The 67,388-nt window shown below is 35.2% G+C and overlaps 1 protein-coding gene across 1 annotated transcript; it reads right to left on the bottom strand.

Moving 5' to 3' along the window:
• Positions 1-8,597: 8,597 nt before the first annotated feature.
• On the bottom strand, positions 8,598-46,770 carry LOC149798113 (uncharacterized). Its single transcript, XM_089960840.1, has 8 exons — positions 46,503-46,770; positions 39,926-40,097; positions 24,969-25,072; positions 23,158-23,289; positions 17,804-17,989; positions 14,292-14,413; positions 11,444-11,564; positions 8,598-9,043 (listed from the first exon to the last, which is right to left on the bottom strand). Exons 1-8 carry the CDS (start codon positions 46,570-46,572, stop codon positions 8,598-8,600), a joined length of 1,353 nt encoding a protein of 450 aa, XP_089816966.1. The 5' UTR covers positions 46,573-46,770.
• Between the last annotated feature and the right edge of the window lie 20,618 nt (positions 46,771-67,388).

The raw sequence follows: 67,388 nt of genomic DNA, 5'->3' as shown, positions 1-67,388 counted from the left end.
AGAGCAATAAATTCGAAGAAATTTATTGAACTAGGAAAAGCAATGAATTTGGAGGAAATTGTTGAACTAGGAACAGCAATGAACTGGAAGGATATTATGGAACTAGGAAGAGAGATGAATTCGAAGGAGATTATTGAACTAGTAAGAGCAATGAATTCGAAGAAAATTATTGAACTAGGTAGAACAATGAATTCGATGAAAATTATTGAGCTTGGAAGAGCAAAAAATTTGGAGGAAATTATTGATCTAGGAAGAGCAATGACTTCTAAGGAAATTATTGAACAAGGAACAGCAATGAATTCGAAGGAAATTATTGAACTGGGAAGAGTAATGTATTTGGAGGAAATTATTGAACTAAGAAGAGCAATGAATTCAAAGGAAATAATTAAACTCTAAGAGCAATGAATTCGAAGGAAATTTTTGGACTAGGAAGAGCAATGAATTTGGAGGAAGTTGTTGAACTAGTAGGAGCAATGAATTCGAACCAAATTTTATTGAACTAGGAAGAGCAATGAATTTGGAGGAAGTTGTTGAACTAGTAGGAGCAATGAATTCGAACCAAATTTTATTGAACTAGGAAGAGCAATGAAGTTGGAGGAAATTAAACTTTTAATGTGTGAAGATGCAATAAAAACTTATGTTTATGCGAAAATAACACAAGGCAAAATAATAAGTGAATTTTTTCAACCAAAGAAATACACAAACATTTGAGGCTCTATTATTCAAAACTCGACAAGAAGAGAAACACCTGATAAACATGCTGTTTATTCTTTAAATGTTTTCAAAGCTAAAGAATACATGCCATATATTGTAGTAGAGTCTGTATTAGAAACTTGTTTTCAATAACCGATCTCACAAAGGCAAAGTAGCCGTTTCAAAAAATATGTTTCTTGTTCTTTTCTGCTCCATTTTCAATTTTTTCGCTGTTCTGTGATGTACCTTTCATACCTTTCATTTTAAAAGTATTGTTATCATTTAATCCTAATAAATTCCAATTTCGTCCTTTCTTCGTCAAATCAACTTATTCCACCAACAATGCATTCCAGTTTAAGCAGCGCATACTTTCCTTTCATTCGCCGTTTCACATCGCCCTAAAATTCATAACCTTTACAGAATCACATGAACATATTCACTACTGTCACAATTACGTTTATTCAGAAACTTCATACTTTACATCTTAGCCAATGGCTACCGATGGTTTCAACGCATTTAGTTCAATTACAACATTCTTGTTCAATTTTAGTCAGTCCCATCTGCTACGTTAGATGACCATGACCTTACATAATAACAGCTGATACGGAATGAACTAGTGTGCTAGATTAAATTTCCAATCAACGAACAACATGGAAATATGAACAAGATGATGATATCCCTTACGAGCATACAGGTAATATCAAATAAGTTGTATACAGAAATAACATTTTATATCATTCTCAACAGCGTTAATACTTATGAAGACCCGTTCAGTGATCTTGTTGTTGTAGGGTTTAACGCCATTTTTCAGCACACGATAGGCCATACATGGCAGCCAGTATTAATGGTGAAGGAAAAACCCGGGAAACCCCAGAAAGAACCACCGACCCAAGAGAAGCTGCTGGCAAGCTTTCTCACATACCCACATTAGCCGAATCCGAGACTCGAACCCACGCAGACAAAGGTGAGATGGCAGTGATCCGTAACGGAAAGCGCTTTAGACCACTCGGCACCCCTTTAGTGACCTAATGTCAAATGAAATGTAACTACTGTCACAGTTACGTTTATTTGGCAATTTCATAATTTACATCTTAGGTAACGGCTACCCGTAGTGTCAGTACATTTCTTTTCATATAAAAAAAATATAATTCTTTTTTTAATTATAGTATGTCCTATACAGGAATAACATTTTATATCTTTTTCATCAGTGTTAATACTTAACAAGACCCTTTCAGTTATCTAATCTGAAATTAAATGTGCGGTTGTTAAATGTAGAGTTGCTCGCAAAACCAGCCATATATTTTGTTTGGTTGCATAGTTGAGTTCTGGAGTGCTGGAAGGAATTAATGACTACATCCAAAATAATTTAAATTAGTAAAACAATCACCTTTATGGATTATTATATACATTTTTCAATGGTGTTAAGTCACATTGGTGGAGATGGTAGTTTTACCTTTTAAAAACTTTATTCAGTCTTTGAATAATGGTCTCATAAATATTTGTTTTTATTTTGGAGTAAGTGGTCATATTCAGCAAGCCACCAACATCCGTACACGTTTCACGTTTTTTAAATAAGCAAACAAAATTAAAATTTAAAAATTTAAAAAATTACCACTGAAAAAACCAATACCCCGTTTTGTATTTCGTTTAGTAGCCTCTGAGCATTGGTTTATTTCAATAGCTTTCAAGTCCTCCTCGGATAATTTCTCGAATCTTGGTGTATATCCCTCAGAGGCCTCAAAATTGACTGGCCCTGTTCCCACGCTATTATTGTTGTTGTTGTGTATGTCTTGGGTGGCTGATGTCATGGGGTGCTGTGTGAGGGAAGTTATCAATCTCTGTTGTTCTGTTTCATTTTCAGTGTTTGTAACATTCGTCCTCATTATAGTAAAATCCATCTTCAACTGCTTCAATCGCAGCTGTTATTTCTTTTAACTCCATGTCATCTAATTTTTCAAAAACTCCGCAGAAAATTGCAGTGGAAAATCACCGTAATCGGCCATTTTGCGCGCCTATGTAGCAGACAAACGCCAAATTGTTAACTATGCATTACAATCAAAGAATATTTGAAAAAGTATAAAAAGGGTATAATTTATATTTATTTGCTGAACAAAAATTTAAAAGATGAAACAATCCTTTCACAATGACGTATCTGCAATGTTTATTTATATTGCAAACAGTACAAAAACCGAACGTAGTCCCAGAATTTATCGATGTGTAAAAAATTCCATATCAGTATCATGTGACCGTTTACAGCCACTCGTATTGCAGAAAATCCGTTTCATTTATGTGATTTTGTGATGTGATGTGATTTTGATTTTTAACGTAGCTTTAACAATTTTTCCGTCATATCGCTACGATGTCTGCAATGTGGCAGTTTATAGTGATGTCTAGCACTGGGGCATCATGCCGCAGACACGTAGCATGATGTCCCACCCAGTCACATTATTCTGACACCAGGTCGACCAGTCCTAACACTAACCTCTTAATGCTCAACGCCAAGCGAGGCAGCTGTTAGTACCATTTTTGTAAGTCTTTGGTATGACTCGGCCGGGAATCGAACCCACGACCTCCCGCATCCGGGGCGGACGCTCTAACCACTAGGCCACCGGAGCGGTTCCCGTTTCATTTATAAAATTTGGAATTATAACAAAATAATAATATAACAGAATAAACAGCTACATTCCTTGAAAAGGACCTATTATGTATGACTAATACGAATACACTGGACGCTGAAAGCAACACTTTAGCGGTATACTGTTTGGCGTCATCTACTTATCTACGTCATTGAGGATGTTGGGTTTCACAGGGTACCATCTATTTGTCACTTTAAACTTTACGTGATGGATACAATTTACATTACGAGAAACAAAGATATGAATGTAATTACATTACAAGAGGAGGTGGTGGAAAGGCGTAATAATAATAATAAGAAGAAGAAGAACAACAACAACAACATCTACAACCTGGTGTCACTAGATGAGTGTCAGACTGAACAAACTCTGTGTGTGTGTGTGATTTAGATTTTAAACGTAGCTTGAACAATTTTTAGTCATATCGCTACGATGTCTGCAGTGGACAGTTCATAGTGATGTCTAGCACTGGGGCATCATGTTGCAGACATGTAGCATGATGTCTCACCCAGTCACATTATCATGACACCTGGCCAACCAGTCCTAACACTAACCTCTTAATGCTGAACGCAAAGCGAGGCAACTGTAAGTACCATTTTCAGCAGTCTTTGGTTTGACTCGACCAGGGTTCGAACCCACGACCTCCCGCATCCGGGGCGGACACTCTAACGACTATGCCACCGGATTGGTCAAGAAATGATGTGTTATCCCAACCAAAGTCATGTCCGCACGGAGGCGACCTCACAACAGCCAAGAGGTTTGTAAGAGAAATAATGGAGCAGGAAGTTGCAAAGATTAAAGCAACCTGGAAGGAGGCGAGAAAAAAGAACAAGCACCAGGCGAGATAACCTGTACGTTCATTGCCTCAATGCCAGCAAGATGAAGGTCCAGGAAAAATTCCGAAAAATTTGGTCATTCAGATTGAACCCCAAATGAAGGGAAGGGGACCAAAGTGATTAAGTTGAATCTGGTAATCTCCACCTATACGTCAGGGATTTGGAATGTTGGAGTTTGAAGATTATTAATTCAAAGTTGCTATCAGTGCAAGTTGAACCTTTTATTTTCCCAACGTTTCAATGCAATTGTTCGTTTCGCATCTTTCTAACGTTATCTCTAGTTGGCACGGTATTGCGGATAATGTGCTGAGGTGCCGTAAAGCTCTCTCTCTCTCTCTCTCTCACACACACACATACACGCGCGCGCGCGCACACACACACATACATACATACATACATACATACATACATACATACATACCTTTAAGCGACGTTAGATACTTTGCACATTTCCTTTTATATGTATTTTGGTAAAGAATGATTGACACTAAAAGGTGATAATAATTTAGATATATTTGTATGTAATTTCCTGACCAGTAAGTGAATAGACATAAGAATTTAAAACCAGTCTAGTACATCATTAGATACCTATTATGGCCCCCTTAGTTTCACGTCACAATCAAACATACTATGGAATCCTCCTTTCAGATCCCAGGGTGCTTTCATATGCCTCTTTGTCAAAAAAGGTACCAGAAAATCCCCTTTCCCCCAGATGTCCCATAAGAAGAAATTATCATGTGGAGTACCCTTCTACCCTCCCCCTTTCTTTCCCCCAGATGCCCCATAAGAAGAGATTATCACGTGGAGTACCCCTCTACCCTCCCCCTTGGTGGCAGAAGCCCATTATCAGAAGAAATGGTATGGAATACACCCTTCCCAATACTCTGGTCGCATATTATTCCTGATGAAAAGGTCAAATCTAATGTCGTTTAATTATTTTTTTGAGGGGGTATCTTGTGGTACTATCTTAGTATGGCAATTTAATGGTATTTAATGTTATGTAATAATGAAAGTTACCAAATCCATCTACATGTACCTTCTTCTGCCAGTCTGGATAGGTTCAAAATGAGAAAGGCAGAATGAAGCGGAATCTTTACTAACATCATAAATAATTCATGGCTAGAAACGGAATGTACAGTGCCCATCGTCATGTAAGCAGTAAATATTAAGTATATGTTATAAATAAACATAAAATATCCACAACAACAAAATACTTTAATTAAAATTCTTATAAATGATGCAAGAGTAAAACGTTTGATAAAAATGATTTGATTGAAAACAAAATAACACTGGTTAGATTTATTTCAGAATATATAAAACAATGTTTTTATATATTTAACTTTGATATATAAAACAAAATCCGTATATATATATATATATATATATATATATATATATATATATATATATATATGCACTGCAAAAACAAATAAATTTAAAATGTACACCAGATCTGGTTACAATTATATTGAGATGGACAATATATATATATATATATATATATATATATATATATATATATATATATATATATATATATATATATATATATATATATATATATCCTTTGCATCACATCATTCATTTAAATCCGCACAACCCCTTCATCGTGTGATGTTTTAAAGTCCCTGACAAAGGTTATGAGCGAATGAGACTTTGATTTTAATTTATGTTCCTCCTTTTTTTACAGAATTTTTATATGCGTACTAACTATATAAAAAGTTTAATAATAATAATAATAATAATAACCATTTAGAAAGGTTGAAAATAATATTCATTTACAAGCATTTATTGTAGAGTGGTAATCATTTATATAATTCATTTCTGATGGAATCCTTGAACATCCACGCTATTGCGCTATTATATTGTCGATTTTTATATAAAAGTACAAACAAAATACCATGATGCCTCTTTTTTTCAGTTGTTGACTCTAAACATCCTGTTATTCATTTATCTATACTCCTTCCACGGGTGATAAAAAAAGGAATTTGGGGCTTTTTATATTAAAATTGTCGCAAATCACTCGACAAATAGCCCTAAAATTCCGACTAACAACCGGAGTTTCCTGAAAAAATATGCCAAGATACGTAACCTCAGCAACATACTTTTTATTTCCTTGATGTCAATCAATTAGCAATAACACCTGAGCATGGCTATAATTCAGATTCCTTGCTGACACTTTTAATTATCAGAAACATGTCTTACACATTGTCGGGGTCATTTAGTACTACAAAAGAAAGGCAAACTTTACAAATGCGTCTTGTTTCGGAAAAGAAGCCATTACCGTCGCGATCATATTTTTTTTTCTAGGAACAGTTTGTAGACCACCAGTTTGATATAGCAGAACAAAAATATGGATCATTTTATACCAATTAACGTTTGAATGAAGAGTTGATTGCATACCTTCCAAGTTACTGTTTCCATTAAGCGATAAAAGTACTTTCTTGCATAGCTCTCTCTCTCTCTCTCTCTCTCTATCTCTCTCTCTCTCCCCCACCCCAGTTTGAAATTGGGTATATTTTTTTCTGTCCAGTTCATTAAATATTTTGAAAGTATTACAGCTGGTTTTGAATGTAATTTTACCTCGATATTCTTCTTCAGTTAACTTTTTTTCTGAAGTAATATCCAGAAAAGCTTTATTGCACCCCGGATTCACGCAGATATAACATATATATCGCGACCCCGGATTTATGCAGATGTAGCATTGTTATGTACGCATTGTCTCGTAACACCTCTATTGCATCACCCGATTCACGTAGATGTAGCATTATTTTTTCAGCAGTATCCCGTAACACCTATATCCCACATCAGGATTCACGCACATGTAAAATCTTTTGGGTTTTTTTTTAAAGTAGTATCTCCGTAACATCTCTATTGCACATCTTGATTCTCGCAGAAGTAACATAGTTTTTAAGTAATATCTTGTAACATTTCTCTTCCATCCCTGTATTTCTGGTTATGTAGCGTTGCTTTAATACGATCTCAATTTTAGTTGAAATCAATATCTTATTTTCCTATCTGAATATTCGTTGAATGTATTAGAACAGATTCGAACATTCTTTGAATTTCATGAAGGTGTCAAATACCATCAGCTCTTTTTCTTTTTTATTCTGTCTATGATGGTATTCACACACACACACTAACAAGTAGCACTGAAAACAATGCGAACGCATTCATCTGCATCAAAATAAATTCCATTCTATGGATATGGAATTAGTATTTGAGGACTGGAACTAAAATTCAAATGAGTGTGAATGTTATTTTTTTTCTTCTGTTTATCTTCAAGATTAGCATGACCAAAAAGTTTCTCCAGTACTGAAGACCGATGGTACCGAACAGAAACCGATTGTACAGAACAGAAACCGATGGTACAGAACAGAAACTCAGATACATGTTCAATTAAATGCGTTGACAAATGTATTGGAAGTGATTTGTCCATAGACAAAATCACATGTTGCCATTGTAATTTAATTAAATAAGATACATTGATTACATGTCGCTACAATGTATATATCTGACGGAAATGATTTTTTGACCGAAAATAAAATGTCCGAAATCAACCATTGGAGTGTCTGCGAAGCCAGAGGCAACTCGTATTCAGCCTTGTATACAAATTGTTTCAACTGAACCATGCACGGGGATTTACATCATTTCATAACCAAGACGGGTATAATAATAAATGTGAAATGACCATGTGGCTTTAGTACAATCGAATCTATACCAGGGCCAGACAACTATTATCGTTATTCAGTGCTTCATTACTAATATTTATGTAAATAGCGAAAATGATATTGTCAGGTCTAAACATGATGGTAATTCCATAGCTGCGTAAAGACTTCAAACCTTGAATAAAATACCAAATCTGGAACTATGCTGGGGTTAATGTTCCGAAGTGAGATGACGGGGGTTTGGGGATATGACTGGTCATTTTGTGTGCAATGTGACGGTTCAGAATGTTGGCATTATGATTTTCTTTCGAGTCGAAGTTTCAGTTTCAGGTGATTTTAGCAGATTTAAAATTGTCCCTTTCAAACTAATTGAACATTGTATATTATAAATTTAGTCATGTATTTCTTTTAGAAACCTCTGACAAACTAGATAGCAAGCACGCGATTATTCATATACCAATCTTCAATTCGAATATTCGCAAGAATGTATTCTGATTCGATTTTTCGGTTATTTGTTTGAACTCAGGCCTCAGTGGCACGTTACAACCCATCGGAAATTCCATAAGAAATAAGAACACATTCACACCCTGGAACAAGAATACACACTCAAGCTGGGACAAGCACACTCTTTCACCTTGGAACAAGAACATACACCCAGGGACAAGAACACTCACACACCCCAGGACACAGCGCTGTTTCTTTATGCGATAAACACATTCCTACACGGGTCACATTGCTAACTTTTAACTCCTAATTCATAATCATCATCAAGATTTTTCCTTCTGATTTTGTGGTTCTAGTTCTATTTTCCCTAAACTCTTCTCACTCTTAAATGTGGGAGTTTGATAAAACATTTTCCTGGGACTAGTCAGTCTTTTTGGTTCGACTACATATAATAATTCCGGCATGAATGGAGCTTCCAGTATTTGCTTCGTAGCTTCAGCAATGAATACAACGTTTTTAATTTTTCTAGGTTTCTTGGCAACAAATTTTATAGGTACTTTTGCCTTTATCGGTTCTTCGATGTCTCCTTGTGACTGAGTCACTTTCCCTTCTTGATGACATTTTTGGCACATAAATGCACAGCATCGACACAAAAGTCTCTTCTTAATTACTACCACAAGGACAATTATGAGGACAACCAGGCCAGCTAATCCACCAAAAATTGCAGCAATATATTTCCAGTCCTGAATGTCACTTTTAACGACGATTACTGTAAAGGAAAAGGAAAATAAGTGTGATTCCAGATTCTGTTTTCAATATAGTCAATTTAATCACCATTTCCCATCCTTTCATTACCGCATGAAAAGCTGAGAGAAAATTGGAAAACAAGTTGTTTTAAAATATTATGTATTAAAATATTATGTATTTCCTCTGAATTATTTTACCAGGAAAAAATGTCTAAGCTTTTCTTGTCTTTAGTCAAGTTCATCGAGTTTGTCCTACCTTTCATCCCGCTTTCCTTCCTTCCGTATACTCTGCAGACCGGCCTTTAGAAATCAACGTAACTTGAGCTTTTAACTTGATATTAGCATAGTATTATCTGTTAGCGTAGTAATGTCTATATTAGGTTGAGTATTTCACTTGACATTAAGATAGTAATGTCTATATTAGATTGAGTATTTAACTTGACATTATCATAGTAATGTCTATAGTAGGTTGAGTATTTAACTTGACATTAACATAATAATGTATATATTAGGTTGATTATTTGACTTGACATTAACATAATAATGTCTATATTAGGTTGAGTATTTAACTTGACATTAAGATAGTAATGTCTATATTAGGTTGAGTATTTAACTTGACATTAGCATAGTAATGTCTATAGTAGGTTGAGCTTTTAACTTGACATTATCATAGTAATGTCTATATTAGGTTGAGTATTTAAGTTGACATTATCATAGTAATGTCTGTTAGCTTAGTAATGTCTATATTAGGTTGAGTATTTAAATTGACATTAGCGTAGTAATGTCTATAGTAGGCTGAGTAAAAAGTTCGCACATTCTTTAATGAACACAAATTATTTTTAAAAAATTCTTCAGAAATATATCACTCTGAGAACATTCATACAATTCAGTCGACGTTAAACAGTGATATAGCAACAATAGTTGGTAGTTAAAAGTGACTAAGCGTGTACTGATATAGGTCAAAGTGACTAAGTATGTACTGATATAGGTCGAAGTTACTAAGTATGTACTGATATAGGTAAAAGTGACTAAGCATGTACTGATATAGGTCAAAGAGACTAAGCATGTACTGATATAGGTCGAAGTGACTAAGTATGTACTGATATAGGTTGAAGTGACTAAGTATGTACTAATATAGGTCAAAGTGACTGAGCATGTACTGATATAGGTCAAAGTGACTAAGTATGTACTGATATAGGTCGAAGTGACTAAGTATATCCTACCATTGAAGTCTTACAGCTACAATATTTTCATAATGATTACTTTTTATCAGAGCGTGTACGGCTGACTTAAATCGGCACAACAGTCAAACCTGATTTCCATACCACTTGATATCGATGTTAAATACTTTTTTTGTGTGCTGCAAACAAGATTTAAGTCAAGGGAAAGGCTGGCTCTCATTTGTATTTAAAACTGGCGATCAAATTGCACAGGCACCTGGAGACACGAAACTGACTTGTAGGAGTTGTTTCCCTTTATTGTGCTTGGCACAATTAAAATAGAGAAAAAATTGTCTAAAAGCGAATTGAAATATTGCTGCTGAGGTGAAAATTTCTAAAGGCTTTTTTAAATGTCAATTTAGATGCAAACAGGGCAGGATTGGGGAGGGACTGATTGTGTGCATAGCTCATTACTGTTTCAGAAATAAGGCAGAAACAAGTTGGATAACACATTACAGATTGCTGTCTTAGCAATAGATTGAATCCAGTTGCTAGGTTACGTTTCTCTGTACAAACCTGTCCACTGAATTTAAAACTAATGATCATTTCAATGTGTATGACAATTATAAAAAATTAAAAAACATCCGGTCTAATTGCAAATAAGTATCAACATTTCATAAAAATTATATTTTAGATCAGAAAGAATACATGTAGATGAAGTGTCGGGTACTTACCGCAAGTTTCTGGAAAGAAATGGAAAAGAGAGTAGTAATTTTTGTTTCTTCAAATCATCTTCACGTGCTCTTCTTAACATTCATCTTAAAATGTGTACAAAGTAATTTAATTGCCCTTAAATTCGAATCTCATCCTTACATGAGACAACTTTTATATATTAATGATCATGGTTCTACTCAACAGAAGTTACAATAAAGTCAAATTAAAAGGTGACTAATTCAGAGATGAATTCTTTTTGTATGACGTAAATTCATTTGACGTATTGTTCTTAGAAAGGATTCATATTGATAACGAACAGGAAACAGCAAATATAAAAAAGAAAATAATTATTGTAACTGGGTTACAAGAAGATGGGGTTGCATAACGTGCTGTGTGCTTTTGTACAGTACGAGTATATAAGTCAACGAAAACTGGATTATAAGGATCATGAACTGAAATCTAAAGGAATAAAGTCCTAAATATAGCGAGCCTTTTAGAAATGTAAATTAATGTAAATTATTTTCATCTTTCGTGTATAAATTCTCTTACTTGTGGTACTGAAGTAATTAGAAATCAACCCTGGTGATTTCACGTAAGTGGCGTTTTGGTTGCTATGACAACTTCCCGGATACTCTGTTGTATATAAAATATTTCCTGACGTCTTGAATGCCTTTTAAAGAATATTTGAAAAAAACATATTAACAGCTTGATTCAGCTGAAACGAAAACCCAAAATAGGGTGATTGTGAAATCATGCAAAGGGAGAAAGTATTTATAGAAATAGGTCCGATCAATTAAAATATATTTAATCAGAATGCATGTATTGTCATCTAACGCAAAACGTGTCAGTACGACAGAAATACTAAATTTAAAAAATACCACGGCACTGAGAGTATGCGTATATTACATAGCTGATCATTATATGTTTGCCCACCCACCCACCCCCCAAAAAAAAAAATCACTGCGGTCGTCCATGGTTCCATATGAGTAAATGAAAGAATTAACTGACATTGGATTGATTCGTAAAACTTGTATGTAATTCAACACGACACACAAGTGGTATAGTACTAAGTATTAACGTTAGGCAAAGTGATCACAATTCTATACACTATGTATTCAATACGCACACAGTTCTAAGTGGTGTACCTCCATCATAACAAATCTCCATCAAAACCACCGGTCTCGATCTCGATCTCTCCCTCTCCCTCTTCTCCCTCTCCCTCTCCCTCTCGGCAAAACATAAAGCCGTGAGACTGACCTTTCAGATAATGCATATGATAAATCACGAATGCAGACAATACCGTCAATTATCCAATGAAAACGGACAGCTTTCATTTTACGTATTAAGTTTCCAAAAATTTAAGACTTCCATTCGACCCGTTGATCACCATTGTTTGGTTATATCTGAAAACATCAAAAATGTAACGATTTTGTACCTTACCTGTATTTTGTACCCCATCCCCTATTTTTGAGACGCAAAGACAGCTGATAGCTTAAATATATAATATGATGTTTCAAACAAGTGTATTATAGTAGCCCATTAGATTTAAAACAAGTGTATTATATTAGCCCATAGGTTTCATACGTGTATTATAGTAGCCCATAGGTTTTAAACATGTGTATTATAGTATCACAACTCTCATGCACATTCTATTACATGGGACCTATCTTCATGGCAAATAGCAGCACTAAATCTCTGCCTTTAAAGATTCTCAGAGATAAAAATAGAGAACCTATCAACGGGTTGATTTACAGCCTTGTAAAACGTTGATACGTTAGCATAAAGGTGTTCATTTAAACTAGACAATTCACTGTGTCGTCTTCATTACCAATACCTCTGGTACATAACCTGAATGGTAATTCACACAGCTTTATCGACATAACAACACACTAGGGAAAGATTGATAGTCGTTTCCATGAGAACTAAACTGTCCAGTCTAAGAGCTTTTCATAATAAAAATACATGGAATAGGTTACTGCATTTATATGGGAAAATATGAACGAAGTTTTAGGATGGAAATACTGCACGACGACCTTGGGAGTACAGTATATCCATCCGATAAAACGAGTTCATATTTTCCCATACAAATGCAGTATTCTTTTTATTATATACTCATTTTATTTTTCTACCTAAGGCTTAATGATATAAACAAAAATACATTTCAAGAAACAAAGTAACTGAATGTATGCCGTAGCCCAAACTAAATGCACAACCACAGATTCATCATTACACAACAACAACATTATTTTAAATTCTCACATAACTCCACCCAGATAAATTTGAACTTAGTCGCCCTGGACATAACTTTCAAAAGAAAATGGCGTTTTGGTCTACTTGAAATTGAAATTTGGAGTCATATTTTGAATGAATGCGCATCGCAACAACTTGTCCATTTGATCTGGAATGAATAGACTTCGGTATTTTTGTCGATTCTGCGACATTTCGTGATTATGGACTGGATTTATATGTGCCAATTCTACCTGAAATACATCGGATTGAAACAGCGAAGGAGAAGCGTGATGACGTCTGCAAGTGTGTTTCTGTTCTGTCATTGAATGTTTGAAATCATAATGTGGGAAAACTATGAAGTCTTTCAATTGCAATTATCAAAAAGACGCTGTGGAATTTAATGTTTATTGCATTTTGAGTACAGTAAGGATGATGTAATTGCACTTGGAATATATTCGAAATTACAGTACAATTTCGAAATGTGTAATCAAGCTTGAGAACCCATGACCTGGCTCATGTAATTCGGATTTGCAGAACTGAGAAAGTACATTTTGAGGAAATTCAGAATGTACAATTTTAAGTACATTTTTTTGCCATTCTTATTACCAGCTAAGGAAGACAGTTTATACCTTGTCACTTGCATGTTATTTGTAAGGACCTTATCTGGTATCTATAGCTAGGCTAAATCCGAAACATTGTATAAAGAAAGTTAACGCGGAAAGTGCCAAAGCGGCTGGTATGTGGCAGTCCACGAAACATCTCGTTTAGTTCATTCAGAACAAATTTAATCAACCAAAACGTAAAGCGTCTACAACGAGAGTGCACGTGATTTGTTTACAAAGTAGTTCTTAATACACTATTGGGCACACGTGAGTTCAATATCAAGCTGAGCGCGAGTACAATATCGTAAAGTACTGAACGATTCCGACAATGTAAATTTAACGGATAAAGAAAAAAAAAATGAACATATAATAAACCAATTGACCACACTAGTCTAACGTATCATATCACACCAGTCTAACATAACATATCACACGAGTCTAACATAACATAACACAAGGTCGAACGTAATTTACAACACCAGTCGACCATAATTATTCATCTATGTATTCTTAAACTTATGGGTACTCGTGAAGTGCAGTATTGCAAGCAGGGTGATAATACTTACGTAACAGACTATCCTATACGTGGAACCACTAACAACTGTGCTGTCATTGTTGTACACGTGGAGGTAGGTCACTCCGGTGGAGGAATTAGTCTGGTAGTACAGGCAGTAAAAGTAGCCCCCAGCTGTGATATGAAATCAGAATGTCAGCAACGATTGCATGGTTAGCATCTGCGAAGCTTTTGATAGTCCCTAGCAACCACTGTAGGCATGAAATATCATGAAGAAAATAGATTCATACTAAAGTGATCTTGACCAAAGAAATATTGACCCTGCGACATATCTTACATAAAGGCACATATATCAGTATGGTTCACATAACAGAAGATGTACCATTATGCCTTGAAGCAAATCACAGATTGATGTTTTTATTTCGTAAACCACTGTTCATAAAATCGGCTTCCAAAGCTATTATTACTGTACACGCACAGAAGGAAATCAGATTGTGCTGGATGGTAGCTACAACCTTTGAGTAACCTTGTGGGAAAAATCAGTATGATCCCAGTTAGAACAATACTTTATGCAACGGTAATTATCTTCATTATATATATATATATATATATATATATATATATATATATATATATATATATATATATATATATATATATATATATATATATATATATATATATATATATATATAAAGTGAGGCTTTTTTATATGTAAGTTGTTGTTTTTTTCCTCTGAAGAGGAGTTTGCTTAGCTCGAAACGTTGTTGTTGTTGTTATTTTTAGGGCTTAACGCCATTTTTCAGCACACGATAGGCTATACATGGCGGCCAGTATTAATGGTGGAGGAAGAACCCGGGAAAACACCGGAAAGAACCACCGACCCACGAGAAGCTACTGGCAAGCTTTCTCACATACCCACATTAGCCGAATCCAAGACTCGAACCTACGCAGACAGAGGTGAGATGGCAGTGATCCGTAACGGAGAGCGCTTTAGACCACTCGGCTACTCGGGGCCCCTCTCGAAACGTTGGGAAACCGTTTTGATTTTGCGCCGTTCATAAAAAGCCTTTTGTGTCGGTAAGAATGCACATGTATGTATGGTGAAAAAGATATGTTTTTCTGAGTTTTCATCAAATCTTGACTCTCTTAGTAAAGCAAAACAATGTAGGTCATCATGACCTTCTTTGGTTGCGAAAGTGTAATTATAAGAGATCTACGTCCAATTATTACCTTTCATGATTATAATGTTAACATCACAAAAGAAAGAAAATTTAAACACGTCATTTCAACAACGTCGCTTAATAATAATAATAATAATAATAATAATAATAATAATAATAATAATGAAGACTTTGTATAGCGCCTAATCTTTATAAGCTCTAAGATCTTTACAACATTAGACAACACCTATAAGATAAAAAACATATAATGATATGATTACAAAAACAAACACCAAAAACAAACACAATGAAATTAGAAAACATTAATAAAAAACATGATGAGAATATTTAAGGTAGGAAACATTATTAGGTCTTTAAGTTTGTTCTTGCAGTCGAAATAAGTGAGTTTTGAGAGACCTCTTGAATGTGATCACTGTGTCTTTGTGTCTAAGTTCAGTGGGCAATTAATTCCACGTTGCTGAAACTTGGTATGCAAATGAACGCTGTCCATATGACTTTGTTTTCATAGTGGGAATAATGAGTAAAGGATTGTCAGAAGAGGAGCGTAAGTATCTTGCTGGTGTGTACACATAGGTGAGGTCGGATAGGTATGTTGGACTAGAGTCCGAGAGTGAAACGTAGCACAGAGAACAAATTTTGTGTTTGATTCTGGATCGAATGGATAGCCAGTATAGGGTACCGAGCAGCGGGGATGTGTGCTCTGATCGTGGTATTCTAAGTATGATCCCAGCAGCTGTGCTTTGAACTTTTTGAAGTTTCTGGAGTAGATATTGAGATGAACCAGACAGAATTGAGTTACAGTAGTCCAGTCTTGAAAGTACTAATGAACACACAGGTGTTTTAGTGGCATCAACTGAAAGATATTTATGAATGGAGTTGATGCGTCTCAGTTCAAGATATGCAGCCTTGCATATGTTCATAACATGTTGGTGTAATGTGAGAGTACTGTCCATAGTAACACTAAGGTTTAGTGCTGATTGTGTGAATTTAATGTTGGCGTTGTTGATATTTATTGTTTGAGGTAAAGGATGTGAATGAGAGTCTTTGTGTTGTGATCAGAATGGCTTCAGTTTTATCATCATTCATCTGCAGCTTGTTACATGTCATCCATGATTTCACATCAGAAATGCACCTCTCTACACCTTGGATGGTAGCATCAACCTCAGTTGGGTGGCTAGATTTGTATAGTTGGGTGTCATCAGTGTACAATTGGTGAGACACTGGATGATGATCTATGACACTTGAGAGCGACTGAGTGTACAGAATGAAGAGAACAGGTCCAAGAACAGACCCCTGTGAAACACCAAAACATAAATCAACTGGGCTGGAATGTATTCCATTTGCATATACAATTTGTGTCCTGTTGACCAAGTAGGACTTGAACCACAGTAAGGCTGTATCATGAATGCCAAATACATGCTGGAGACGGTGAAGTAATATATCATGGTCTATTGTGTCAAATGCTGCAGACAAATCAAGGAGGGTGAGGACAGTAATCTTTCCGCTATCCAACGCAGAGATAATGTCATTAATTACTTTTCGAAGAGTAGTTTCAGTACTGTGGCAAGGACGATATGCAGATAGTACATTGCTAAAAAGAATGTTTGAATCTAGATGAGATACAAGCTGGGATAGAACAACCTTTTCTAAGATTTTTTTATATGAATGGGAGATTAGAAACTGGGCGGTAGTTCTTTAAAGCGTTATGGTCTAGTGTTGGTTTCTTCAACAGAGGCTTTACAATGGCAGTTTTGAAAAATGATGGGAATTCCCCTGATGAGAGAGAGATAGAAGTCTATGACAATATAATGGATGCTTGTCTGTGAACACATTAAGCTATTCAAGGAAATAACCTGCTCAAGACAGACACCTGGAGATATCACTTAAACCTTTGACCTTGAAGGGCGAACCAGATTTCGCATATCGCATATGTTAGTGTAATGGTAGTTTGTAACGATCTCTCTCTCTCTCTCTCTCTCTCTCTCTCTCTCTCTCTTCAACATCAGTATATTCTTCTTAGTATTTCTCTTTTGTAACAGTTATTACTACTGGTATTGTAGTATCCGGGACGGTTGAATTGTTCCTGATCCTATAAATTTCATTACAAACAGAGGTCAACTGAATATGATACGTTGATACACTATGATACGTTGGTCTCTTTATTCAGCGTGCTTTTACTCGTGTCAATGACTTTGTTTAGTATCTTCTTTACCACTTGCTACAATCTATATCTTAATTTAAATTAGATAGATAGATAGATAGATGCATGCATGTATGCATGCATGCATACATACATACATACATACATACATACATACATACATACATACATACATACATACATACATACATACATACATACATACATAGTTATACTCACATGAAAACTTTACGGACGATGAACACGAGTTGTACGTGTAGTTCATGGTGGTTCTATCCGTGCACACATCTAGGGAGTTTCCCGTGCACTGATTAGCACCTGAGTAACCTGTCACTGTGAAGTTGCTGAATTTAGCCAGAAAGTCATTAGGACAGGTTGCTATTGCTTGAAGAGAGCTCACCGCACCTGTAGAAAATTATTTTAGAATTAGTACATTCCACGGAAATTTCATCACAATGTACTTGACAATGGGAAAGTTACATTGTATGACTTTATTTGAGTGAAACTACCGTACTTAGTAGTGAATGTGAATTTTCTAGACCCAGACAAAAAATATTTGTCGCTAAGTTATCTGACGCAAAAGCCAAGAGGCTGAACTCGATAAACATGCTGTTTCTGTTAAGGATTTCTTGTTACCTCCAAATGAATGCAACTCGTTTTTTTGTTGTTGTTGTTTGTTTTTGTTTTTTTGTTGTTTTTTTTTGGGGGGGGGGAATACCGATAAGAAGTGTTTAATGAATTATCTGAGAAAAACGGAATTAATTTTTTTTTTGGAGGAAATACTGTGGTGACAAAATGGGCATAGTGTGGCTCAAACAACTCACCTATTGGGTATAGTGTGGCTTTAACATCACACCTATTGTGTATAGTATGGCTTTAACATGATACCTATTGTGTATAGTATGGCTTTAACATTATACCTATTGTGTATTGTGTGGCTTTAACATTATACCTATTGTGTACTGTGTGGCTTCAACATCACACCTATTGTGTATAGTATGGCTTTAACATTATACCTATTGTGTATAGTGTGGCTTTAACATTATACCTATTGTGTACAGTGTGGCTTTAACATTATACCTATTGTGTATTGTGTGGCTTTAACATTACACCTATTGTGCATAGTGTGGCTTTAACATTATACCTATTGTGTATAGTGTGGCTTTAACATTATACCTATTGTGTAGTATTGTGTGGCTTGAATATTACACCTATTCTGTATAGTGTGGCTTTAACATTATACCTATTGGGTATAGTGCAGCTCAAACACATTGATATAGGGTTTTTATAGTTAATTGATTGTAAATTAAATGTTGGATTTATTTACCTTTCCAATGTACTCGGTGGAACATCATCTAATTTCACAATAAGTAAACATATTGTATTTCGTAGTCTGTTGATGGGGCATTGAAGATATTCACACGGAAGAGACGTCCTAAAGCTCGTCTGAAATGTTCACCTTAATTTCAATATGTATATAAAAAGACATGGCGAAATACAAAACCCATAATTTATCGTTAGCTGTTGCCTTTCGGGACGATATCACTTTAAATACATCACAGACAAACAAGTCAACAATACATATACTGGTTTCCTTTCTCTGGGATAAGAAAGGTGAGAACGAAATGTCCCTCAACTAAAAGTGCTAATTTGATTGTTCCATGACAAAAATCCACAGTTTCATTTTGTTCAAGATAAATGCTGTAAAGATTCAAAACATCACCTGTGCTAATTTGAGTTATAAATATTTACAAATATATTGATAAACTTTGGGTCTGTTCTCGCTATTCATATAAATTTAATTACCGAAAGCATTACTAAATTGTTGTCTTATAGAACTGCATTAGTTTCTTTTTCTAACTGATCTGTCAAATTGCCTATCATGATTGCGTGACCTTTTGACCTTCTGGGTCAAGGAGATTTCGTTGTGTCATACGGCAGGTGTTAGTCCGATAAACAAAATTATTTCGTTCTTATTTTACCCTCTGCCTAGTAGAATCAACGTTTTAGCTGCGTTCCGTTATCCTTTCTGGAGGTTTTATTTATTTCAAATATTCATTGGAATTACAAAGTTCTTATTGACACTTGAACTAAAAAATCTATTTTTTTATTGCTGTGATTTTATTGAAGGATATTTAGGATTATATAATCGTGATACATGAAGACCCTTTGCACATTAACAAATATAATAATTTTGGCACATCAGCACATTCAAGATTGGAATTTATTCTGATTGCCACTGAAATTAGTTCCGAACACTCTATACTCTTGGACTTGTGATAGAACTTTTAAGACTATTTAGGATATAATTCACAATACAATAAATTCCTTTTAAATTTTCGCTTTGTATTCTAGGGAAATAAATTATTTGTTAAATTTACTGAACTTGATGTTTTTCGCTTTTTCTAATACTTAGATTAAGACCACAGAGTCGTAACACTGTAAAAGAATGTTACAAAATAACGAGTCAATATTTCTAAACGGATAATTAGGTGCATTAGCGATCATGTGCGAAAGAATTCCATTTTCTGAGAGGACAATAGTTTTTACTATTTTATAGAACATATACAGTTTTGCAAACATTTTATTGGAGAATGGTTCCCTTACTATTTTATAGCAAAGGATATATATCCGTCTACATAGAAAGTAAGCAAATTTAATGATATCAATGTGTTTGCTGAGGCGAAGTTAAACACGATAACCAAACACGTATCAAATGTTTTAACGTATTCAGACATATCAGATATCAAGTTTGAGCTCATATTTTCGGGGCTGAATATATATGAAAAATAAAACAAAGAATACAGACCCAAGAAGAAAGGAGGCACTCGTGTGATGAATTCTCTTCGTGTTGATTTAACGGAAATTTTTTTTACACACTATTGGTTTATTGTGCCGTGGAAATAAAGCCAATTGCCTTTCCCAAAGAAACACCGAGGCAGCCGCCTGTGTTTGTATCGAACCTGCGATTCTTAGATTACGACTCTCACTCTCTACCAAATGAGCTACCGTAGCATCTCATGATGCAATGAGTGAGGAGGCAAACAATACTGATTTGGACACGAAGCGAAGACGCGCGCCCGGGACTTTTACAGCAGCATAGCAGAAGCAGTTTACATATGCAAAAGAGCTAGTATGTGAAGATAAGGCAACCCCAACAGATGGCTTGGCAAGTGGCAGAATGTCTAGATCCCGCGAAGACCTAAGTACATCATGGACTGGCTCCTTTCCAGAAACAATGATGCTATATATTACATATGGTCAATATTTTCTTAAAGATCACCTCGCAGCCCCCTCCCCATTCCCAAGAAAATAAAATTGGAGGGTTAAAAACTGTCAGGTACTAATGGATAAAAGTAAAGCTACATTAAGTTGACTGTCAAGTACTAATTGATAGAAGTGAAGCTACATTAAGTTAATTCAGCATAAGAGAGGTAAGAAAGAAGGTGTGTTGGTGGTCATCCTAAACCAGTCGAGGATGCAGCACAAAATGAGAAGCAAGACATCTCATCGAGAATGTAGAAAAGTTATGTGGCAGCTGTTTACAAACAAAGAATATTATCTAAAAAGTTCAGCCTAACGTAAAGAATTTATGTCTGTAAGGTATGTAAAAAAAAATTGTTTGCGTTTGGCGTCTGACAGTGACAGCACAGCGACACAAGTTCAGAACTGGGCAAACCCAAGGATCACAATAACTTACCAGTCGGAACAAAAATTGGGCCAATAAAAGGAGTGACACACTCTCGGGCCTATGGCTATGTATTTGTGCCTGGGTAAAGGTGAGGCACTGGAAATAAGGGCTACAAGACGGCTAAGAATACTTGTTGTGCCTTGGAAAACAGAGTATGCCCAAAATGGCCATTAGGTTTGATTGTTTGGGGGGGGGGGAGTCGTATAAAAAGTACATACAGGCCCCCTTATGCTCCTCTGTATAGTTGGAATTTCATCAGTGTATAATTATCATGTCAGTGTATAATTATCATGTCAGTGTATAATTATCATGTCAGTGTATAATTATCATGTCAGTGTATAATTATCATGTCAGTGTATAATTATTATTGTCAGTGTATAATTATCATGTCAGTGTATATTTATCATGTCAGTGTATAATTATCATGTCAGTGTATAATTATCATGTCAGTGTATAATTATCATGTCAGTGTATAATTATCATGTCAGTGTATAATTATTATTGTCAGTGTATAATTATCATGTCAGTGTATAATTATCATGTCAGTGTATAATTATCATGTCAGTGTATAATTATTATTGTCAGTGTATAATTATCATGTCAGTGTATAATTATCATGTCAATGTATAATTATCATGTCAGTGTATAATTATCATGTCAGTGTATAATTATTATTGTCAGTGTATAATTATCATGTCAGTGTATAATTATCATGTCAATGTATAATTATCATGTCAGTGTATAATTATCATGTCAGTGTATAATTATTATTGTCAGTGTATAATTATTATTGTATAATTATCATGTCAGTGTATAATTATCATGTCAGTGTATAATTATTATTGTATAATTATCATGTCAGTGTATAATTATCATGTCAGTGTATAATTATCATGTCAGTGTATAATTATCATGTCAGTGTATAATTATCATGTCAATGTATAATTATCATGTCAGTGTATAATTATCATGTCAGTGTATAATTATCATGTCAGTGTATAATTATCATGTCAGTGTATAATTATTATTGTATAATTATCATGTCAGTGTATAATTATCATGTCAGTGTATAATTATTATTGTATAATTATCATGTCAGTGTATAATTATCATGTCAATGTATAATTACTAAAGTATATGATACAATATTGCTGAAGATATCACAGTTTAGGCAGAAATCATGACTGTTGGTATGGAATTTAACTTTTCAGGTTTATTTTCTTTTTCACGTGCTTTTCTAGGCTGTAGCATGGCGATATTTTTTAAGATGCAATTTATCCTGACATATACTGAAAACATCAACAATTCAAATCGGACGTTTGAATCTCTCGTGTAACATTTTCGAAAATCTATTTGTGCCATCAGTTACTGTGGTGCATATGACAGATGACCAGTTCTGGCCGATTTCCAATTGTTGCCATGTCGTTAATATGTCGCTCATATCTCACAATCAGATGCGAAGTTTTGTTTAGTATGCAAAACTTGGAAATTACTTCACAAATGATATATTACAGGTTTAAATAATAAGGAAAAATGGGTTCTATTCATGAGATATTAGTTACATATTAGCCCTTTGGTGTCGATCGTTACACGCGAGAATCAATGTGAGTTTACATGCTTAACATAACAGGAACATACGTGTATTAAAAAGTAGACGCTGCAAAGACAAACACAATAATCAATCCGAATAGATAGTAACTTCAAAAGAGCCTAAAGCTATTGATGACTCTGACATATTCGAATAGATTAAAAACACGTCTAAAAGTGTTTTATTGATGGTTTTCACGCAATCACAATCAAAATATATTTCAAGCACTCGTGAAAATAAAGCATATTTGCTATTTTCTGTATTCATTTTCGGACCAAACTTTTGTCTACTGACCTTCTTTTACAAGTACAGAGAAATCAGACTTGTCCGTTGGTGATTCCCTATTACACGCTGTGGATGCATTGACGTTAGTCGTTGTTGGCCTAACGTATACACGCGCAGGTGTTAATAAGCTAGTCTCAATTGCTGAAAGACAAAATTCAATGTTTGAAATCTCCATAAGACATTGTAGGTATACAATAATGACACTCATGTAGATAGTTAATGTATTTATCACGAAATGATATTTATAATGGTACATCGGAAGTACAGGAACAAAACCGAAAGCCCGTACCTATTTACATCTTTTCCACTGACTCCAACCACGTAGGCTTAATGATAATTGCATATAGCAATTTATCACATGAGGCTAATCTTTTTAATCAACTGACTTTGCTTAATTGTCAAAAATATAAAGTCTTGACGTCATGTAAAAAATGGAATCATAATCATGAATTAATTTTATATTAAGGGTATGGAGTTCTTTGAATAGCTTTTTTGCAAACAGCTTGTGAGATATTAGTTTGCCCAGCTTGTTTAAGACATTTTATATAAAAGGAAATCTCGTGTGAGATTATCTATGTGCACATTATAAAAAAATTAGAAAAAGATTATATATTAATATATTTTTGTTATCATTATAACAAACCTTTTAGGACTTTTTTCACAAGGAGAAATTTCCCAGTATGGCAACTTAGCTCCGAAAACTGAAATGGTATGCTGCTGCTTTGGAATTCTAGTCTCACTTATGCATTAAACTGTGCAATTATTGCAGACAGAATTGTGCGCAACACATTAGTGCACATATCGACCGTTGTAAGACACTATTAGAATGTCTTGTAGCTCCAGAGTTACGGTCAGTTGGCTATTCCGTAATCTGTACATCATATTTCCTCACCAAATCTTATGTTGGACAGCTTTAGAATACAGGTGGATTCACGTAACCCAAGTCGTGTCGCCATTTAGAAGTACCAAATGAAATCAGCGGATGATCAGCCTTTCCATCAGTATCGACTGACTAATCAGATGCGACTTGATCAAAATGGTTCTTTTTGATCGTGTGACAATAGTTTCTGTGGATTTGCTCTTGAAACTATTATTATATTTCAAAAACCTGTCAAATTACAAAAATGGACGGGTTTAATTATACATCGTAACCCAACTGATTAGAGGTCAAAACATTGTCAATTAAATCCCCCATTTTGTAACTGGACTCATTGTTGAACCGTGATAATACATGTAGTCATACGTAATAAATCTACAGGTGCTTAAATCACATGACCAAAAGAACAATTTTGAGTCGGAGAAGATCGATATTGGTGGATGTTGCCACATAATATGACATGGCCAACACGGTAAGATTACATAATTTCCCGTTGATTTTAAAGTTGTCCAACCATGGATTTGATATGGAAATATGCTGTCAGATCGCCAAACGACCTCTTCAACGGACCATTACTCAAATGCCTCAGAAATATACCGCTGTCTAAAACTGTTCAATATATGTTCACTAATGTGTAGCTGATACGTCTGTCTGTAATAAGTGCAATGTTTAATGAAAAAGTGAGATCATATCCCGAACCAACAAAAAATCAATACAGGTTTGGGAGCTGATTAATTGAACTAGAACTATACATGAGCCAGCAAGGAATTTTGTTCGAATTGGTTGGGGTTCGGATCGAAACAACACAATATAAACTGTGTGGAAACTTGACTCTAAGTCAAGAGGAAATCCCAAACAACAACGATTCGTCATTGAAGACAATACACCAATGACTATTTATAACTTTAAATTGACTGCCTCCAAGTCGGTGTGTCTTACTTACCGCACTGTATGTTGTAAATATATTTTGTCGTAGAAATCTGTGTGAAATCGACACATAAGTAGGGATAGAAGTCAACATTAAACAAGTTAAAGGAGGTCGATGCTCTGAAAGAGAGGAACAATAGGAATTTATATCACAATAAGTCATATATGTTGCAGATATAACTTTCTATTCCTTACCTGTTGTATTATATTGTCTTACATGAAATCAACACAAAATGTTTGCTGGTTGGTGCACAATCTTTAGAACTGACATAGATTGGGTATTGTACATATTTTATATAGCATCTGTATTATTTGTCCTTGATAATAATAATAATAATAATAATATCAACAGCAATGACAATAATAACAATACTGATAATAATAACAACAATAATAACAACAATAATAATAATAACAATGACAACAACAACAACAACAACAATAATAATAATAATAATAATAATAATGTTTATTTGTAATATAGGCCAGTGGCCCATGATACATATCCATACATCATGCGGTACAAAAAGATGTTATAGTGCGTAACAAAAGAACATAGTATTTATAAGAAGTAATATACATGAAAGTAATAATTATTGCTTTTATCGGATATAGGAAAGATACAAGTATATCTTGCACAGCAATCAAGCAAACGGATTTAAGGGCAACCCTAAAACTTGTGTGGAGAAAGATTTGTGATATTGATCTAAAGTCTTATGTAGCAGGAGTCGTTGATAAAACGGTTTCTCTAATCTTTAAGGCTTTTATATTAAACATTGCTAAATTAGTCATCAGAATTTTACTAGTATCATTGTTTATAAAGGACCTAAATTTTTCTAAATTGGATTTTTATATACAAAGGTGGGTAAGTATTTTCTTTGTATTTCTCCATATAGCGGACAAGCAGTAATACAATGGAATTCAATTTCGATGTTAACGTTACAAATTTGATACAGTCTTTCCTCACAGCAGATACTTTCATATCTTCCCGTATTACCTCTGACTGGCAAGTTCCCCACTCTAAGCATAATGATTATATAACATCAGTCGCTAAATCCTAACAATTCTATATATCTTTGACAAGTGAATTCTACTCCCAATGACCTATAGAAGCGCAATCTCTCCATCGACTTAATCTCATCCTGCAGCTTTTGCCTAAAAATATCTTTACATCTCTGGCTGAACAATCTAAGAAATATATGTTCATCATTTACGCCTGAGTACACCAAACATTGCCAGATCCAAATGTAAATAGAAGCTTTTTAACATAGTTAGCCCAGCAATCGCAATTTCCCCCATCTTAACTGTAAATCATAGTATTGTTTAGGATATCTGTCTTCTTGCACTTGTAGAATTCTTAGCCAATATTTCAAAATACGTTTATATTTTATACACCGCATACTAATTCTTCCTAATTCATTATATACGAATGCATTTTGAGTAGACTTAGCTGTACCAAGGATATATTTACAAAATCACAAATGAGCTTTTACAATCTCATTGGCATCATAAAAAACCCAAACATCAGCTCCATAATTAAGTATGAGAGCTATCTTTGCGTCAAACAGACAAGCAATCCAGTTACGGGTAATCTGCAAAACGTTGAAAGACTTTATTTCAGTATATGCGCTGTCTTCAGGGCCTACAAGGAGAGCGTTTTTCTGGCACATATACCAGTAATTTTTTTAAGAAAATATGCATCCTAAATACTTATAATATGATTCAATCTTTACCTCTTTGTGGTCATATTACCACTTTTCGTCACTTCTGAGATACCCACCTCTGAGAAATACAACCACTCTTGTGTTTTTTGTGTTTTTTTTCTTGTTGGTTTTTTTTTTCGTATTCACCTTTAATTTCTACTTTAGGCAATATGTATGCAACATACTGAGCATATTTTGCAACTGGTCAGCAGTGTCAGCAAAGACAATTAAATCGTCTGCATACAACAGTGAAAATATTGCTACGGTTTCTACAGACACTCACCTGTTTCCTTCAGCTAAAAAGGGTTCAAATCATTCAAAATAAAGAAAAGTGTAAAGGCTATAAAACACTACCTTGGCGCACGCCCGAAGGGCATTTAAACACATCGGTAATAAGATTGTTTGGCTTAGCACATGCTTTTACATCAATATGAATTGCATTAATGACTCTTAACATTTTTCAACTAATATTTTCACTAACTAGCTTTTGGTCCAGTAAACGTCTTTCCATCCTGTCGAAGGCTTTTTCATAGTCATTAAATACTGCCTAGAATCTACCCCTACGTTTTCTTAAATATTTACAAATTAATGTATATAATATAAACATATTATCTGCTGTGGAATACCCGTTCTAAATTCTGCTTGCTCTTTGCCCAGTAATTCGTTTTTCTCCACCCATTTAATGATTCTGTTATTTAAAATCGATGTAAACACGTTGCTTAACACAGGTAGTAGACTAACGCCTCTATAATTGGAGAGTTCATTTGTATCCCCTTTCTTCGAAATTGGTATGATGACAGCCTTTGACCAATAGTATGGATAAGATCCAACATCGAATAGTTTATTAAATAATGTTGTTAATATTGGTGCTATTATGTTGCACGTACATATAAAGAAGTCGCTGGATAAAGCATATATTCCCCCAACTGTGTCATGTTTCAGTTTATTATATGCTATGCGTACCTCTTCTTCAGTGATTGTTCTGTCTTAAGCCTCGTGAATTACTTGAATGTTTTCAGTTTCCTGTATCTGGTCAACAGAACTGGAAAAATAAAATAATTCCGAAAAATGTTCATACCAAGTTGCAGGCGTGATACTGTTCTGCATACCAGTACTTGGGTTGTTTACAAGGCGCCAAAAAAGTTGTGTATCTTTGGATTATAATGCAGATAAAAGGCTATTATTGTTTTAATTCATATTAGTTTTTCTTGCTTCTTGTAAAAGATTTTTTTACATATTTTTATAAAGTTTATGATATTCAAGTGATTCACGATTAAATCTAAACTTTTAGATATTTTAAGGCTTTGCTTTTTGCGTTTGTGCAATCGGTATCAAATCAAGACTGACATTTAACAATTTTTCTTGGAGATGTCACAGCTAGAGTTTGCTTTCTATTGATTGTTTTCATTGTGCTTGCTGCATCATTGTAAATATCAGTAATTGTTTCGACGCATACATTTTGTTATTGTTTATATCGTTTAAAATTTCGTCCATATTTTGAGATCTTTGCAATATTTATATATAAGATAGTCCTTCTTCTTTCTTCCATATGTATTTATTTATTTCCTTACCCCCAGAGACACTTATAGCCTTTTTCTCTAGTTTACCCATGTAGACAAGTGAAAATACAATGGGTATGTGTATTGATTCCAATCTATCATCTATGTCAAAGGATGATATATTTTTTTACAACACATACGTAGGCTAAGACATAATCTATTGTTGATGCCGAATTGCCATGCATACATGTGAATTTCCCTATCCCTTTATATGATCCACATCTACCATTGGCGATTCTCAATCCAGTCATCTGGCATAGCTGTAGACGTTTTTCTCCATAGTGATTTATCTCCCTTACCACTTGATTAGCTCCATCATACATTACTTAGTCTTAAGATATAATTAAAGTCTTGAAGTTGGTCAATAACACTATCATATGTGATCAAATCTGACTCGGTTCCGGTATAGGCATTAACATCACCTACAATTATTATTTTATAGTCAGGATATTTCATTTTTAGGTGAGCTAATTCATTTTCTACCGCTGCATTTTCTTCTGAATGAATAGAGGAGTATTCAAATGACAAATAGACAAAACCAAAAATTAAGTTCCACTTCAGTATGCTAGCCTTAGACGAAACAACTAACCAGACTAAATTTGTGAGGCACTTCTCTCTCTCTCTCTCTCTCTCTCTCTCTCTCTCTCTCTCTCTCTCTCTCTCTCTATATATATATATATATATATATATATATATATATATATATATATATATATATATATATATATAAAACCGAGATCGCCCCCTCAACAATTTCTTTTAGCTGATTGTGATATTTAATTCTTACGCTATCAAGGTTTTTGTAACCGTTAATATTAAACTGATCGATAGTTTCTGCCCATGTTTTAATAATAATAATAATAATAATAATAATAATAATAATAATAATAATAATAATAATAATAACAATAGATAATAGGTAGCTTTAAATAATTTGAATATACATCAAATTTATCATACATCACTGTATCAGCTTAGTTAACATCAAACAGTTGATTTTTTATACATTAGTTCAAGAAAAGAACCTAAACGTGAATGAAGCTAATGAAATCATATAAACTGATACTTGTTTATTAGATGATCAAGCAAACGGAGCGTAGCGAGGGTGGCATCATATCGTGAGTATGATAGAGACGGGGGAAAAAAGCTAGCGATAAACGATGTTAAGCCTTTCTTGCACTGAGGGCGTTAAATCGATGTAATGATATGCAGTGATACCTGTCCTACAAGACATTCGAAAATAGATGAAAAACTCGCTAAATCGAGATAGTAATTTATGGTTCCAAAATAACTGTATAATTCCTCCAGAATGAGAACATTTGAGAATAAATACATTTGGTCACAGACATCAAAACTGATCTTTGTTAGACAGGAGACCTAGAAAACCATGCAGGGCCTGTACAATGTCGGTGCATCCTTGTTTCTTATCAAGTATTATAACCCAAATGATAAAAGCTTGCATTAGGCGCAATTATTCGTTAAGAGTTTAATATATTCTTTCCTGCCGGTGAAACTGGTTGAGTATGTACCTGTCCTATTCAGCAATGGCATCATTCTTAACTTCGATGTAGGTCATATTAAGTCATATCAAAGAATTTTATGTTCACTTGTAGAGATAAACCAAGTGTCGCAAATTTGTCTAAATTTTAAAATTTCGTACAGAGATCTCAAAATAAAAATAATTAAAACAGTCATACAATCGGGATGTTACTTCCTATTTAATTGGCAAAGACAAACACGTTACAGTAAAGTGTATTATTTTCATTCGTCGATAGCATATGTACGTCAGAATGCTAATTTAATAGGAGCTATTTTGCTTCCTTGATGAACAACACATGGCTGCCGTACGTTGTCTCGCTTAGATGATATCACCGGAGAAAGAGATTACCTTTCAGACTTCAGAAGACAAGAGGTCCGCAGACCAAGGTTCAAATTCTCTCTGAGACTGATCGTAATCAGTCAGAGGAGCACGAATATTTGAATGAACCAAATGAAACATCAACTGGGGTATTCAAATCTTGAAGAGCTATTACGAACATAGAAATTAAATGACTATCAGCAGATGGTAACAAAATTCATTCTTAATTACGATTTCCTCACACAAAAGCAATATAGCTACCTAAGTACTGAATGTAATTTGTTTTTGTCTCATTGGTTTTTGAGGATGAGCACATCACTAACGAAGGGGTTTATGAAAAGTGTTAGCGACATACCCGACTTCAGAAAAATATACTCTTTGTCACATTAATTAAAGTTTCATTTTACAAATTCCTGTCTACATGTGCATGACTTTCCTCAAAGAATATGTATTTTAAAAATATGTGAATTAGTAATTGATCCATAAGCAAATGACACAAAAAATGTTCAGACTGTTGTCAAATATATCGAATTATTTGGTTCAGGAGCCGTTGAGAGCGAAAACAAAATAAAAAGTCATAATTAGTAAAAGTCTGATTTACAAATTTTAAAAAATTATGAACAAAATCATTTGCATATTAAATGTATCCATATATGTATTACGGGGAACACATGAACAGTTGATCCAATAATATGAAAGCTTTAAGAAATGCTTGAATTCTTAACGAGCCGTTTAACAACTTGGAATTACTTTAGAATCACTGTCTTAATTATATGAATAAATTCTGCTTAATGCATGTGTTTTCATAATAAGAACTATATTAAATGTCTTGACTTAAAGAAACTGGAAATAAAATGTCCCGCTCTAATGTAACATAGAACCCCTTATTCTACCTCCCTTTAGACTAGTTGGTGTCTTGTTACCCCCACCCCACCCCCGTCTAGTCTGGTTGGTGTCGGGGCACATATGTAATCTAAAATGAATCTGAATTCACAACAGTTACACAAGAAGGTACCCAGTTCACAACGGCTAAAGCACAAATTACACAGTTCACGACGGTTACAGCACAAGTTACAAAGTTCACACAGGTTACAGCACAAGTTACACAGTTCACACAGGCTACAGCACAAGTTACACAGTTCACAACGGCTAAACCATAAGTTACACAGTTCACACAGGCTACACCACAAGTTACACAGTTCACAATGGCTACACCACAAGTTACACAGTTCACAACGACTACACCACAAGTTACTGAATTAACACAGTCTACACCACAAGTTACACAGTTCACAACGGCTACACCACAAGTTACACAGTTCACACTAACTACACCACAGGAACTAAATGATAAGCTACTCGGCTGTTTATGCATATCCCAATCGAAATGAGAGAAGAGTGAAAAGCCTACTCCAAACCAATCAACAGAATAGAACACTCTGAAAAATACACGCGCTGATATCAAAACCCTAACGCTAAACTAAAATTAAACTTTACTCCTGATCTTTCTAGACCAGCTGAACCTAATGATATTCTCCAGACAGATCCATAGAAAATTCATTAATGTTTTGCAAAAGATGATCCAACCAGTCAGATTCCACATATGGCACCTACTAGTTATTTATTTTATAAGAAAGGGGCTTGAATTTCATCGCAGTTGACCCAAAAACATCTTTGTTCGAAGTTGATGGCTATCGCTCAGAATATGCAGTATTCAATCTTGCAACAAAGCCAAATCATACCGGGGTGGTGGTTGGATTGTCAGCTCAAATAATATGCAGTTAGCTGCTGACAAAATGTATGTTCAGTCATGCGAAAAGTAACCCCATCCTTCCCTAATGTAATCCCAACCCTCCGAACCTGGTACATTGCGAAACAAGTATCAGCTCGTCACTTCTCAAGTTTTATCTCGAACACTTCTGCCGACAAGATGGAACTGAAATTAGGTACATAGCGCGTTGTATTAGACCAACTGCTATCCAAACAATGAATGATGGTGGCCGAGAAAATTGACACATACTGTTTATGTCAGAACACAGAACGTCCGCTCTCAGATCCTGTAATACAGATCTTACTACTAAACAGACAGAAGATATGAACGATATCTTGTCCACGATCTCCGCTGGGAAAGGATTTCCAAAGTCATTAGTATGAAACCAGCTGGCAACCCAAGGATGAGTCCGGTCGCTTCCCATTTTCCCTCAACACAGCAAGTCACAAACGCTCAAAGTGATTTTACGTATCATTTTGCTTCATGTTTTGCAAGCAAATCGACATAATAATAATAATAATAATAATAATAATAACAATGATACATACATACATACATACATACATACATACATACATACATACATACATACATACATATTTAACAAGTGCGCTTTAAATTTCAGCTTAAGATATAATCCTAAAAATATTCAAAGAAGAAATGGCAATTCTACTTCTACAAATCCAATTTCAAAATACTTCTCAGTCTATACGACTGTAATTCGAACAGTATACTTGGATTGTCTGCTTTATGTTGTGCCGATATTCTAAGTTACGTGGTGCTTACATGGCTCTGAAAACTGTGTTTATCTTGGATGCAAAGTAATTTATATGTACATGTGTGAATCGAAAAATGAAAGCAATATGCATTAAGGTCGTCCGACCGACGTATTCAATGTTAAAGGAGGAAACCTCAAGAATAAATGTGTGTGTGTGTGTGTGTGTGTGTGTGTGTGTGTGTGTGTACAAAAACCAATAAGCTTTTACAAATTAATGAATGTACGTCTATTACCCTTTGTAAGTTTATTAGCCTAGTCTGTTTATACATACGAAAATATGTTCCAAAGAACGAAATAGGGTTATTCACTGGTGTGGACTGTGATGAATTTGACAAATATCTTTTAATCAGTTAAAATAGCATCAAACCTAATAGTCATTTTATGTCTAAAAGAACGTTACATGTTTGCTTTGAATATTAAGCTTCCACTTAGAATGTATATTTCATTTTAGAATATTAAGACCATGCCGGAAATGTTCAAAACCTTAGAGTGGCTAACATTCGTTGAAGTATTATTATGTCGTTTACATAGTTAATCCTTGTTCTGTAAATAGTTACATACCACAAACCCCAGAACACACATTTATACCCTGACAGAAGATAAAAATATCACTAAAAATACAAGGAAAATGAAAAAAAGAATGAACAACTTACGAATTTACTGTTATTGTTTACTGTTGCTCTTTTGTTGTGGTGTTTTAGCCTGTCGTGGTATAAACTGCAAGTTGCCGAATCATACATTATATAACACTCGAAGGTTGTGACCTTTTTGGAACAAACTAACTCGCTAATAATGTATTTATATGTGAGAAAGCTTGCCAGTAGCTTTCCCTGAGTCAATGGTTCTTGTCGAGATTTTTTCCAGCTTCTTTCTCGACCAGATATATTAGGCACCATGTATAGCCTGTCACGTGCTGAAAATGGCATTAAGGCCACAATAAGAACAACAACAAAATACGAACTGCAGAGAGAGAGGAAACTAATCTATTGCTGCAATAACTCCCTTGTAATGTTGTGCTGTAAAATATACATTATTGCTACACTAATTACTACATTAATTACTAATAAATTACTACATTACTACATTATTACTACACTAATACATTATTACATTACCAGCACCAAGATGTCACCTGATATACATGTAAACTAAGATTGACATTACTACAGTGGTAGTAATAGTTGTTGTTGGCTTTTTGTTTTAGTTTCCTTTTGTTTGTTTGTTTGTGTTTGGGTTTTGGTTTGTTTTGCTTTTTTTGAGGGGGGGGGTCTGGTTTTGTTTAATTGTTAACAAAGCAGTCATGTGCATCACAGTCTAGGTCACCAAAACATAAAAAGAACACACCCTCCCACCCCATGAAGAGAGCTAAGGTGTATGATAGTGGGTCCCTGATAAGTAAGGATACCTCATAAATGAGGACACTACAGTCTAATTGGCGTCCTTAACTCTAAGGTATCCACACACACAGATGGGTGACTCATTTTAAACAGCATCTGAACTCCATAAGAACAGGTGGCATTCTAATTGTTCAAATGAAGCAATTACAACCGAGTTACTGTCTCATATCATTAACTTTCTATGGAGTGTGCATACTTATATATTTAAAATACAAATTGAATATAAGATTTTGACTTAATAGGATAGTGATATATGTTCAAGTTATAATAGTAAAACAGTGCAAGCTTTAATTACTTAAGTATTAGTAGATGTGTAATCTAATACTTAAGTAATTAAAACTGGCTCTGTTTTACTATTATAACTTGAACAGATATCACTATCCTATTAAATGTACACATCTTATATTCAATTTGTACTTTAAATATATAAGTATGCACACGCCATAGAAATTTAATGATATCAGACAGTAACTCGGTTCTAATTAATTCATTTGAGCAATTAGGAATTTAAGGAGTGGACCAAAATCAAATTATGAATGTGTATTGTTATATGCTGTACGTAGAAGTCGATTACTGCCGGAAGTATGCCAGCCCACACATTCAGCACTGTACTCGAAAAGCCAGCTAGCCTGAAGAGAGAGTTTATAACGGTAGTTATAACTAACAATAGACACAACGTTTTAGTCACCATTGCTCACGAGTTATGAAATGCATCATGGAAAAGCCTTGACTAGGTATACGTTGTAGAAACTTTTCTCAGTCTGCACCGTGCAAACATTTGATCCAGTTTTAGCACTATAGCTCTGCTATGCCATGAAAATTAACAAGATTTCTTGGTAAAGTTAAAATAGAAATGGCATGCAAAGATAAGAGTTTGATTAAAATGTGTCATAAATAAATTGGCATGTCCGGTCAAAAATTTGTATGGTCGGATCAGTACCAAAGAATGTAGTCTCATTTTATTTTAGGGTATTTTTTCCTCTCTTCTTTCGGTGGTTATTCTTCTTGGCTTAGATTTAGGCATTCATTTTATCTCTCTTAAATGCAATGGAGTCGGCCTAAACACTCCGTTATTGTGGTACATAATGCTGTTACTGGTACAAATGGTCACAAATCGTAACGTTTATTTACGCTTTTGATTCTTTATTCCAATTTAAAAAAATCTCGATCAAGCGATGTGCATAAAAGATATGTAATTGCAAATGGTGACTAGGCCAGATTACCATACGATAATGTAGGTATGATAGCACGCACGTATCATAATGAACGTAAATCTTGCGTAAAAGAAGGAAAGTCCAAGCTTGTACTGATTAAATATTTCCACAAAAAAAATGATCCAGTGATTAAATGGAATACAATAATGTCAATTAAGTTGAAATCCAGTATAAGAAAACAATACACATTTTTATTTTTTAAAAATTAATATTTCTCTTATCTGAATTGTAAATGCAATATAGTGCAAAGAAATGAGCCAAGTGACCTTAAACTAATGTTTCACAACAAAATGAAATATGTGTCTAGTGTTGAAAATTGTCACATATTGTGCCCAGTTAGGAATCACAAGGCTAACACAACCCCTGAGTGCAGATGGCTCATGCTTGTGACATACACAGCAGCTGGAAGATTCATTCTCGGATACAGGTAAACTGTCTTGACCGTCCTCCAAATTATTCTTATCAGAATCATCTACATAATATGTAGATGGGCCTGGTTGAGCAGAATAAGGGTATCTAATCACAGATGCTTTCTTCAAAATTTCAAGAACAATATTTTTTTGGAAGACTTGGTGTTTTTCTGACTATTTTATTCTGCAGTTAAAGACTTCGCAGACGAGCTCTGTTACTCTTAAACTCACACTTGAGGATCATTTTGTTAAATTTTGAACATTTCTGTCACGTTGGAAACTAAAGATTGCTGCATGATGATGACATTCTTCTTTTGTACTAGTCTACCAGCAGGCAAAGGTTGAAAACTTTCTTTTTATGCTTTTGGACAACATTTTTTACGGTTTCTTAAGAAAACTACTTAGTTCTTCAACATTCTGAGGTGTTTTGGCTTTCATATCACCGTTACGGTAATCTTGAGTTGTTGGTTGAGAGATTTCACGAATATTTTCTTTTTCTTGACGGGCATTGTTTTCCATGGTTTGTGATAAATGATCAATGGTGCTACCTGTGAATCCAAAATTGCCTTGTTTGAAAATGGATACATTCCAGCTTTTCAATGAGGGGAAGTTAACTTTTCAGGACATATTGCCTTCATGTAGGATTTGCAGGTAAGTTTTTAAACGTCATATTTTGTTATTTGTTGGCCATGGTTCTTCTGCAAGAACGGCTGACATTTTCGATTGTGCCTGAATTTGAGAGGTCCAAAAATACCAATGTCCAGAGTCTGGGTGACATAACCTGCCTATAGATTCCAGACATAAAGAATTATATTATTTTTCTTTGATCAGTCAACCACCGTTAAAGATACATGTGACCTATGCCCATCATATAATATAAGGTTGGGCGGTGAGTTATTTCCATCAGCTATTCCACTATGCTTGGCATAGTGTTAGGTGACCCAATTTGGAAATATGGTTGAGTTGGATTAGCCACAATCTGGCATCTCAACTATTAAATCCAGGATGATTACCTTCTGAAAATTGTACATTCCACTTCAGGGATATGGTTTCCAGTGGCCCATTGATGGTTAGATTATGGGATCTTGATGATGCCACTACTTTTACCGGAGTATCCTTGCTACATACAACTCTTGGAGGGGAATGCTCAGTCTTAATTCCAGATTTATTTAGAAGTCCATTCGATCATGTCTCTTAATTGCTGAGTGAAATAGTGGGGTTGATTTCTCCTTAAAATAGCATGTTTGGACCGCAACATAGAGAGTTTCTGAGGCTCGGCAAGTCTTAAATCTAGCCGCCTACTCAGGAACCCATAAAACCAGTAACCGCTCAAAGGTCTGTCACTTTTTCTTTCCACAAGAAGCAGCATAGCCTGCTACAGGATACTGTACGTTTTCTTCTGTATCCATCTCCGATCTCGGCAATATATACTTTAAATGATTGCCTAATGGATGCTCTTCTTTCTCACTTAAAATCCTCTATGGATCTTTGCTGGCATCAAGGAATAGTTTCTAGTTCTATCTCTAAGAGTGGTCTCCGGCACACCAAACTGACAAGCTGCGTTATCTATAGAAATGCCTGCAAGAGTTGCATTAGTTGAATTATGTAAATCTTTAGAATTTTACTGTCGCCTAGCTTTCTTCAGATGATGATTCTAAAATATAATATTAAAGTATTTAAATATATATGAATTTATTATTATTATTATTATTATTATTATTATTATTATTGAAAGTTTTACTATTACTTCTGCCATATTATGTAGTATCGAAATCTAAATTTTGTAAATTGTGGTCCTTACTGGCAACCATACAATGCAATTCCATTCCCAGCCGTGTTAGAGCATACACATCACCACCGGTATATAGCCTAATTACATCAGGTCGCAGACGACCCACCACATGCACTTGATTCAGGGGGAAACTTGTGTGTACACTCACCAATTATCACAAGGTAACTAACTCTCGCAGGTCATTATGTGATCCCCCGATGATGAATACGTTCTAATTTGTTGATATTATCTGCGTGTTTAGTCACTCATATATTATACCACAGTAAACAAAACATTCCTCACCTTTCATCCATGTCCCATTTAAGTACATTACTAATTTTGAGGGTCATTTTCACGCAAAAGAATATCCGTCGCTTCGTGTCTTGTATACTTTTTCTTACAGATCCACCAGTAGACTTACGGTCTACTTCAAAGTGAATGCAACTATCGGTCATATGTATGTAAACAATGAATACCTAAACATAAGAACAATTCAAATTCAAATTAAGGTTGTTTTTATTTCATTATCGTTAGGAAAATAAAATTTCGTACAGTTTTTCAACTACTCTGTTAATTTACTATATTGTACGTGTATCGTAACGGACATGACCTTAAATATTTGCATAACAGAAATGACTTGACCGAAAAGACAGATCGTGTTCCGATTGCATAGTTATCGGGTTTGGCCGAGATGTAGCGATTGACACCGATGTTTGGAAAGACTTGCTCAATGAAGTAATCAGAGACTGGAGCAATCATCTGCTCGCATTCACAGCGAAGTAGACAGGAAGTTTCTGTTTTGTGGTGCGATTTGTGAGTGACTAAATGCGAAGATAGTATCGAAAAATATGAACGGATGGTGACCTGCGAGAGTTAGTTATCTTGTGTTAATTAGTGAGTGGACACACTAGTTTACCCTGAACGAAGTGCCTGTGCGACACACTGAGGATATTTTGTAATCGAGACCCATGTAAACAAAATAATAAGTTCGATAGGAGTTTTGTATATAGTGATCAATGGAATTACTTGCACTTTACACAAAGTTGTGATTATGGATTTTTCCGTGTAGACTTACCAAAAATGTTGACATTATTTTAGGAAATATTGCTGCGACAAATTTGCGCACTTCCCGGCTTTCGATTTGCATAGGTAAACAACCGCTAGTTGTCGCGCGTACAAAAGTCCTCGTGAAATCCTGTTTGCTCCGATAATATAGCGTCCGCGATAATACAGTGTTAAATCATACCTGACTCTCCCAATATCAAATTCATAATTTAACATTACTCTCCATGTCACCTTGTGACACAAATTCTGAAGTAGGATAGAAAGTATGTTTATGTCACCAAAGGTTAGCCTTGATTTTCTGTGGAATAACATTTGATACCGTGATACCTATGGGCTAAATGGAAGTGATCGTTGTTTTTTTTTAACACTGTACCTTTTGAAATTTGTGTCACGATCACAAGTAATAGAGGGGGTGGTGGCAAGCTTCCCATAGTAATGGACGCCTAATAAAACTGATATATGGATGCCAATGACCCAACTATTCTTGACCTTCAGTGCCGGATTACCAAACAGGCAGAGTAGGCATTTCCTTTGGGTCCCACACCTTCTAGTAGGCCCCGCGACAACGCGTGTTTAATAATATTTAATAATTTTTGTTTAATAACATAAAATGTTAATTTGTTTAATAACATTAATAATTGTTAATATTTGTTTTATGTAATAAAATTGGTTTATTAAAGTTGTTGATTGGTAAAATCACTAGCGTATTAGGAGATAATTTGCGAGGGGGGGGGGGCAAGATTTCGACTGCCTAAGGGCCTCCACAGGGTTTAATCCGGCACACTTGACCTTCTTTCTATTCTCTATCAATCAACAGATTTGCATTAACATGCATCATACATCACCGGCGAATGTCACATACAAATACATGAATTTTATTTATGTCATGTAACATACAAATACATGAATTTTATTTATGTCATGTGACATACAAATACAGGAATTTTATTTATTCGACGACAGTGGCGTCACTAGGGGGTGCGGTGGGTGCGGACCGCACCGGGTGACACCATCAAAGACGGGTGGCACCAAAATGACTGTGTATAAAAAGTTTTTGTCTAGGAAGGAGGTCCAAGGGGTGACACAATGAGTTACCGCACTGGGTGACACCAACCCAGGTGACGCCACTGTTCGACGAAGACACTACTTTTAAACATTTAGGTAAAACGTTTCTTTAAACCTTGTAACCGAATTTCGATTACTTGGCCTGTCTCGAAGAAAACTTTTCTTCTGTTGATTTTTACCATTCATATCAGATTTTTTTTTAAAAATAATATTATCTATTGTTGATGGATAGGCCTGAAATATATTTCAGTATTTATTTGTCACAATTTGTTGATACGAGATATTACAACAAGTGGTATGTGTTTGTAATAGAAAGGGAGACAACTAGATGATAGAGACGATCAGAAACACTCGTTTACGCAGAGAAGAGGACTTCACTTACTTCAGGAAATAGAATCCATTATATGTACTTTCGCACGTGAATGTTGCCGATGTGACAATCGCTGTCAGAACTATAGGATAATTCCATAACGTGTTGTTTGTGAAATTCAGTGTCCCTTTCTCGGAGCTTATCCAGTTACCTCTTATCGGATCGGGAAATGTACAAGCCGCACCTGGGAAATATGAATATCTAATTAATTAAAAGTTTCTTGAGAAAAGCGTTTGAGATTTAATCAGGTCTTAGATTAAGGTGTCCATTTCTTCCGACGTGATAACACCTAAAACCAAATTTATTTATTAGAAACAACTTATATGCATTAAGACTAACAATCAATGACTATATATATATATATATATATATATATATATATATATATATATATATATATATATATACATACACAGTATATATAAACAGGCTGTTAACAATAAATGTATGATATCTTTAGAAAATAACACATGTTGGTATTGGAGGGGGGTATTTATAGCTATGGCAGACGAAGAGTTGTATGACTTGGTGGTTTGATTTAGTGGGGTCAGCTCTGAGATTTGCATATATGCAAGAAAAAAAAACTTTTTTAAGCATAATTAATCATTAAATCATTATAGATAGTAACTATGTGGCTCTTGTAAAGCATACCATAAACCAGGAGAGAGAACAATTAAGGACGCATGGAAGGTGCTTCAGTTATTGTAGATCACTTTATATCACAAAGATATGCTGGCACGAGTAAGTTTAGGTAATTTATTAAATAAATTGTCTTACTGCCCAGTTTTCATTTTTAGTGCCATGCAATAATTGATCCTTTTAGTACACTTTCTTTTTTTATAGTTCTTCATGTAGTTTATAAAGTTATTTTATAGACGTAGCACGAATACCATCAGACAAAAGCAATTTCTTTATATCAGCATTTCCCACTGACACATGTGAAAAACTAGTTCTAACCCACCGACACATTACATTTCCCACTGACACTTGTGTCAGACTAGTTCTAACCCAATGACACATTACATTTCCCATTGACACATGTATAAGACTAGTTATAACCCATCGACACATTACATTTCCCACTGACACTTGTGTAAGACTAGTTCTAACCCATCGACACATTACATTTCCTATTGACACTTGTGTCAGACTCGTTCTAACCCACTGACATATTACATTTCCCACTGACACTTGTGTAAGACTAGTTCTAACCCATTGACACATTACATTTCCCATTGACACTTGTGTCAGACTAGTTTTAACCCATTGACACATTATATGTCCCACTGACACTTGTGTAAGACTAGTTTTAACCTTCTACTGACTTTCAACTAATCGTCTTATTCCAGTTCAACTGTTTCTTTTGGAATTTCCTCATATAAGGTCAAACATTTCTAAATGGTAACCACATTAGACAGATATTGTCCATTCCTTGCATTTAAGTTTACACTCTTTTTCAGACTTTGTGTCCCATCGCATGAATCCAAAATAGCATGTGGTTATGTTGGCATGTTTACTGAAGGCTGCACTCCACACACTGGCATTCTATATAACACGAGGCAGCCTCCTCTTCTCGGAAAAACAAAATTAAATCTCTCTTAAGGTCTCAGCTACATATCGAAGCCTGACATTGAGGTTCTCACTTTATCAGTTATTTAGTTTTGAATAATTTAATTGTAAGCAAGTTAATACATGTTTCCATGACCTAATTTATGTTACACTGACAATATATCGGAGGAAATAAAAATACCACACCTTATGTATTTCATTCAGCTATCTCCCTTACACGATACAGGATATTTCAAGAAATAAAAACTCGCATTTTCAGTTCATAAATATAAAAATAAGGAGAAGATTCAGTGTGAAAAATCACCAATCTTGATGCAAATGATACAAATGAAAGTACAACAGATTTAATAATTTGCTCAGCAAGTCTGAAAGGTCCAAAAATAGATACATGTATATTTTTCGGTTGGGGGCAGGTGTGCCTAACTTAAGCCAATTATTGTTAATTTCATGTGTAGGTTCAATATCGATAAATGCATCTCTATAACTGAGATTATTTCCTCTTTCATCTCAGACGTTGAGTGCATCTAAGGAACGTAATAGTATATGTACCTTCCGACTGTTCTGTGATTAATGGGCATTGTCTCCACATATGCGTCTAAAGTAATGTGATCAACTTTTCCTTTCTCATTTTTTAATGTTCCCGTTGTGTCTTTCATTCATTAATTATAAGCCACATGTTTCTTAATATGTACGCTTTCATCAAGTTATAAACTCCTTTTATTCAACTCTACAAAGGAGCAACACTTTCTATTTGTGTTACAGAACCGATGGATCGTCTGGCCTTTGTGGAAGGGCTGGGGCTTAAGGATCCATGCATCTACAGTCAGCGTAAACTGTTGAAAGTTTATACTTTATGATAAGAATGGGTCATGTCCATTCTTTATAATAAGAATGGGCCATGTCCATACTTTATAATAAGAATGAGTCATATCCATACTTTATATTAAGAATGGGTCACGTCCCTACTTTATAATAAGAACGGGTTATGTCCATACTTTATAATAAGAATGGGTTATGTCCATACTTTATAATAAGACTGGGTTATGTCCATACTTTATAATAAGACTGGGCCATGTCCATACTTTATAATAAGAATGAGTCATGTCCATACTTTATATTAAGAATGGGTCACGTCCATACTTTATAATAAGAATGGGTCATGTCCATACTTATAAATAAGAATGGGTTATGTCCATACTTTATAATAAAAATGGGCCATGTCCATACTTTATAATAAGAATGAGTCATGTCCATACTTTATATTAAGAATGGGTCACGTCCATACTTTATAATAAGAATGGGTCATGTCCATACTTTTAAATAAGAATGGGTTATGTCCATACTTTATAATAAGAATGGGTCATGTCCATACTTTACAATAAGAATGGGTTATCTCCATACTTTATAATAAGAATGGGTCATGTCCATACTTTATAATAAAAATGGGTCACGTCCACCTGTATATGATGCTAAGTTCTGTGTCTTCTAATCATATATAAAGTACTTTACTTTAGAGGAATTCTTCTTTTTGAAGTAGGAGAGGTACATACAAATTAGACTATTGACCTTTGACCTGGTTATTACATTAAATGATATTATGTAATTTATTCCATATCACCCAGTTCAATAAGTGATTATATGAATAAAACATAACTCACAGTTAAAACATTTCGTTTTTTTGTTGTTGTTGTTGTTGTTGTTGCAAAGCACAAGTATGAAAACAGCAGCTGACGCAGCAAAATGACATTTCCATGTACATTATTATAAGACTTAACTTGGTACCTCATAAAAATGATTTTGTTAAGAGAGACTAAGTACATTTGTTACATGTAGTACAGTCTCGAGCTATATCACAGATTATGGAAAAAAGTTTGTTTGTATGTATGACGGTACCAGTTGCAAAAGCACAGGGGCGGAGGCTAGTGTGTAGGGATCATTGTATACATAGATAAACAACAAAACCAGCTGTTACTGGTGCATTATGTAAGAGTTGTAGTTTCTGTCAGGCTTAAAAAAGATGAGTCTCTTGGCAATATCTGAGATTATGTTAATTTATTTATATCTATATTATTTATATCTATATCATATTTTGTATTTTTTTTTAAATTAAAAATGCGATAGACATCATTGAAAATGTCATTGTTGTGACTGGATAACCCTGACTCCTGTCGAGTTCCATCAGAGTTATCTCTCTTAAGTGCAGTGGAGTACCTGGCTCTGTCCTTGTCAAATTGACAATCCAACATTGCTCCTTATGACAGTATGTAACACGCATTTGGAAGCAGGGTAGAAAGTATGTTTATTTCACCAAAAACGTTAACATTGAGGTAAGTGGAAAAACAAATCGGTACCGTGATACCTGCAGCACACTGTCTTCCACCACTTGTGAGAGTGACATATAGGCGATAGTTCCGTTTCACAGATACATTGCAATTAATAAACTGCATTGGTGTCGCCACCAAATACTGAAAAGGTATGTGTACTGTCACTGCTCGTTTCAATAAGTACCGCATTATGAAACATAGAGTTACGATGTGGCAGTTGGCATCGGGAATCGCCTATAGACATACAGACTGTTCAGTTATTTTTAACACAGATAAGTATCACTTGTTGATTTAAACATATTTATAACCATATTTAAATCACATAACACAAGTTCTCCAAGTTCTCACAGCTTAGCAATAGTCCCCAAAATACATAAGTAGGTAAGTGAAAAGTGACAATACTAGCAGTACGTATATATATATATATATATATATATATATATATATATATATATATATATATATATATATATATATATATATATGGATCAGAAGCAAAGTACATTTAATACAAATGTGTCGATTAACTCATTCCCTGCCAGGCGTTGGAATGGGACTAAGCCAGTAGGCGTTTGTCTTGGACGATTATTTCAATCTTTTAGTATCTTTAATAAGATTGTCTATCCTGTAAGTTGTCGACTTAACTGTTTGGTAATTACATACTCTATCTACTGTTCTAAGATTTTGTATTCTATTCTGTAAGTAGTCAACTTAGCTGTTCGAGAATTGCCTACTCTATCATGTAAGTGGTCAACTTATCTGATCGAAGATTACCTATGATTTCGTATTATACTCTGTAAGTGGTCGAATTATCTGTTCGAAGATAGCGTACTCTATCCTGTAAGTAGTCGAATTATCTGTTCGAATATTGCGTACTCTATCCTGTAAGTAGTCGACTTATCTGTTCTAAGATTGCATACTCTATCCTGTAAGTAGTCGACTTAGCTGTTCGAAGATTGCGTACTCTGTAATGTAAGCAGTCGAATTATCTGTTCGAAGACTACGTATTCTATCCTGTAAATAGTCGACTTAGCTGTTCAGAGATTGCGTACTTTATCCTGTAAGTAGTCGACTTAACTGTTCGAAGATTGCGTACTCTATCCTGGAAGGAGTCGAATTATCTGTTCGACGATTACGTACTCTATCCTATAAGTAGTCCACTTATCTGTTCTAAAGATTTTTGTCGCATATTTGGCTCAGTATACCTGCTACCATTTGAAAATCTGCTTCTTATTAAATTTAAATTAAGGTGGCTAAAATCAACAGTAGTGTCAAGTTTCAATACCTCGTGTAACATCAAGCTAATACAATGATAAACTGTGTATAAAATACCAAAATGTATCTTTATTCTTGCAGAAATTTGTCTATGTATTATTTGTCGTTGTATCAAATTTGGCTCTTTTCAGTACGAGTTGTCTTTCTTGTTAGACAGCATACAACCTGTAATTCTCAAAATATAAAGAATACAAAAAGGAAAGATGATATGCTTTTTTCAATTAATATTGTCAAATATATGTAAAGTTTTCAGATAAAATATTCATGGGGATTTCCATACTGACCAGCAATATTATATAATAACCAGTGACGGCGGAAAAATAAGGAACTATCAGAAATTAATATTGAGTTTGATTATGATGTTGGGATCTATAATACTCGAACAAGAGAACTTAATATTTTCAGTTTTCATTAATTTACTAAGAACGCTAGCAAGACATCTCCGTTTTACTGCAGTGTCCAATCATTCTGAATGTACGGGGGAGGAGTGTGAGAAAGTGGTGTGATGGGGTTCTTATTTGGATTGGGGTATATGTAGGTCAACAAAAAATAAAATAATACTATTTATAAATGATTCTGATAAGAACAGATTGAGGGAATTCAGCCGTCCTACTTCACCACCACCTGCAAATTCTACATCGGTTTATTGGGACTACATACAGTTTTGTTTTTTACTGCAAAATTTGGTTTCGCATAGTTATTCGAAGCCTGGTTGTAAATTAAACGCATACAAAATTTGGTATCACATAGCTATTAGAAGCCTGCTTGTAAATTAAACACATTCAAAATTTGGTTATCACCGAGTTACTCGAAGCCTGCTTGTAAATTAAACAGATACAAAGCTACGATAAATAAAGCTTTGTGAAGATATTTTATTTCCCACCGTATAAACACAAAGCTCTAAAACACTATCTTAAGATGAAAATATGGAAAAATGGTTTCCACAAAAATTATTACAGAAGTTTTTCAAAGAACCCTAACGAAATATTATAACCCCCCCAAACCCCCAACCCCCCCCCCCAACCCCTTCTCTCTCTTATATTACGTGCGCCAAATCTAGATGAAAGGGGATGCCTGGAAAAAAGCAGTTAAAAATATAATAGGAAACACATCTAAATGTGCCAGTAAACTCTGGAAAGATATCTATTTTTTCATATGTAATGATTAAATTGCAACGGATGCGGAATAAAATCCGTATAAAATTTGTAAAGTTAAGCAAAGACCCACCCTTTGAAATAATGCTAGCTTTTGAAACAATATTGGTCGAAACCATTGTCTAAATAATTTATTCATTGAGTTCGTACGGATTGAAATTATATCATTAATGCGTTTGAAAGTTTAAGAAATCGGTATTAAAAATTCAAACGCGATATGAATTGTATTGATACATACAAAAAGTCAAATTTAGAGTTTATACTTACCGGCATGTTTTACGAGACAGATGGTTATAAATATCGCACAGAAGTAGAACACTCCATCAACTCCTTTCATTATTATGTTACCTTCCCAAAAATAATAAACAAATTAAAAAAGGGTCATGCACTATTCAAGATAACATTTTTTTAGACAACACTGCAAGTATCATAATTGTCGTGCTATCTCTTCGTGCATTTTCCTTCTTTAATCAATTAAATTGTTGATTAAAACGACTTATATCCGGATTTCCAGGTATGAATAAACACAATTAGAAGAGACACGACGATGTCTATAACACCATCGATAGTCCTGTCCATTAACTGTGTACTTTGTGACAAAAATCGCAAGTCAATTGTTTCTCATGATCTCCTTGCTTACGCTACATAGATGAGTGAATTTGAAAAGAGACGATTCATTTTCAATTCGTGACTTCGGCATTGTTTTTGCTTGAGGCATATTGTTGATCGTTTGCATAGATACTATGGCACAAAGTTGCGATAGTAATGGACTGTTTGCTAGTATTATTTTAAAGTGCCCTAAGTTACGTGTGACTACCGGAGACATTTTTATTTCTTCAAGGTATGTATTACGTCAGTGGATGACGTTCTCAACAAAATCAATTTAATTATATATTTAGTTGCTAAAGTAAGTAATACGATACATTGTTTCGTGATTTCTTAAGAGAGAGAGAGAGAGAGACAGAGACAGAGACAGAGAGACAGACAGAGACAGACAGAGATTGTTTACATGGTTTTATTTTATTTTTTGTTATTTATTTTGTATTATTTATTTATTTTTTGCATTTAATTTTTTCCCCAAACTGTTGCATATCTTTTGACAATTAAGAACTACAGGAAAACTTAGCCATCTTAACTCGAATGCTTCTAGACTGAATGCCGTTATTAATATAACATCGTAACTTTTACTTCCCTGCTTCAGTCTTATTACCAACTTGATAATGATCACATGTATCTAATTTACCACTAATTGGTATCGCGTAATCTGAGATGGCTTTAAACAGTTCAGTTATGCATTTAAGCTCACCTCTAGGTGTAAAGCTAGGGCGAGGGACAGGTTTATTGACAGTTGGGTACTGAATAACGCACAATAGGCTGTTATGGTGAGGTTTATATGTTAAGAACACGAAGTTTTAAAAGGTCTACTTAATTCCTTTTAGATAAAGTTCTCTCAGTTCCTAAATGTTAATGCCATTTCTTGATTAGATTGTAGAAACATTTCTCGGATTAGTATTATAAATAAGGGGTTTTGCTTAGATATTGTCAACTGTAAGCTATACTTAATTCAGTTGGGGTTTTTTTTGTTGCTATCATAGCATTTCAAACTGTACGGTCATAGTAACTTAGTTGCACTAGCATTTATGTGTCTCAACAGTACTTTAATTGAATTTAAATTTGTGCAGTATCTAAATGGAATACCCTTTTCTGGCACTTTGACTGTTCATCCCCATCCACAAACTACGGAATCTAAGCTTCCCCAACCACAATACTAAAGAGTCTAGGCTTCCCCAACCACAATACTAAAGAGTCTAGGCTTCCCCATCCACAATACTACGGAGTCTATACTTCCCCATCCCTGCAAATTTGGCATAAGCCTCCAAAACAGAGTAATATAATGTTCCACGCTCCCCCCTCCCTAGAGTATAAGAAGCCTCATGAGCCGAAGAACCATGTACTTGAAGTTATGTCTTACAGAAAGGCAAACAAGTCAATCTATATGTACACGTACTTTAATTCATATCTTACATAGGACATCCAAGTCAATCTACATGTATATGAAGCTATGTCTTACAGAAGGCATCCGAGTCAATCTACGTTTCTTGAAGTCATGTTTTACAGAACTTATGTGAGTCAATTCACATGTACTTGAAGCTATGTCTTATAAAAGCCATCAGAGTCAATCCACATGTACTTGAAGCTATATTTTGTAAAAGCCATCAGTCAATCCACATGTACTTGAAGCTATGTCTTGTAAAACCATCAGTCAATCCACATGTACTTGAAGCTATATTTTGTAAAAGCCATCAGAGTCAATCCACATGTACTTGAAGTTATGTCTTGTAAAAGCCATCAGTCAATCCACATGTACTTGAAGATATGTCTTGTAAAAGCCATCAGTCAATCCACATGTACTTGAAACTATGTCTTGTAAAAGCCATCAGTCAATCCACATGTACTTGAAGCTATGTATGTCCTACAAAAGCCATCAGAGTCCATCCACGTGTACTTGAAGCTATGTCTTGTAAAAGCCATCAGTCAGTCCACATGTACTTGAAGCTATGTATGTCCTGCAAAAGCCATCAGAGTCAATCCACATGTACTTGAAGCTATGACTTGTAAAAGCCATCAGTCAATCCACATGTGCTTGAAGATATGTCTTCTAAAAGCCATCAGTCAATCCACATGTACTTGAAGCTATATTTTGTAAAAGCCATCAGTCAATCCACATGTGCTTGAAGATATGTCTTGTAAAAGCCATCAGTCAATCCACATGTACTTGAAGCTATGACTTGTAAAAGCCATCAGTCAATCCACATGTGCTTGAAGATATGTCTTGTAAAAGCCATCAGTCAATCCACATGTACTTGAAGCTATATTTTGTAAAAGCCATCAGACAATCCACATGTACTTGAAGCTATGACTTGTAAAAGCCATCAGTCAATCCACATGTACTTGAAGCTATATTTTGTAAAAGCCATCAGTCAATCCACATGTACTTGAAGTTATGTCTTGTAAAAGCCATCAGTCAATCCACATGTACTTGAAGCTATGTCTTGTAAAAGCCATCAGTCAATCCACATGTACTTGAAGCTATGACTTGTAAAAGCCATCAGTCAATCCACATGTGCTTGAAGATATGTCTTGTAAAAGCCATCAGTCAATCCACATGTACTTGAAGCTATATTTTGTAAAAGCCATCAGTCAATCCACATGTATTTGAAGCTATATTTTGTAAAAGCCATCAGTCAATCCACATGTACTTGAAGCTTTGTCTTGTAAAAGCCATCAGTCAATCCACATGTACTTGAAGCTATGACTTGTAAAAGCCATCAGTCAATCCACATGTGCTTGAAGATATGTCTTGTAAAGGCATCAGTCAATCCACATGTACTTGAAGCTATATTTTGTAAAAGCCATCAGTCAATCCACATGTACTTGAAGCTATGACTTGTAAAAGCCATCAGTCAATCCACATGTACTTGAAGCTATCTTTTGTAAAAGCCATCAGTCAATCCACATGTACTTGAAGCTATGTTTTCTAAAAGCCATCAGTCAATCCACATGTACTTGAAGCTATGTATGTCCTGCAAAAGCCATCAGAGTCAATCCACATGTACTTGAAGCTATATTTTGTAAAAGCCATCAGTCAATCCACATGTGCTTGAAGCTATGTCTTATAAAAGCCATCAGTCAATCCACATGTACTTGAAGCTATATTTTGTAAAAGCCATCAGTCAATCCACATGTACTTGAAGCTATATTTTGTAAAAGCCATCAGTCAATCCACATGTACTTGAAGCTATGTCTTGTAAAAGCCATCAGTCAATCCACATGTACTTGAAGCTATGTCTTGTAAAAGCCATCAGTCAATCCACATGTACTTGAAGCTATATTTTGTAAAAGCCATCAGTCAATCCACATGTACTTGAAGCTATGTCTTGTAAAAGCCATCAGTCAATCCACATGTACTTGAAGCTATGTCTTGTAAAAGCCATCAGTCAATCCACATGTACTTGAAGCTATGTCTTGTAAAAGCCATCAGTCAATCCACATGTACTTGAAGCTATGTCTTGTAAAAGCCATCAGTCAATTCACATGTACTTGAAGCTATGTCTTGTAAAAGCCATCAGTCAATCCACATGTACTTGAAGCTATATTTTGTAAAAGCCATCAGAGTCAATCCACATGTACTTGAAGCTATGACTTGTAAAAGCCATCAGTCAATCCACATGTACTTGAAGCTATGTCTTGTAAAAGCTATCAGTCAATCCACATGTGCTTGAAGATATGTCTTGTAAAAGCCATCAGAGTCAAGCTACATGTACTAACTTGTTTAAATTTTGAAAATGTCAAAAGCCAGGGTGAAGTGATAATCATGTTGCCGTAAAGGTTTAGATACGCATCAGTCACACTCCGTCATGGTTAGAAAGAGGATGTACAATGTCCATGGTGATCGAATCGGGACATATAACAATAATAGGTATAACATCAACAGTTAAAATATCCATAGCAGTAAACCTTTATTCAAACTCTCACAAACAATGTACGAATAAAATGTTCAAATCAAAGATTGGTAAAACAATATAATACAAGACCCACAAAACACAAAAACCAAGAGAATACCTGGACTATTGCATAGTAGAAAGACAGAGGAACCGTATATGCGAGAGCTAAAAATGAAAGATTGACAGACGAGAAATTGAAAAATTGTGTCAACTTAAGTCAAACTTCATTAAGATGTTGGGTTAGTTTCGGATTAACATACATGTATGATTAAAGTAAAACCTGAAGTGATCGTGTGCGTGTATGTGTATAATGCTGATTTTACATATTAACATTTGCACTACACAAAAATATTTTATAGGAACTGTGCATCAGATCTGGCTACAATTACACCGAGAGTGCGCACGTGCAGAAGAAAAATAGTTTTCCATCACATCAGCATTCCTTCACCAGTAGGTGTTCAGTCTTACAGCAGTAGGTGTTAAGTCCTACAGTAGTAGGTGTTCAGTCTTACAGCAGTAGGTGTTAAGTCCTACAGTAGTAGGTGTTCAGTCATTCAGCACTAGGCGTTCAGTCATTCAGTAGTAGGTGTTCAGTCTTACAGCAGTAGGTGTTAAATCCTACAGTAGTAGGTGTTCAGTCATTCAGCAGTAGGCGTTCAGTCATTCAGCAGTTGGTGTTAAATCCTACAGCAGTAGGTGTTCAGTCATTCAGCAGTAGGCGTTCAGTCATTCAGCAGTAGGTGTTCAGTCTGTCATCGAATGGTGTTTTAAAGTTCATGATAAGGGAGATTAGGTATCGAGAAATTATTCTTGCTTTATTTTCCTCTTTTAGAGAAGTTACATCGGTCTTCATTTGCGTGATTACTCTACAGGAAGCACGTTTAATAACATTATTCATTTATGATTATTTCCTGCATAGTACTTTTATCATTTTTGTCATTCATTGCTGACAGAATCCTTTGACATGCACGATTTAGTGATAATATTGCCTTATAATACGGTGTTCTTATAGAAAAGTAGAGACAGAATAGAGACTAAAGTTCGGCAGCTTATCAATACTGTCGCTCTTTTCTCAGTTATTGACTCTGTCCGTACTATCATTCATCTACCCTACAGTCCATCCACTGTGGAGAAATAAGAACGTGTATATCCACATGTATATTTGTTTCTAAATAATGATTTCAAGTTTGTGTCTAAAACGTTTTTGTCGTACCTTACTTAAAGTCGGAAGTGGTCTTTGGCAGATAGAATAATCTCATGATCCCCACGCCGGTCTTCATAACTTGTAAATGGAAGATCACTTGTTACGTGTTTAGGCTCTTACAAAACGTAACAAAGAAAAGAGTGAGGACAACAATCTTTGTAACATTTAACAAATAATTTATTTCCCTACAAAAACGAGGTAAAAATGAGAAAAAGAACTTACGGTTTTACAAATCCAATCCAAAAATAATCCAAGAATTAAAAAATAGAAGTCCTAGTAATAAAAAGTATTAATGAAATTGAGTTCGAATCCGGATGAAATCCAAACTGAAAGAAAATGACGTATGCTGTGGTCAGCGTCGTACTGATGTGTCAACAGTTCTTTGTTGAATCATAGGAAATAATATTCCAGTTTTTTAATTCTGTGTAAACTTCAATAAATATTTTTGTCCATGAATTAATTTAGAGCACTAATATTTCCAGGGAAAACAAACTTGAATACAAATAAATTGAAGAAAACAAAATAATTAGCCCAAATTTGGTCACAACAAAAACACTTTAAATTCTCAAGTGTTAAGGCAAGAATAACTATTATTTGTCAAAACATCAGTGATAAATCTAGCTACAACGCAAAACGAATGCCCGGATGTGGGTCATTCTTCTGGAAAAACCTAAATGATACATATCATTTGTCGCGTACTCCAAGTATGGCCTCGAAGCCACTTAATGAATCTTACTCTGAGAAAAAATTAAAAACAAATTTAAAAAGTTTATTTACTACAAACTATTACTGGTTCTGAATCAGGGTCAGGAACTAGGTCAGCATTAGATACAATGTTTCTATAAAGCCTTTGACGTCAAAATTTAAAAAATCAGTCAGAACTGAACTCTATTCCATTAAATAAAGTTACATTACAATAGCATGTAATGGAATTTTTTAATAAAAAAATAAAACTGACAAACAAACAGTTAAATTAAATCAAATCAAATATAAATTAAATAAGATATACATACCACACTCGTATAACAAAATGCCATTTTCGGAACACCTATTTACGAAATATTTACGGTTTTCTATTCATCATTCATAATGTACACATTTGTACCTCGTGTCAGTGATTCTCTTTTCTTTAGAAATTTCACAAATGGCTGAACACCAAACAAATTTCCGACTAAACGAAAGCAATAGCCGATGTTCACTGAAATTGAAAGGCCAGGTATTTAATATGACAACTATTCTTCTCTGTGCGTTACCTTTTTCTGTATATTTATTATTTTTTCTGGTTTGCTAAATAGTATACCTGGTCTGCAATACAGTTTTGCATTTTAGTTTTCTTCGTCATTTAACTTTCTCTAAATGCCTGGTCGGTGCTCCTTCGCATTCCAAGATGTAATATCGTTTTACTACTGTCTCTATCTTGTAGCTGAAATGAACACTAAATTTTCTAACAGAATATTCGTTAAATGTGATCGGATAGGATTCGAATATTCGTCAGTTTTACTAAATGTGTGAATCCTTCATGTTTTTATGTACTTTGGCAGTTTTAGATTCTTTCCCTCTACTCCCTAAATCCAATCCCCAACAAGGCAGTATTGGAAACACTGTGTATTGGAAGCACTGTGTACTCGTTAATCTAAATCTAACGTTGAGTAAATATTTGAGGATTCAGACAAAATTCAAATGAAAATTGAAATGGTTCAAATTCAAAATCCAAATGAGTGTAGATGTTATTGTCCCTATTTATCTGTAAACTTTGCACGACCACATACGTTCCTTTCATGCTGAAGACGATAATCACGGGCATAAACTCAACTGCCTGTTCAGTTTAATGTGGAGACTATCTCAAAATAATTACAGGGAAGTCCACGATGAAAATAGCATGGACATGTGGCTATTTCATTGTTATTACATGAGATACTTTACGTTGATTGCAACCCTCTGGAACGTGTCATATTTGTCAGACATATTCGACAGAACCAGGGTCGTAGGGGAGCGATCACGGGCCCTGGGATAAGAAACACCCGAGCCTCTTCTAGTTCTTGTTGAAACAAAAAAATTATTTTATAAAATTAAAAAGTGTTGTTCGGCCCGTGCCCCCTTATGGGCCCGGGCCCGGGCCCCGGGGATATATCGCCGGTTGCCCCCCCCCCCCCATAGTCGGCCTGGACGGAACTGACTATTTTGACCGATAATAAAATGCCCAAATCGGACGTTGGGAAATTCTGTCTAGCCATAAGGGATGAACCATTTACGTGAGGGGGAGGGTCTTGCAATTTTTTTGTAAAAAACAACTTTCTGACTCCATTATAGCTAAAAAAAAATGAACTTCCTTTATCTGATGATTTGAAAAATGTACTAATATATCCACTGCATTAGTTAAAAAAAAATATATTGAGGTAAAAGAAAACCGATCCTGTTTCGAAAACAAATCCAAACTTATCACCAGTACAAGTTCCCGAGTAGTTCCTGCCTGAGTCACGTTTGTGAGTCGACCATATGGTTTGATGGCTAAAGTGGGATTCCCTACAAATACTGAAGTCATTTTCAAAAAGGCAGAGTAAATAAAACGACGTTAATCCCTGCACAAATTAATACATAATTACGGCTTCGTACTGATCCATAGCAAAAACATAGTAGCAAGCTTTATTGTAACGGAAAACTTCTTGACCCCTGCAACTAAAATGGTTCTGTTCCAAATCCATGTCAGCTGACCTTCGTGTCTTAGTAATATTAATGATGACATGTGCATTACCGACTGTTAAGGAAAGTAAAGAAAAGGGTATTGTCAGATTTAAAAATGATGGTAATTCCATTTTTGTCTAAAGACTTCAAAACTTTAATTTAACAAAAAAGGTAAGATGATCAGGAGGTGGGGTGAGTGGTAATGATATGCGGGGTTTACCCCCAACTGCTCCTGACGGAACTAATGTCATATACATATTCTAACAATTTTCGGTGCTAAGGTTGACTGATATGTAAAGACTGTAAAATTTTACATGGACTTTATTATATGTCGTGTTCTTCATCAGCTGCCATATTACACGTTATCTTTCCAGTCAGGTGATTTTGCGGGTGTAAGATATTTCCATTGTAAACTAATTCAATGCGGCTTATTTTATATAATGCCTTGCTTGCTTCTCTTTAAAACGCCGTCAAGCTCGCTAGTTAAACAAACCAATATTCAAATACTAATTTTAAACAAGAATATTTTAAGTAAAGTATGTCTTTTTGTTTGTTGGTATGTTTATTTTGTTCTTGTGGTGGGGGGGGTCTTGCTTTCTAAAAATTTTTTTTTTTTCTTTTTTTTTTTTAGGAGCTATTTTTCAGCTCTAATTTCCATAAGACTTTGGAACTCATTGGAAAATTCCATAAGAAACTAAATAACTCACATCCTGGCACAAATTACAGTATTGGTTGTTTATAGTCGTCACACATTCATTCCGATGACAAATCTTGAATATTGACAATTAATTCATAACTGTCATGATTTTTCCTACTGATTTTGTGATGCAAAGTCTATTTTATCTAAGCTTTTCTCACTCATAAATGTGGGAGTTCGGTAAAACATTCTCCTGGAACTCGTTGGTCTTGGTACGACTTCATATAATAATTCTGGCATGAAAGGAATGTGCAGTAAAGTTTCTATATGCCTATTTGATTTGATAAAGAATGTAACGTTTTTTATTTTTCTAGGTTTCCTGGGTACAAATTTACTAGGCTCCAATTTTTTCACCACTATAATTCCTTCATCCTTCACGTGTAATGCAACTTCAGATCGTTCTGTCTTTGTTTCATCCTCTTTTGCGAAAGGTTTTCGTCTCTCTGTGTTCGATTTGATGAATCCATTTTTCTGTTTTGCAGTGAATATATCTGACTGATCTACAGGTAGTTCTTGTTCCTCCATGTCTCCTTGTGACTGAGTCACTTTCACTCCATACTCGATGTCTCGTTGTGACTGAGTCACTTTGACTCCACGCGCACATTTTTCCCGCAAAGATGCACAACATCTACAAAAGAGTCTTGTCTTAATTACTATCACAATGACCACTATCAGAATAATCAGGCCAACGAACCCACAACAGATCGCAACAATATACCTCCAGTCTTGAATTTCACTTCCTACGACGATTACTGTAAAAGAAAATGAACATTTTGTTATTTCAGATTGTTTTTTTACGTTTCCTTTTTCTCGTTAGGGCATTTATCCACCTTTCTCCATCAACCTTAAACCTACAAACAGCTGCATGAAAGGTGAAAGACAAGTTGAAAGGTGCAAGACAAGTTGTTTTAAATATTGTAGATCTTACCTTATTTAGTTTACCTAAAATATATGTAAATCTTTTCATGTAATTGGGAGAGTTCTTCGAACAAGGGCGGTAACTCTTTTTCCACCCTTTTATTCTGTCTTACTGCATGGCCTTAGAACGGTAATTACAAATGTACGTAAGTGCAATGGACATCAGCAGAGTCCACGCTACATAGTGCTGAGCAAAAATGACCGAGAAAGATGCTTACATTAATTAATACATTTTCAATGAATTCACAAATCTAATATAAAAATTTAAAAAGCTCAAAAACTTGAAGAAACCCGTCAAATTCATTCTATTTTCCAGACAGATTTAACAACATTGGCCCATCCACTGATAAGAAGTACAGTCAATACAGTTTGATCATGATCAGTTGTGGTGTGTGTGTGTGTGTGTGTGTGTGTGTGTGTGTGTGTGTGTGTTGGATTTTTAATGTAGCTTTAACAATTTTTCAGTCATATCGCTACGATGTCTGCAGTGTGGCAGTTTATAGTGATGTCGAGCACTGGGGCATGGAAACTAGAAATGTATACTGGATTATAGACAAAGGCCGCTTAAAAACAGAGAAGCGTTCATTAAACAAGGAAGACCGCTATTGCAGTCTAAAATAATGACGGAGGACACGATAGAACTGAGACAAGAGCTCTGTGTGAAAATAAAATTACAGATGTTTTAAAGTTTGAAAAGAAAATGGTATGCCATATAAAACTGTTCGGCCAAGACGAGAACAAAATCACCCGACACTGACAATATGCCGTGAGGACGTAGATGTACTAGACGGAGACGAATGTAAATTTCAAACTTCATTTTACGGAAGACATCCATGTTATGTCAAAAAAAGATGATTCTTGTAAACATTTATTATCTTAAAGACAATAAACCAAAAATTAACCTTTTTACTCTTTACAGATTGTAAGTATATATACTCTTATGAGGCACAATTTAAGGGTTAAGGGAAATGGTTGGCGTTCATTTAAATTTAAAAATCGGCCTATCAGTCGCACAGGCACATATTAAGAGGATAAGCAGCTCTGAATTTCGTTGTAGGCGTTGTTTCTCTTTAAAACGTCTAAAAGCCAGTCAAGAATATTGGCATTTCTTGAAGATGTCAGACTGGCTTTTAGGCGTGTTTTTCGGTGTGAATGTTTCCTAGTGGCCAGCAAGACAGTGTTGGGGACCATAAATCCACTTTTTATGCATTAAATGTTTTGGAGAGTACGCAAATATTCGCATAGAAAGGAAACATACGAAATAATGTTTTTCATTCATGACATTAAGACCAGATCTGAGGGTAGAAGGAGTCCACAGCTCGTGATTTTTTTTCAACAGGAAGAACAAAAAAAAACGAAAAAATATAGGTCGCATGCTTACCAGTAAATGGTATGCAGATGATGGGTTACTTTTCGATATGCTGAACGTTGGCATACAAACCTATGTACTGAATTTATAACTTAATGGTGGTTGCAATTTTTATGACAATTATAAAAGCATCGAAGCTTTCACCTACAAATACGTATCGACATTTCATGTCAAAATATAAGTCAGACGAAAAGGACTAAATGTAAAGGAATCGAGAACACAATCTCAGGTACTTACCGCAAGTTTCTGAAAAGAAATGAAAAAAGGTGTATCGATATTGTTTTCAAATCACCTTGGCAATCACTTTAAAAATTGTACACAGTATTTTTAATTGTCCTTACTCATCTTTACATGAGCAAGCCTTCATCTACTTGTACTCATTATTCTACTTGATAAAAGTTACAAATATGGAAAAAAATTAAGTGGAGATCATAGGCAATTACGAGAAGATAGGGGAATTTACTCTATACAGTACCGACTGAAAACAGCAAGTAGCAAAGCGAAGATAATTACTTCGAAAACTGGGTTAAAAGAATATTCCGCTACATAACGCATTGCAATGTAATTTGCAGATTATTATCACAACAAAAAGTTCAAAAGAAACACCCTAAATAGACTATACAAACTATATATTGAAATTTTGAAGAAAAAATCCCAAATATATTAATAATGTCATTAATGTTAATTCCCTGAACCATAAAATAATCTTATATAGATACATGTCCTTACTTGTGACATTGAAGTACTCAGTAATCAGCCCTGGTGATTTCACGTAGGTGTTGTTTTGGTTGCCATGACAACTTCCAGGATATTCTGTTGTAAATATGGTGTCTCCTGATTTCTTGAATGCCTTTAAATAAAAATTAAAACACAATAATTCATCCAAATAGCCCGAACCGAGAACAGTATGAGAGAGCTGATATTTATATCAGTGAGTTAGAGAATTAAAATGTCTTTAATTTGAAGTAGTTTCGTGTCATCGATTTTTTTAAACACACGTTTCAAAATGACAGTAACTACTTTATTTTAAAAATTCCGGACCGTACATTTCATTGTGTGTATATGCACGCGCGTGTGTGTGTGAGAGAGAGAGAGAGAGAGAGAGAGAGAGAGAGAGAGAGAGAGAGAGAGAGAGAATGAACTGATATCCAAACATTACAAGGCATGTAAATTATTTAACACATACACAACTGGTGTGGGCTTAGTGTTAAATGGGTTAAGCGACATTTTATCTGGTGAAGGAAAAACCAAATACAAACGGGAAGCCACTAACAAGCTTTATGACATACCACAATTTCTGAGCCCGAGGATCGAACCCATGTGGGAGATGTCAGTGATCTACAAAGGTGAGCGCCTTAGACCATTCGGCCACCTGAGTCCTCATGATCCACATGTTGAACAATCAAAGTTTGACGGAATACGTACTTAATAACCATCCATAAGGAACCTCTCTCTCTCTCTCTCTCTCTCTCTCTCTCTCTCTCTCTCTCTTCTTGGGCGTGCGTGCGTGTCTTGTGCAAGAGTTTGTATATAACTCTGTGAGAAAGACTTGTCAAGTAATGCGTGTTAAGGATCACGATTACAAACGATATTGTAAATTGTCCAACGAAAATGAATATCTTTCCTTTTATGATCAAGTTTGCAAAGCAAACAGGAATTTGATTCGAACCATTCACTACGTATTGCTTTTTGCCTCCGAAATAATTTAAAATTTAAAGACTTTGTGTCGCTATTTCTTTAGAAGCATTTTCACAGCTAATAAAACATGCAAAGGTTTCAAACATGTATATTAACAGCAGCCCAAATGTCATGCATAGGATTCAAACATGTATATCATAGCAGCCCAAATGTCATACATAGGAGTCAAACATGTATATTATAGCAGCCCAAATGTCATACATAGGATTCAAACATGTATATTATAGCAGCCCAAATGTCATGCATAGGATTCAAACATGTATAACATAGCAGCCCAAATGTCATACATAGGATTCAAATATGTATATTATAGCAGTCCAAATATCATGCATAGGTTTCAAACATGTATATAATATCAGTCCAATTGTCATGCGTAGTCAAACATGTATATTATAGCAGCCCAAATGTCATGCGTAGTCAAGACTGTTGGCACATTGAGCACATTCCAGGTTAGTGTCACACTAGCACATTTAAAGCATGAATTCATTCAGAGCACCACTGGAATTCATTCAAACTACGGTAAGTTATTTTTAAATTTTCAGTTTGTATTCTTGGTAAGCAAATTACTTGTTGAATTTGTTGATTTTCGCTCTTTTGGCTACTTATTTTAAGACCATGGAATCGTAGCACTGTCTTATAGCAGCCAACCTCTCATGCATATTCTAACCGATCTTACTTTTCTTAAGGACAAATACCTTCGCTAAATATTTACATTTATAACATTCTCAACGATAAAAGAAAATATATGAAGGGGTCAGATGACATTGTTAGCCTTTTATTTATAAACATTTGATAAGTGTCCATTTAAATTGAACAATCCACTATGTGTCGTCTGCATTCGTATTGACTCTTATGCATAACCTAAATGGTAATTCTCGCGATTTTATCGACACAGCCATTCACTATGAATGAGAAAGATGAGTAGTCCTGACAATTCAAGTGATTTTTTAAATAATGACAGTGGCGATGACTTCCATAATTTACCAAACCAGTCGCGCATAATTGTTCTTCTTTGCCTTTGATATAACGTGTTCTCGTGTTTTAAGCATGCGATTAGCCGTAAAGCACAGTATGAAAACAATGTAAGAATACTTACGTAGCAGACGATACTGTATGTGGAGCCACTGACAACTGTGCTGTCATTGTTGTACACGTGGAGGTAAGTCACTCCGGTGGAGGAATTAGTCTGGTAGTACAGGCAGTAAAAGTAGCCCACAGCTGTGATAGGAAATCAGAATGTCAACAACGATTGTATGGTTAGCATCTGCGAATCTTTTGGTAGTCCCTAGCAACAATTGTAAACATGAATTATCAAAATTCAGACTAAAGTAATCTTGACCTAAAACATATTGGCAGTAGTTAACGGGATCACCATGGGCCCCTATGGTGGGAAAGTTGGATTGGGTCTATGGCGAAATAAGGGAATTCATGTCGAACACGTCTATAGGTATACCATCTTATGCCACTATGGTGAAATAGTAAATTTAACGTAACGGCTAGGTTAGTATCGGGAGACAGAAATTTAACATTGTGGGTCACGAGTGGGAATTTAACAGTTAAACTAACACGCAGCTTCAGTACCCTGATGGTGATAACGGCAGCCGTCGCAAACGCTTTTTATGTGTTAATAGCATGCAACTTTTTCACTTCAAGGTGGCGGTTAAAAACATTCTAATGACTACATGGCCTCAAATTGAACTTGTTATGACGCCATGACCAGAAGAAGACGTATTTAATGAAGATATGACCGAAAAAGAGTTGTTTGAAATGTTTGCGCATTGGCATTGAAAAAAATTGTCGCATGAGACCTGAAACAAACGTGAAAATATATTACAAAAGCTTTCTTTTAATATGTTAATATTTGGAAAAAAAATATGAACCCAAAAATGCACAGAAAAGAATTACGAATTAAATTTACATGTAAAAAAAATGAGAAGTGAAAAAGAAAGAAAATGAGAGCGAGAGCAATATCTTTGCTCATTGATATCTGAGAACGATATCTGGGTAGGGTTGTTGGTTAGCCATGTGTGTGTGTGTGTGTGTGTGTGTGTGTGTGTGTGTGATTTGGATTTTTAACGCAGCTTTAACAATTTCTCAGTCATATCGCTACAATGTCTACCGTGTGACAGTTTATATTGATGTCTAGCACCGAGGCATCATGCCGCAGACATGTAGCATGATGTCCCACCCAGTCACATTATCCTCACACTAGGCTGACCATTCCTAATACTAACCTCTTAATGCTGAGCGCCTAGCGAGGCAGTGTTAGTACCATTGTTATAGGTCTTTGGTATGACTTTGGTCTATGTACACATTATTTTGTTGACGAGGAATTCCATGAAATATAGGACGATAATCCGGTTTATGTACATATTACTATGTTAACGAGGAATTCCATTAAGTATTTGACGATAATCCGGTCTCAAGTATTTGACGATAATCCGGTCTCAAGTATTTGACGATAATCCGGTCTCAAGTATTTAACGATAATCCGGTCTATGTACACATTATTTTGTTGACGAGGAGTTCCATCAAGTATCTGACGATAATCCGGGCTATGTACACTTTACTACGTTGACGAGGAATTCCATCAAGTATATGACGATAATCCGGGCTATGTACACTTTACTACGTTGACGAGGAATTCCATCAAGTATCTGACGATAATCCGGTCTATGTACACATTATTTTGTTGACGAGGAATTCCATGAAATATAGGACGATAATCCGATCTATGTACACATTACTATGTTAACGAGGAATCCCATCAAATATAGGACGATAATCCGGTCTATGTACACATTATTTTGTTGACGAGGAATTCCATGAAATATAGGACGATAATCCGATCTATGTACACATTACTATGTTAACGAGGAATCCCATCAAATATAGGACGATAATCCGGTCTATTTACACATTACTATGTTAACGAGGAATCCCATCAAGTATAGGGCGATAATCTGGTATATGTACACATTACTATGTTAACGAGGAATTCCATCAAGTATAGGGCGATAATCTGGTATATGTACACATTACTATTTTCTCGTATACAACATTTTCACCTGCAGCTCATTCACCTGGGCAATTCACTTAAGCCTCTGAATCTGAACTACTTTTCAAAGGTGTGACTGTTTTCCATGTCTCAATGCATGCGTAATGTTTGTTGGCAATGAGTTATATCCTCATTCATCAGAGAATGATGGGCTCTCTCTCTCTCTCTCTCTCTCATCATCATCATCATCATCATCATCATCATTGTCATTATCATCTTATTATTATTATTATTATTATTATTATTATTATTATTATTATTATTATTATCTAGGATTGTCAAATAGTTTTTGATCCTATGTATTTTATCAGAAGCATAGGAAAATGAATTCCAGCGTGATGTGACCTCCGCCTCGATATCCAGGACAAACGTTAGTCCTGGATATCCTCTGTTATTTGATAGTTCTCATGACAATGATATCATCACTTGATGCTATATACATCTGAACGTAAGTCAAATATGTTTTGTTATACTCACATGAAAACTTTACGGACGATGAACACGAGTTGTACGTGTAGTTCATAGCGGTTCTGTCCGTGCACACGTCTAGGGAGTTTCCCGTGCACTGATTAGCACCTGAGTAACCTGTCACTGTGAAGTTACTGAATGTAGCCAGAAAGTCATTTGGACATGTTGCTATTGCTTGTAGAGAGCTCACCGCACCTGTAGAAAAATATTATCAAACTTAGACATTTCATGGAAATTTCACCACAAAGTACTTGACAATGAAAAGGTTAAATCGAATAATTCCATCTCAGTGAAAAGAACCTACTTACTAGTTAAGGTGACCCTTCCGGATCCAAATGAGCCACACCTATTGGACCCAGATGAACCACACTTTCTGGACCCACATGAACCACATTTTTGGACCCAGAAAAACCACTTTTTGGACCCAGATGAACCACACTTTTTATACCCAGGTTAACCACACTTTCTGGACCCAGATGAACCACACTTTCTGGACCCGGTTGAACCACACTTTCTGGACCCAGATGAACCACACTTTCTGGACCCAGATGAACCACACTTTCTGGACCCAGTGGGACCCAGTTGAACCACACTTTCTGGACCCAGTTGAACCACACTTTCTGGACCCAGATGAACCACTCTTTCTGGACCCAGATGAACCACTCTTTCTGGACCCAGATGAACCACACTTTCTGGATCCAGTTGAACCACACGTTTTTGGACCCAGATGTACATCACCTTCTGGACCCAGAAGGAACACACTCTCTGGACCCAGCAGTGTCACATTTTTCGACTAGTAAATTTTTTCGTGTTTGTTGTGTTGTGAATACCATTACAACAGTATAATTAAAAAACAAATTATCAGTGCTTAGTGTCAGAAGCGTATGTAATTAGAAATAAACAATGGTAGTCCATCTAAGACATGTTCTTCCAGCTCTCTCTAAAGAAGAACAAATCTCTGGCTGATCTCAAAGAATATTAGTTTCCAAAAATAAAAATGGGATAAAGATCCTTTGTGATTGATAAAATATTAGTATTTGGGATTGGTGAATTTTAATGAAGAATTGTCAATTTTCGTTTCGAATTTAACTTAGCAGTCACATGCCCTTTTCAAACTTAATGCATTCCCAGCCTCCGACCTATTGAGTCGGGTAGATATAGTGAACTCATTATAAGTAAATTGTTGCAGTTGTTTATATTTACCGTACTTTGTACACTGTTCACGGTAAAATGTAAGTCTGAAACAATCAATGATCATAAGCAAATTATCGTACTTAATTAATTATCGTACTTAATTAATTATCCTACTTCATCCTGCACAATATCATTTCATTAGAGATAACTAAAGTAAAGATGGAAAAATCACATTGTTAATTTGATGTGTGTGTGTGTGATTTGGATTCTTAACGTAGTTTTTTAAAAATTTCAATCATATCGCTGTGATGTCTTAAGTGAGGCAGTTTATAGTGATGTCTAGCGCTGGGGCATCATGCCGCAGACATGTTGCATCATGTCCACCCAGTCACATTATCCTGACACCACTCGACCAGTCATGACACTAACCGCCTAATGCTGAGCGCTAAGCGAGGCAGCTGCCAGTACCATTTTTAAAACAAGTCTTTGGCATGACTCGGTCGGAATTTGATTTAAAAATAGTTATGAATATGGTAATAAACTTTGAATCAAAATAGTAATTTATAATTTAGCTTACTATGGTTAGAAGCTTGTTTTAGCCTGATATAAAAAGACATTTAGTATGTTAGTTTTAGTGGTGAATCAAACAACCGCTCTGGATTGTGTAACCATGTAACTTCTAGTTTCGTGTCCCCGATATTTTTTAACCATAATTCTATTGCCTGATTATACATGCAAATCAGCAATGGGATCGGATTAAATTTTTAGAACGTTTTAAGAGTGCTCTCCCTTACGTAAGTCGCTTAGATAAATAACGAAGGACTCACGGTACTAATTTAACTCCAATAGTAAACATATGGAAACACTATCATATTCAAAGTTCAATAACTTAAAATTTCTTGGTGCTGATGATGAGACCTATATTTCTCCATGCACAACTAACCTTGGTGCAAGCTTCTGTGTGGAGAACACCATATGAGCCGCGGCATTTGTTTTTTTTTTTTTATTATCTACATGTGCATGAAACACATGTTATTTATTTTGCAGCAAATGAATCAGGTGCTACTTTCATTATTGAGTACTCCTAAGTCAAGTCCCTTTGCGGAGCAAGTATTATCAATGAACCACAGGGCTACGCGAAGTGAGCAGGCTACGCGAAGTGAGCAGGCCTGTGGAAGAGAATGGAAAAATCCAAAAAGGGAAAATAAATACAACATGACACAAAAACGGACATACAGGAAACTCCTAACATCTAGGTCTACTTCTCCTTCCTGCTTTCTTCTCACCCTTCTAATTCTTTAAAAAATTTAAAATTTTTCGGAATTTTGGAAATAAATAACTAAAAGACAACTTACTCAAGAGGGGAGAAGTACAATCTAATAAATAAAGTACAGACCCCACCTCGAGCACAGTTGTCTTAATTGGAAAAATACGAGAGCGACACCATATAACAAACATATAAACCACTAGGGTTTTAATTTCACAACAACGCAACGCTATTTCGTCTAAATTCAAAATTATATAGCCTCCCAGTAGAGAGGTGATAGGACAACTGGGCTGAAATTTGAACACAGCTGAAGTCCCAACATAGAAACAGTATATAGCAAACAAAACAAATAGCACCAACAGATAACACACACGGGACATAGGAGACCACTTGCAAGGTCACTAAAAAGAACAAAGGGAAGGAAACCCGAAATTAGGTGATAGAAATCTATTTCGGAAAAACAACCCTTTTAGATACACTAGGGTCTTTGGAATACCCCGACAAAATTCTATATAAAACTTGTTTTGTAAAATTCTTTTTAATAAAAACAACAGACACTACAGATCATTGCGGGAAACACAAACACATAAACAATCTTTCTCTTTGGTTAAGTGGGCGGGGGGCATCTGTCTGGTCCCCCCCCCCCCAAAAAAAGGTAAAAATACTACAATAAGATTCTTATACTCCTTCTTGAGAAGTACAGTCTGTTGTTTTATCGTCTGAAAATGGCAAGGACAAAGCAAACGGATTAGCAGTGTACCAGTGGACAAGATTTATCGTGAGAAGTATTTACATTTATTTACATTTTGATTGTGTTAAGCATTTTTCACAAACTTTTTTGCGTGCTAGCGCCCAGTTTGGGGCTAGTAGGCATCCTATAATTTTGTATTTTTCATCTATATGACTTGTTTTGCCTATGTTAAATAGGTGATTTGTTTCAATAAGTATTCAAAAAACACATTGACAATCCCCATTGATAGGCATCACCGCCTTCAAAATCTCTAATTACCTATAGATTTGTAGTTATCCATGTAATAGTGGTGTGAGACCAACCTTGGTGAAATTTGTTCACACTACAACTCCAAACAATGGATACAGATACCATGCCGGTAAGGGCAGCACAGAAGGGATCAAAGCTCGGTAGATTCTTCCATACAAGAGTAGAGGAAAATAAGCTCATTGGAATTGTTAGCCATCCAGCAGGTTGCCAGACTTTAGATTTCGGAAAGGTACCCACGGCGCCCAAACAGGCGGAAGTACTAACAGTGCTCCATACAATGGGGGTAAATATAGGCAAGATTGACAGAATACAACACGCAGGGATAAATAAGTACGTCATTTATACTAAGGACCAAATACCCCTACTGGACGTCGAAGAATTGGAAATAAAGGGAGTGAAAGCTATGGTGGCGCCCACTGAGCCCTTCATCAGGCAAATAGAGCCAAAGCTCACAGAAATTCAAATAATGGGACTACCATTAGAAGTGGACAACGAAGAATTAATACAGAAACAAGAGAGGAAGTTCAGAGTGAAAATAGTAACCCACAAGATGGCAACGGTGTGGGGGTTTTGCCCCAGTAAAATCTGGCAACAGAACCGTATATGTAAATAGAGAAGACGCCAAAAAAATACCGATTTTCTTTTATGTATTGGGTTTCAAACTCAAAAGTTGGTATAGGGATCTGAGAACGATATAAGTTGCCCCAGATGCCAGCAGACTGGACATGGGCCAAGAGACTGTCCGGGCCAGGGATCACCAGCTGAAAACACCAAAGAAAAAGAGACCTACGCGAGTAAGGCAGCATCACCCAAGAATACTTCAGGAAACACGTCGCACCAACAATAAAAACAACAACAACTACAACAACAACAACTTTGGCAACAACAGAAAGAAATACTGAATATGATTAAACAAATAAGGAAAGAAACAAAAGGAAACAAAGAAGATAGACGTGACAGAAATACAAGATTTATAAACAACCCCAGAATGGCAACAAATTTTGAGCCCTAATAGAACTGGGGCAATAGCAACACCAGCGAAAGAATGGATCACAGTTAAAAATAGATTTCAGGGATTAGAACACGAAGAAATTCAGGAAGAAGAGGAAAAAGAATTAACTGGAATAGAACCCTTAGCACCATTGACATCTAC

Source organism: Sinohyriopsis cumingii, chromosome 6 (genome assembly GCF_028554795.1).
Source record: "Sinohyriopsis cumingii isolate HCF-2022 chromosome 6, ASM2855479v2, whole genome shotgun sequence".
NCBI classification, from domain to species: Eukaryota; Metazoa; Mollusca; class Bivalvia; order Unionida; family Unionidae; genus Sinohyriopsis; species Sinohyriopsis cumingii.
The sequence above is the reverse complement of the archived record's forward strand: the minus strand, read 5'-3'. Positions and strand labels throughout refer to the sequence as shown.

Coding starts and splice junctions, on each gene's coding strand:
- LOC149798113 (XM_089960840.1), bottom strand. CDS start 46,572: ATGAAAGGAGTTGATGGAGTGTTCTACTTCTGTGCGATATTTATAACC. Junction 14,414..17,803: donor ATCGTCCGTAAAGTTTTCAT/GTGAGTATAACT, acceptor TTCATATCACAG/CTGGGGGCTACTTTTACTGC. Junction 11,565..14,291: donor CGTATAGGATAGTCTGTTAC/GTAAGTATTATC, acceptor ATTCTTTAAAAG/GCATTCAAGACGTCAGGAAA.